Source organism: Muscardinus avellanarius (genome assembly GCF_963383645.1).
Source record: "Muscardinus avellanarius genome assembly, chromosome: 11".
NCBI lineage: Eukaryota > Metazoa > Chordata > Mammalia > Rodentia > Gliridae > Muscardinus > Muscardinus avellanarius.
Genome location: NC_137797.1, coordinates 73280401 through 73351845, shown reverse-complemented (window position 1 = coordinate 73351845; position 71445 = coordinate 73280401). Strand labels below are relative to the sequence as shown.

The 71445-nt window shown below is 48.8% G+C and overlaps 1 protein-coding gene across 1 annotated transcript; it reads right to left on the bottom strand.

Annotated features, from left to right (window-relative positions):
* Positions 1-16728: 16728 nt before the first annotated feature.
* Positions 16729-58308, bottom strand: VDR (vitamin D receptor; the record flags this gene model as incomplete). Its single annotated transcript, XM_080705257.1, has 9 exons — positions 58255-58308; positions 54175-54322; positions 40899-41029; positions 33211-33395; positions 32841-32949; positions 28524-28695; positions 18829-18980; positions 18588-18704; positions 16729-16988 (listed from the first exon to the last, which is right to left on the bottom strand). The coding sequence occupies exons 2-9, from the start codon at positions 54318-54320 to the stop codon at positions 16729-16731; spliced, it is 1272 nt and encodes a 423-aa protein (XP_080561383.1). The 5' UTR covers positions 54321-54322; positions 58255-58308.
* Positions 58309-71445: the final 13137 nt, after the last annotated feature.

Sequence of the window (71445 nt, the reverse complement as noted above, 5' to 3'; positions counted from 1 at the left end):
TTGTAATCCTAGTACTTGGGAGGCTGAGACAAGAAGATCACAGGTTCGCGGCCAGCCTCCATTACTTAGTGAGGCCCTCCACAACTTAGTGAGACCCTTTTACAAAATAAAGAATAAAAAATAGGAGCTGGGCCTGGTAGTGCACGTTTGTAATGCCAGTACTTTGGAGGCTGAGACAGGAGGATCACAGGTTTGCAGACAGCTTCGGCTACTGAGTCTCTCAGCAACTTAGTGAGAACTTGTTTCCAAGACATAAAAAATAGGACTGGGGGTGTCGTTCGGAGGTAGAATTTGCCCCTGGGTTCCACCCCCCACCCCTGGACCACAAAAAGAAAAAGAAAAAAAAATAGAGCTGGTGGTATAGCTTAGAGGTAGAATGTCCTGATTCAATCCCCAGTAACACAAAAAACAAACAAAAAAATGTTTTTAGCCTCTACTCAGTTACCCTGCCCAGTGTGCCCTAAACTAGATTTCTGTATTCAAAAGCGGGGGCCCAGGGCAGAGTGTGTGGTGATGTTTACCATCACTCTATTGTAGTATGGAAAATTAGAGACAATTTGAGCACCTACGATTGGAAAATTGTGAAATGAATTATGGTATTTCCACTTACTAGAAAATTATGAAGCTGTTAAAAGATGTTTAAAATATAACAGAATTACAGGAGAATGTAGAAATGTGCATGCCTTGCGATGGTAACCATATTCTAAAAACGTATGAGCCAGATGTGGTGATTCACACTTATAATTCCAGTACTTGGGGGGGGGGGGCTGAAACAGGAGAATCGCAGGTTTGAGGCCAGCTTCAGCAATTTAGTGAGGCCTTCCGCAACCTAGTAAGAGCCTGTTTACAAACAAAGAATAAAATAGGGCTGGGAGTGTAGCTCAGAGGTAGAATGCCCCTGGGTTCAATCCCCAGTACCACAAACAAACAAGCAAACAAAAACCACATGAATGAAAGGAAAAGATTAAGAGGAAGCGTGCATGCTGAGTCATGATTACGCAGAGTGGCGTGAGTGTGCATTTTTATAGTTAATAATTGTCAGCATTGTGAGGAGCTTTGGAAAGAGGGGGTGAAGGCTGACCTGAAGCTTTGGCCATGGAGACATTCCTCACAAGCTCACGGGGTCTTGAGATCCTTCATCTGTGAGTCTGTTTCCTGAGCTCAGCCTGCAGAAAGCTCTCAGCAGGGCTGATGGCCGGGCGCTCACCTGATTCCTGGGCTGGGTTCCAGGGTGCTCTGTCCACGGGAGGCCCTTTTGCTCCAGTGCTACTGCTGAAGACCAGGGCACATCCCGAGCGTGAAGGACCGGGCCCCGGAAGTCGACAGCAGTGTGTCCTGTGTCTGGTTGCGGCCACGGGAAGATTAGGAAGGCTGCGGGAGTCACCCAGGAGCTGGGGATGTGAGTCCTCTGCGCTGCTCTGGGGGCAGGGCTGGTGGGCTGGGTCAGCACCTGCGTTTCACATCAGCCAGTGACAGGTCTTGTGAGGGGCCATCGCCTCCACTGCCCCCAGAACTCCTCCTGCAGCACTGGCCGGCCTGGCCGGCCTCTGGCTGCAGCCCCTCACCTCTCTTCCTACAGCCACACACCGGGGCTTTGAAATGACACATCTTTATTTACACTGGCATTTCCACGCCATCTGCTTATGATTCATTTGTTGTCAAGAGGCACTGGAACCTCCAGCCCCAACTCCCAAGCATCCCCTAGTCTTTGCCCCTCTTCCCATGTCCCCTCGGCTCTCCTTCCCAGGGTGCCTTGCTCAGCTCGCCACATGCCCTGCCTTAGCCCCTCCTCCTCTGCTCCTTGGCCCCAGCCTCCCCCTGCATGGTCTCCTTGGGGACTGGGGTGAAGGGGCTTCGGCTGTTCTAGATCACATCCTCCCCATGTCGCCTGCCCAGTCCTGGCCTGAGGAAGGCCCGGCTGGCAAGATGACCTCCTGTAAGCAGGAAGCCCTGGAAAAGAGAAGAAACTTCTCTTGGCCTAGAAGCAGGATGTTACAGGTCCCCAGACCCGGAGGCTGAGCGTTTCTGAGGCCCCCCACCCCCTCACTTGGTCAGGCTGGATTTTCCTCCTACCTCAAGGCCTGGTCCCGGGTCTCCCCCATCACTGTTTCCGACTAGGCACAGGGTTATAGTTTCCATTGTGTGTGTGAGAGTATGTGTGTGTTTGTTCTGGGGTAGGAAGGGTTATCTCTCACACCTTCATTCCCCAGTAGGGCTTTGGGTCCCCCCTCCTCCAGTCCTCCCCAGAGCCTCCTAGGTGCATCAGGGAGCTAGAAGGTGGGGGAGGCAGGGGAGGAAGAGGGCGAGGGGCGAGGGGGCTGCTGTGGTTAGGTTATCTGATGTGAGAGCCAGGTGCGCAGCTCCGAGGCTCCGGGTGGGGGAAGGCAGTGTGAGAGGAGCCGCAGCCTGAGACCAGAGGCAGAGATGGGAGGACCGCAGTGGGGAGAAGACAACCCCCAGAGATTGCCATCATATGCCTGATCAGATGCCTGCTATCCACCTGGCCACACCTGTCCTCGGTCCCCCAGGCCCTGGGGTGCCCCTCCCGACCTCCAGCATCTGTGCTCCCAGAGAGGCAGGCAGCCTCCTCTCAACAGTGTGGCAGAGGGAGGGGTGGCCGTGGGTATGTGGCAGTGGGGTCGATCCAGCCTTATCCCTGAATCAGAGCAGTTGAAGACAGTTGCGGGTGTGTAATCTCGGTTGGGGGTTGCTGGGTGGAGAAGGCTTTGCAGGAGGAGATAATGGGACTGAGGTAATGGTGCTCTGGGGGCTAGACCCCCCTCAGCTGCTCTCTACTACCAGGTCCTTCTGCTGGCACAGCAGTTGCCCCTGCCTAGCCCTGGAGCTGGGGAGAAGAGCCCTGGGGCCTGGTTGGGGTGCCAGCCCGGCCCTTTACAGGGGATCCACCTGTGAGTTCCAAGTCCTACCTCCTTCAACCTAGCGTAGGGTGTGGGGGTTGGGAGGCTGGTAGTATGAGAGACCAAATCTAGGTAGAAGTGAGGAGCCCCCGAAGATAATGAAAATATAAAAATCAAGTTTAAAGAGCCGGGCATGGTGGCGCACGCTTGTAATTCCAGCGCTTGGAAGGCTGAGACAGGAGGAGCGCACAGTTTCGAAGCCAGCCTCAGCTACTGAGTGAGGCTCTCAGCAAATCAGTGAGACCCTGTTTCCAAATAAAGTATAAAATAGGTCTGAGAGTATAGCCCGGAGGTAGAAAAGCCCCTGGGTTCCACCCCCAGTACCACAAAAATAAATAAATAAATAAAGTTTAATATTTATCAAGTACTGAGCAATAAGACAGGCTCAATTCTTTTTTTTTTTTTTTTTTTTTTTCCGGTACTGAGGATGGAACCTAGGGTCATTCTACCTCCGAGCTATACCCCCAGCCTTAATTTTTATTCTTTATTTTGAAACAGGGTCTCACTGAGTTGCAAAGGGCCTCACTAAGTAGTAGCTAAGGCTATCCTTGAACCATGATCCTCCTGTCTCAGCCTCCCAAATGCTGGGATTACAAGCCTGCGCCACCACGCCCAGCTCTCAATTCTAAACACCACATATTAACTCATTTAGTCCTCAAACCTTTGAAGAAAGTACCATTATTATCTCTTTTTTTGGGGAGGGCGGATACTGGGGATTGAACCCAAGGGTTGAACCTATACCTCCAGCCCTATTTGATTTTTTTTCTTATTTATTTATTGAGTGATATTGGGGATTAAACCCAGGAGTATTCTATCTCTGAACTACACACCCAATTCTTTTATTTTGAAACACAGTCTCACTAAGTTGCTGAGGCTAGCCTCAAACCTGTGATTCTCTTGTCTCAGCCTCCCAAATACTGGGATTACAGACAGGCCTGCACCACTGGGCCTGGCTTATTTCTTATTTGGAAACAGGGTCTCATTAAGTTGCTGAAGGTCTTGCTAAATTGCTGAGGCTGGCCTTGAACCTTTGATCCTCCGGTCTCAGCCTCCCAAGTACTGGGGTTACATGCATGTGCCACTGCACCCAGCTTCATTATCTTTGACTTACAGAGAGTCAGAGAGAGGACCCTGATCACAGGCGAGAGGGTTCGCATCCTGCTCCTTTTGGATGCAATTTTTGCAGCTCTTAACTGCCACCCTGGACAAAGCCCTGCCAGGTAGCTTTCTCAGGCCTTCCTTGGTGTTATCTTTACAAAGACACTTCGTGACCATTCACAGATGAGTTAACAGGAGCCCAAGAGAACTCAAGCCACTTCCCCCATGATATCAAGCCAGTGGGAGACTGGATGTGGGATGCCCTCCTTTTGGGGAGGAGCTGGAGAGCAAACCCAAGGAATTCTATTTTTGAGCTATATATACCCTTAGCCCTATCTATTTTATTTATTATTTATTTATTTATTTATTTAATTTTGCGGGTCTGGGGATGGAACCCAGGGGCATTCGACCTCCGAGCGATAACCCCTGCTCTAGTTTTTATTCTTTAATTTGAAACAGGGTCTCAGTAAGTTGAGGATGGCCTCACTAAGTAGCTGAGGCTGTCCGCAAACCGCGATCCTCCAGTTTCAGCCTCCCGAATGCTGGGATTACAAGCGTGCGCCACCACGCCCTGCTTCCCTTCTTATTTTTTTTATACAAGGTCTTGCTAAGTTGCTGAGACTGGCCTTGAACCTGCGCTCCTCCTATCCCACCCTCCCAAGAGCTGGGATTACAGGTGTGTGCCACCACTCTGGGCTGGGATGAACTACTCTTGAAGCGTGCTGCCCTTGCTAATTGGCTGCTTTGCTCGAGGCTGGGGAGGGTGGTGAGGAGGTGGGAGGGCCACGGAGCTCAATCTGCCTTCGTGGCCTTCGCAGCCGGGCGCTGTGCTGGGCCTGTGGTAGTGGTTGTGGTTGGAATTTGCTGAGTGAATGAACGAATAACTAAACGAACAATGAACGGTCATGTTCCAGGGTGAAGGACTTCAGAAGCCACGCATCGCCTGCTATCCACTCCTCCACCACTCAGGTCTTTCCTGTCAGCACAGCAGAAGGCAGGGAGCCCCTTGGGGTGGGGTCCCTATCGGGGAGGAAGTGGAGCAGGCGCCTCCTCCATCTCCTTTATCATGTCTTCCCCATCCCTGCTTTATCACCAGGGCTGCTTCAAAATCCATCCCCCTACTCCCCTGGGGGCTCTTAGGTAGGAGAGGGTAAGAAATTTAAATCAGTGGGACTGGGCCTAGATGAAGGCCAGTTCTTTTCTGACAGCCTATGACAGAGACAGCTTGATTTACCTGGCTAGTCTGATAGGAGGTGGGAGACACGGGAGCCAGTTGCTGATCAGGTTGGGGCACCTGCTTTACAGATGTCTGCAGGGGTTTTAATTAGATAGGTTTGGGTTAGGGTGGCATGGGCCTTTGCAAGGGCCCAGTAGATTTTCTTTTCTCTTTCTTTCCTCTTTCTCCCTCTTCCTTCCTTCCTTCTTTCCTTCCTTCCTTCCTTCCTTTCTTTTTGATTCTAGGCTCTTTCACATGCTAAGCTAGGCAAGTATCTATCACTGAGCTACAGCCACAGCCCAAGGCACAGCAGATTTCTGAGCACAGTGAACAGGGTAAAGGGGATGCCCCATGGCGTGAATGAAGGACTGTCAAGTTGGCTACATATGCCTTCTCCATTCTCCACCAGGTTCTAGATGTCTAAAAGGAGTTCTGCCCACAGCCTCCGGGGCCAACTGGATCTTCTCCCTGTCTACCTTCTTTCAGCAACCAGGATGTAAGCGGCTGTATCTTTCTTTTCTGAGTCCAACTCAGATGGAATTTGCAAACAGTCCAGGTTGGAATTTGATACTTGAACCATTCCTTCCTGCATTCTCTAGATCAGATAACCCTGATCCCTGACCCTGGGCTCACCTCTGGTCTAATTCTACAGGAATTTGTTCAGACTTGGGTGAGACTGTTGGGTCCTGAGAAGCACTGACAAGTTCCCACATTCTTGCAGATGACCAAGTCTTTCCAATTGCTCCCTTCACCTGAGACCATCGCTCCTTACACACCCCCCTTTCTTTCCTTAGCTGGGGTCTTCAGCATCAAACCAAAGAGTTTCCAGTTAATGCGCTAAGGTCAACCAGCTGGAGGGCTCGTGTTTGGCTGTCTCCATCAACTCTGAACTTGCTTGGCAGACCTGAGTTTTGGAAGATACGAGGCCAGGAGAGATGGTGAGAATACTGAATGACAAAACGAGGAGTTAAAAGATTTGAGGCCAGGCAAGGTGTCACATGCCTATAATCCCAGTCCTTAGGAGACTGAGACAGGAATATTGCAGGAATAAGACTAGCCTCGGTGACTTAGCGAGACCTAGTTTCAAAATAAAGAATAGAGCCGGGCGTGGTGGCGCATGCTTGTAATCCCAGTACTTGGGAGACTGAGACAGGAGGATCACAGATTCACAGCCAGCCTCAGCTACTTAGTGAGATCCTGTTTCCAAATAAAATATAAAATAGGTCTGGGAGTATAGCCCAGAGGGAGAAGGCCCCTAGATTTCATCCCCAGTACACCCTCCCCCAAGTAGAAAGGGCTGGAGGTATAGCTCAGAGATAGCATGTCCTTTAGTTCAAGCCTCAGAATAAAAATATATATATTTTTGAGCAGGCTAAGGTGGGATAAATTAAATCAGAAAAATATTGGGATAAATGCTAAGTTCCACAAAAAATAAACGAATACAGTACAGAATGAGAGAGATGCAGCAGATGATTTGGGGAGAGGGAGTTGGTCTATGGGTTCTGAAGCTACATAGACTTACCTTTTCTAAAGTTCAAGTGAAGGTGTTTACATTTGCCTAAGTCTGTCTGCATTGGTTTGTTTTTTTGTTTTTGTTTTGTTTTGGGTTTTTGGCACTGGTGATTGCACCCAGAGGCATTCTATCTCTGAGCTACACCTCCAGATTCGTTTTATTTTTTTATTTTGAAACACTGTCTCAGTAAGTTTCAGAGGGCCTCACTAAGTTGCTGAGGCTGGCCTGGAACCTGCCATCCTCCTGTCTCAGCCTCCCAAGTATTGGGATTACAGGCATCCACTGTGCTTGGCTGTCTGCATCCATGCTCTAGCCAGGACCTCTAGGCAGAACTTCTCAACTTCATGTACATTGTAAAGACCAGGTCTTTCAGTGAGTAGTGTACTGGGTCATATTCATTCATCCATCCATGTATTCAGCTACGTCTATGGAATCCCTACTTTGTTCCAGTCTGGTAAACAGCACTTTAAAACACACAATGTGCTTCATTCTGTAATAGGGGCAGAGCACAGTTCTACTCGAATGGGCAAGCAGAGGGCACAGGATAATGAAGGTCAGGGGAGAATTAGTGACAGCCATGAAGACTGAGCTAGAAATTTAAGAAGGGATTTTAAGCAGGAGCTTGTCTTACTGAGAACACTGAAGGATAAAGAACAAGGCAAGAGCATTTGGGGCCAATGAAACGACTTGTAGAAAGGTGTACACTGTGAGTCTCAAAGTGTACTCAAGGTAAGTGCAATGGCACATGCCTATAATCCCAGTACTTGGGAGGCTGAGATAAAAGGATCACAGGTTCGAGGCCAGCCTCAGCAACTAAGTAAGACCTTCCTTGTTTCAAAATAAAGACTAAAGTAGGGCTGGGGGTATAGCTCAGAGGTAGAATGCCCCTGGGTTCAATCCCCAGCACCACAAAAGATAAAGATAAAAATAAAAAAAGGCCAGGCATGGTGGCGCACACTTGTAATCCCAGCATTTGGGAGGCTGAGACCAGAGGATTATGGTTCACGGACAGCCTCAGCTACTTAGTGAGGCTCTTTACAACTCAGTGAGACCCTGTTTCAAAATAAAGAATAAAAGCCAGGCGTGGTGGCGCACGCTTGTAATCCCAGCATTTGGGAGGCTGAGACCGGAGGCTTGCAATTCATGGACAGCCTCGGGTACTTAATGAGGCCCTTTGCAACTCAGTGAGATTGTTTCAAAACTCTGAATAAAAAATAGGACAGAGGGTGAGTGTAGCTCAGAGGTAGAATGTCCCTGGGTTCCATCCCCAGACCCGCAAAAAAAAAAAAAAAAAAAAAAAGAATAAAAAAAATAGGGCTTGGGGTATAGCTTGGAGGCCAAATGTTCCTGGGTAGTTCCATCCCCAGTACCAAAAAAAAAAAAAAAAAAAAAAAAAAAAAAAAAGGGAGGAAGAAAGAAAAAAAAGAAAGAGAAAGAAAGAAAAAGAAAAAAAGATAGGTATACTAAGAGCAAAAATGCATGAGAACTGCTGAGCTAGAGGCAGTTCTCAGATGCACATTCAGAAAGCTGGGAGTAGTTGGACAAGGGAGAGAACACGAGAGGCATCAGGTGGGTGTACACTGCGCCAAAGGAGCAGGGTTCTGCTAAATGCTGGGAAAAATGAACGAGGAACAGTGACACGACAGATACACAGATCAGACCCAGTTCTTGAAGTCTGTATTGGTTCTCCCTTCTCTGGACATGAGCCACCCCTTTCTTATCAGAGAATACTAACCTTAACTATGGGTCAATAACCCATACAAAGTAAAATCTGGGTGGTAGTGTTTTTTGGACAGGAGAGGTGAAGTTGGCAAAGAAAGGACATAACTGAGAGATGTTGGGGGCAGTGGTAACAACAGTTCCATGTATTTCAGATTTATCTTTCCACCTTCCCAGGTCTTCCCCACCCCCTTCTCCCCAGGCAAGGCTGGTTCAGTTGGGGCCAATTTGGTGTATTAAGTGGCACACCTGCCCCCTGGTGGCCAGATGACCCAATGACACTTTCACTTATCAAAGATAACTAATGGAACTGGAGTCTGTCACCCGAGAGGCTGAGATGGGGGGTGGGGGGAGGCAAGGGAAGGTGGCTCAAAGAGATCAATCTGGGGGCAGTCCAACAGGTCCAGCAGTGCTCACAGCATGAAGACAACGCCACCTCCTTGTTGTAAACCTCCTCCACTCTAAACCCAGTAACAGTGTTGGCATTTATGATGGCTGATGTGCAGGTACTGTGCTCAACACTTTACATAGATCATAGTGTAATAGCAAACCCATGAGGTATCTACTATTATTGTTGCTGTTATTTATTTATTTATTTGTTTGTTTATTTATTTTTTGGTGGTACTGAGGGTGGAACCCAGGGGCTTTCTACCTCCAGGCTATACTCCCAGACCTATTTTTATATTTTATTTAGAAACAGGGTCTCACTAAGTTGCTGAGAGCCTCACTAAGTAGCTGAGGCTGGCTTCGAACCTGTGCAATCCTCCTTTGGCCTCTCTCACTCCCAGCACCACACATGCTACTCAGAGGCCCCCCACACAAGATCTGAGCCCTGGGAGAGGGGCTGGGAAGCCAGAGAGCAGGCCCCTTATTTGTGTCACTGGTGAAGGAAAGGTGAGTGCCCCCAGGTGCCCTCAGGATCAGGGACTCACTCGGGGACCTGGCTGGTTCTGTCGGCGTGCTGCAATAGAGAAAGGCTAGGAGTCCCTTAAGCTCAAGCCTGCCACTCAAGATGGTTTCAAGAAACAAAACAAGCCGGGCATGGTGGCACACGCTTGTAATCCTAGCATTCAGGAGACTGAGACCTGAGGGTCGCGGTTCGCAGACAGCCTCAGCTACTTAGTTAGGCCCTCCGCAACTTAGTGAGACTCTGTTTCAAAATAAAGAATAAAAAATAGGGCAGGAGTATAGCTTGGAACTTGAATGCCCCTGGGTTCCATCCCCAGACCAGCAAAAAACCCAAACACACACACACACACCCAAACAAACAAAAAAACCACCAGCTGGTTCATAGCTGGGGGAGTCTGGGAATACCATTCTTAGGAGGAAGCTCTTGAAACTGTTGTCCCCTCCTCAGAGCCTGGAACTCTTCTGGACGGCCCCCAGCCCCTCAAGCCAGAGTAGCTCACTGCAAAAGGATCACCTGGTTACATAAAATGTGAAGGAAACACGTCTCGGTCCTACTGGCCCAAAAGAACAGCCCAGCTCAAAGTGATGTCAAGGTCACACTTTTCTTCTGGAGATAGTCTGCATCCAATGACCATCCGCTGTAGAGAAGGGCCAGTCGTCCTTACCTCAAGCTGGCCCTCCAGAGGGCCGTCCCTGTTTCAGAACTTGCTGAAGATTTCATCAGCACCTTCACTGAGGCTGTTTCAGCCCGGCTCCTCCCTCTCCTTGATCCTACCTCCTCCCCTTCCGCAGGCTGCAATAAACTCCCTGCACCTCCATCTATATTTCAGTCTACCTCTGGAACGTGACTCGTGACACTCCAGTACACACAGCTACCTGGAGCAGAGTCCCCAAAGTCCCCGCCTGCCGCCGCCAGCTCTCGCCCTGTTTTGCTTATATATATATATATATATATATATATATATATATATATATTATAGCCCTGGGGATTGAACCTGGAACATTGTACCTCTAACCTCTCTAACCTACACCTCTAGGTCCCCTTTTAATTTTTTTTTTTTTTTTTTTTTTTGCTGGTCTGGGGATGAAACCCAGGGGCATTTGACCTCTGAGCTACACCTCCTGCCCTAGTTTTCTTTTGTTTTTGTTTTTTGGGTTTTTTTTGGTGGTACTGGGGTTCCTGGAAGCCCTTCTACCTCTGGGCTATACTCCCAGACCTATTTTTATATTTTTGAAACAGGGGCTCTTACGCCAGCGCGGCTGGCTTCGAACCTGCGTGATCCTCCTGTCTCCGCCTCCCAAGTGCGGGGATTATAAGAGTGCGCCACCATGCCCGGCTAGTTTTTATTCTTAATTCGAAACAGGGTCTCACAAAGTTGTGGAGGGCATTACTAAGTATCTGAGTCTGTCTGTGAACCGCGATCCTCCGGTCTCAGCCTCCAGAATGCTGGGATTACAAGCGTGCGCCACCATGCCTGGCTCCCCTTTTAAATTTAAAACAGGGTCTTGTTAAGTGGCTGAGGCCAGTCTTGAACCTGTGATTCTCCTGTCTCAGCCTCCCAAGTACTAGGATTACGGGCATGCGCCACCGTGCCCAACTTCCCGGTGAGCTTCTTGGTGACTCAGAGCATAGAGCCCCTGGAAGCTTCACAGGCTCCTTGCCCACAATGAGCACGAGTTGTCAATAGGATGTCGGCATCATCGGCATGGTGAGGTATCTCCTTGGTCATGCTTACTGGCAGTGCCAAATGGCACTTATCTTCTCTGTCACCTGCAGGGGCCGTGGTAGGCAGACAGATCCCACATTGCAGGAGCAGCCTCCAGGGAATCTCCACAGAAGCCACATCTGACTTGAGGGCTCCAGCTACTCCAGACAGTCCCTGCTTGCTTGACCCCAGGACGGAGGAAGTCCGTGTCACACCGATGGCCTATTTATGCCACGCGATGCTCTGAGCCATGAATCTCATGGCTTATGAAGTATTTTTCCTTTACGTCTCCTGAGGAAAAGACCTGTTCACAGTAGTCCAGGTGCTGCATAGCTTGAGGAAAGGGAGATGTTCCCTATAAAACGTCCATATAGCTGGGTGCTGTGAAGCATACCTGTGAGCCTAGTACTTGGGAGGTTGAGGGAGGAGGATTGTAAATTCCAGCCAGCCTTGGCAACTTAGTGAAACTCTGTCTCAAAAAACAAAAGTAATTTAAATGCCATGTGATGTCATGATGATAAAAATGTTCTGTCTGCATTGTCGCTTATGGAAGCCCTGAGACCACTGAGCCTTCTTTCTCTTCTCTTCTCTTCTCTTCTCTTCTCTTCTCTTCTCTTCTCTTCTCTTCTCTTCTCTTCTCTTCTCTTTTCTCTCTCTCTCTCTCTCTTTCTCCCCCCCCCCCCTCTCTCTCTCTCTCTCTCTCTCTCCTCTCGCGATAGTGGGAATTGAACCCAGGAGCATTCTACCTCTAAATTACATGCCCAGCTTTCTTTTTTTTTTTTATTTTGAAACAGAGTCTCATGTCAAGCATGGTGGCACACGCTTGTAATTCTAGTACTTGGGAGACTGAGACAGGAGGATTGCAGATTCACAGCCAGCCTCAGCTACTTAGTGAGGCCCTCTGCAACTTAGTGAGACCCTATTTCAAGATAAAGAATAAGCCAGGCGTGGTGGTGCATGTTTGTAATCCCAGAGCTTGGGAGGCTGAGATAGGAGGATCGCACAGGTTCGAAGCCAGCCTCAGCTACTTAGTGAGGCCCTGTTTCCAAATAAAATATAAAATAGGTCTGGGAGTATGGCCCAGAGAAAGAATAGCCTCTGGGTTCCACTCCCAGTACCACATACACGAAAAAGATAAAGAATAAAAAATAAGCTGGGCGTGGTGGCGCATGCTTGTAATCCCAGCATTTGGGAGGCTGAGACAGGAGGATCATGGTTTGTGGACAGCCTGAGCCACTTAGTGAGGCCCTCTGCAACTCAGTGAGACCCTGTTTCAAAATAAAAAAATAAAACATAGGGCTGGGGGTATAGCTGGAAGGTAGAATGCCCCCTGGGTTCAATCCCCAGTTCTGAAAAACAAAACAATACAAACAAAAAAGCCAAAAACAAAACAAAACAAAACGCAAAACTAGGGTCTAAATTTCAGAGAGCCTAAGTTGCTGAGACTGGCTGTGAACCTGTTATCTTTTTGTCTCAGCCTCCCAAGTACTGGGATCACAGGCATGCACCCCGCGTCTAGCTTCATTGTTATTATTTTAAATTTAGTTACATATGGCTAGTGGCTAGGCAAAAGCAGAACCAAAGCTTGGAATATGAAAACTCAAAATGACTTTGTCTTCATCATAATATATTCCTGGGATACCTTCCTCTCAGTTTACCTGGAAAGTTGATTACAACACACAGCTTTGGACATTTCTCTAGGTCATCTATAAAAATATTAAGATCCCCATAAAAGTTTCTTAGGTTCACACTTCTCTAGTCAGAGACATGCCCATTTATGCAGCTGTTTGATTTCCTTTCTCGAAGTCCATTCATTTTTCATGATTAAATCACCTCCAATCCCTGTCCCCAATTTTTCTACTTCCATTGCATCCCCTTTTGACATGTTAGCCTGTGGTTTGAAATCTTTTCAGCTGTTTCTGAAAATTGAAGTAAATCACACTCATGATTTCCCAGGCCAGTTTATCCTAAATAAATATAAACTCCATTTACAATTCACAATGTTGTGTCCTTAGGTGGTGATTCTTGTTTGCTGTGTTCAGCGCTGCTAGCCCTCATCATGAACCCCACTTCCTTGCAGAGGGGGTGCATGGGCTCTCATTCTTCTGAGCCCCTGGGAGCCCTATTTACACAGAGGAGTCCTTTGCGATCCTCCAAGTCAGTGGCACAGCAGCTCTCTCTGATGCGAGACACATTTTTGCCAATGGTTGCCTGTTTTTGTTTTGTTTTTATTTTCTGTGGGTCTTTTTTTTTTTTTTTTTGGTACTGGAGGTTGAACCCAGTGGCATCATTCCTCCAAGTTACACCCCCACCCAGCCTCCCCTCTTTTTTTTTTATTCTAATTTTGAAACAGGTTTTCACTAGGTTGCTGAGGGTGGACTCAAACTTGCAATCCTTCTGTCTCAGCTTCCCAAGTACTGGGATTACAGGCATATGCCACTGTGCAGGGCTCTGCCTGCTTTCTTTTTTATTGTTGAGGTTGTCAGGTAAGTTCCACACTTGATTGGGCACGATGTGTTTCCTGGCAGTAGAGCACTCTCTGATCCAGTCCCTCCAGTTTCCCCATCTCAGGGCCCATTTTAGGTATAGGAACTTCTCTTGTATCCTGTCTAGGAGTGTGCTAGCAGGACTGTCATTTGTCAGACCCCTCAACTCAACAGGAAGCAGTAAAATGTAGCCGTTAATTAATGGCTTCTGGAGCTAGCTGCCAAGGGTCTGAATCTCATTTCTCTTACTTACCACCAGTGTAGTGTTGGGCAAGTTATTTCCCCTGTCAACTAGGAGTAATTATAGCCCATCTCCCACAGCGTCCTTATAAGGGGAAAGCAGGTTGGTTTTTATAAAGCATTTATTTACAGCAGTATTCGCCACAAAGTAAGTGCTATGTAAGTCTGAGCCGCTTTTTATTACGCTAAGCAGAGCTATTTTCCCCACTGGTTTATTTGACACAGTCCTTGCAAGGTATTTTTTTCCTTCCTCTTTGGAAATCACTCAGGAAGCACCCTTGAAAGCCTTCTTCTGCTGCTTCATGTATAGATTCTGCCAAACTTGACATACATTCCCGCCTCCTCTGCTGGCCTCACTTGGATCCCTGCTTGCTTCCAGCTAGCCAGCCGGAGGATTTCCCCACCTCTGGGGATCTTGTCTATTTCTCATTTTAGTGCTTTGTCTATTTCCCCATCCTTGGGAATCTTATCCAATGATATACTTTAAAAGTTGTAACTTTATAAATCTCTACCTTCTCACTCTCATTCTAAAAAAGACTAGGTAAAACCATTTTCTCCCAATTCAGGCCTCTGGAATTCTCACTTTTCCTCTTCTTTCCAGCTCCCAGACTTTTCTTTGGGAGTGCCTGGGTGGTTATAAGCTCTGGAATTAGGGGTTCAGTGAGTTCACCCAAGATGGCAGGACTTGAGGGAGAGCTGGGAAGACGGAGATACAAAGACCAATGCACTTTATTGATAAGGCAACAGCAGTATTCAGGGCAGAAAGTCCAAAGGTCGGCAGGGTTGGGGGCAGGGAGTTCTCCTGATTCACATTAAGACAGGTGATGAGTGTCCTTCCTCCTCCTCCTGATGGGTCTGTGGGGTTATGGCCCAGGGAAGGGAGGAAGGAAGGACCCCAAGATCTAGACTTGCCTTGCCTAAATCTGGGTCAGCTGCGAGGGGAATGAGAAAAGGGGTCTCAGCTCAAGCGTGGGGCAGTGAAAGGGACACTGGGTCACGAGTCCAAGTTTTCGCCCAGTCCCGAAGCCATTTTTAATTGGTTCTTTGAATTTGGGTAAGCCATGTCCCGTCAGTTCCCTTTAACAAGGGAGTTGAGCGAGCTTAGCGGTTTTCAAGCTTTTCCTCCCTCTGAATAGCAAGCAAGAGCAGTGTGTTCTCAGCTGAAGTCAAAGGTCTTGGACACTTGTACAATAATAACAACAAAAATCATTAATATACAGTATTTTTTACAATGTTTTCCCCCATAAATAGCTCTGAATCAATGGTGTCCACTACCCTTAATGTTAGAACATAGTACAAATGGAGTGTGATTCTGAAAGAAAAAAAAATACTTGTCTAACACACTTAAGACAGAGCCATTTGTACTCTTCTGCAGTACAGAACGGGGTGGGGGGCACTTCTGATTGCTTTTTCACCAGAAGGAGTCTGATCAACACGGGGCCAGGCGAGCCCTGACAGCTGTTGCCATGTGACGTCTGCTTCCTCCCAGGGTTTTCAGGGAATAGCAGATGGAGGTGGAGGGGCTTTCTTCTGGGGCTTGGTGGCCATGTCCCGCTGACCTTACCTCCCTGTCGATGCCTCAAATGTGGTAGCGTTCTCCCACTCAAGCAGCCATCTCAAGGACCCTCTGGAGTGCCCTGGAGAAAGCCCTCTGCACAGGCCCCACACCCCTGCAACCACTCAGCAAGGAACCCAGCCTGGGGAAAGCAGTTGAGGGCTGCCAAGAGGTGGAGCTGGAGTTTGAAGTTCTGCCCTCCACCCTGCAGGCTCCCTTTAATTTCTGGGCAGTGGAGTGAGAATAAGAAGGGAACCAGCCCCACATCACTACCCCACCCCATCCCTGCTCTCCCCTCTGCCCAAGACATGGAGACCTGGCACCTGCCCTTGTGCCCAGATGGCAGTCTTGGAACTGCACATGGGCAGCTGGAAGTCCTTCCTGTCCCTCCTGCCCTGCCAGGTGGAAAAGGTATGGCCCCCACAGGTGAGCCAGAGGCAGGCTCTGCTGCTCAGGACGGGCCTGACTCCTGGTTACCCTGGCCAATCAGAGGGCTACAGAGGGCCAAGGTGGAGGGCCTGTTCTCCAGCAGGAGGAAAAGTACGGCCCGGCAAGGAGTGAGGGCCAGGCTTCCTTGCAACTGGGGACAACTCAGTCCTGTCGTGTGGATGGCTAGAAGGAGGACTCCCCTCAACAGACCCCTTTCTCAGGCTGGCCATTACTGGCTGCACTTCCGGGAGCCTGGCTTTTCTGTTCTTCTGTGCCCTGTGTTCTGGCCTCTGGGGGGCTCAAGCTAGTGCCCCCAAGAGGGCTGGCGTGGCACACACATGGAGGTGGGCGCTGCAGGCCAGGTGAGTGGTCATGTCTTAGTCTTCTTGGATTTGGTCATTCTTGGCAGTGACTGTCCTAGGCAGGTCAGGGACGGGAAGGCAGAGGAAGGAGACCTCATTGTGGCCCACTGTTCTGGGGCAGAACAGGACAGACAGGCAGCAGGGACATGGTGTGGGATGGGGATTGTGGGCATCCCCACCGGGCTCTGGACCTGTGGGCCTGAGATGGGGGAGGTACAGGTATCACTGTCCCTGAGCGGTGGGCACGTTTCTCCCGCCTGCCTTCCCTGGGCACTAGCAGTGGCCACATGAGGGTTGGGGGCATCCCAGGGCAAGGCTCTGCCTCCAGCCTCTACCCTCTGCCCCTACTTGAGTTTTTTTCCCCCCCAAATAATTGCAAGCCCTCATGACTGAGATCTCAAAGGACTTGGGGCTGCCAGTGGTCTGCAGGAAAGGGGATGTGGTGTCAGGCAGGGCAGGAGAGAGGATGGGCTGGGTGGGAAGGGAAGATGGCAGAGGAGGGCTGGACTCAAAAGGGGTGGGAGGGGCTGCTGGGCCTGGGAGCATTCCCGCCCAGGCGCCACGGCAGGTCACCCGGTCAGGAGATCTCATTGCCAAACACCTCGAGCACCAGAGGCGTGAGCTTCATGCTGCTCTCGGGCTGGAAGGAGAGGGAGCGGTACTGCTTGGAGTGCTCCTCGTTGAGGCTGCGCAGATCGGCCAGCTTCTGGATCATCTTGGCGTAGAGCTGGTGGCTGCCCGGGGGCGGGTGGCGGCAGCGGATATATGTCTGCAGCGTGTTGGACAGGCGGTCCTGGATGGCCTCGATCAGCTTGGCGTCTTGCACCCCAGGTCGGTCTGTGGCACAGAAAGAGAAAGCACAGGGTCTCCAGCTGGCTCCTCGGAGCTCAAGGTCACCAACACCCATCCACACAAATGCCCAGGCTCCACACCCCCAGGGCACCCTGTCTGACTGCTGACCCTGACACCACCGTTCTGCTTAAAGCCTCGATGACTCCCTACTGCATTTAGGACCAAATCCTTTCCCCGGCCCCGTGGCCGCCAGCCTTCACTTAGCTGTTCCCTCTCTTGGAACTCAGCTCTCCTAGTGTTGCCTGAGTCTGACTGGCCTTGTGGTAACAGTGTAAAAGACCTTCCTCTAGAGAAAGGCTGTTGTTTATCAACAATATGCCACCTCCATGCCCCAGACTCCAGCGGGTTCCCTCCTGAGGTTATAACTGCTATTAGATCACGTAATCTTTATTTCTAAAACTCTCATCATATTTAGAATTAGCTGTTAAAAAGCATTTTAGCTAGGTGTAGTGGCACACCTGTAATCCCAGTACTTGGAGGCTGAGACTGGAGGATCACAGGTTCGAGGCTATCCTCAGCAACTGAGTAAGACTTTTGACCTAGTGAGTCATTGTTTCAAAATAAAAAAAATTTGCCAGGCATGGTGGCACAAGCTTGTGATCCCAGTACTTAGTGGGGGTGAGACAGGAGGATCGCAGGTTCAAGGACAGCCTCAGAAAATAGTGATACTCTCTCATCAACCTAGTGAGACCCTGCTTTAAAATAAAATAGGGCTGGGGTATAGCTTGGAGGCAGAATGCCCCTGGGTTCAATCCCTAGTACCGCAAAAAAAATAAATAAATAAATAAATAAAAATAAAAGAGCTGGGTGTGTAACTCGGAGGTAGACTGCTCCTGGGTTTACCCCCCCCCCCCCATGTGTAATGTCTCTGCTTAATGGGAGAGAAGTCTACGTTTTGTTTGCTGCGGAGTTGCCAGGTGCTAGTATCTGAATGAATGAGGGCCAGGTACCTGCTGAGCAAGGGGAAGGGAGCCCACACCCTCCAGGGGCTTCGGCTACAGAAGCCTCCCTAGGCAAAGGCCACTAGTTTGACTTTCTGAAGGCAATCCCGGCTGCCTTCTTTGGGCTTCATCACCAGTATGACATCCCAAGGCACCACAGTGTTCTCAACCTTTTCTCCCTCTTCCTATTCCAAATGGAAGAGGTCAAGAGTCAGAGCACACTGCCTCTAAAATCAGAAGGTAAACTGTTGAGGCAGAACCCACCAGTCCTCAGAGTTCTGTGCTCTATCTCCTAGGAATCTCAGGTGACAGAAAAGTTCATCTCAGTTCACCCAAGAAAAGAGCCCAAGTACCCCAGACCAGACTGGCAAGAGGAAGTCTGCTAATCTCTGCTCATCTGGTTCCTCAGAATCCTGTGAATCACCCACAGCCTCTAGAAAGTGAAGCCACAGGCAGAGGTCTCCTTCAAAGCACACACACACACACACACACACACACACACACACACAGTGGGCGTGGCCTCACTTGCCTCTCCTTTTGCTCACTTCTCCCTCCAGACTGCCCTGCGGCCCTCCCTCCGCAGGTCTTGTCCGCCATACCTCCCACTTCCCAGCCCCCAGCTCCTCACTGCTGGGCTCCATACCTGGGGAGACGATGCAGATAGCCATGAGCAGGACGTGTTCCTCCTCATGCAAGTTCAGCTTCTTCAGCCCCACCTGGAACTTGATGAGGGGCTCAATCAGCTCCAGAGTGTGCCCAGCTAAGGGAGAGAGTGGCCACATGCTCAGGTAGGACTGGGGGCCCACCGGCCAATCCCAAACCCCACCCTCGCCGCCCTTCTCTTCCCGACTGGGACCCACCACCCCAGGTGAGTGTAGACGCACCTTTGGACACATCGTCGATGTCATACTTATAGTCCAGGCTGCCGCAGTTCCAGGACATGTCATCCATGGTGAAGGACTGGTTGGAGCGCAGCATGATGACCTCGATGGCGCTTGATTTCAGCAGCACGATCTGATCATCGGAGGTGAGGTCTCTGTGGGGAGGGGGAGAAGGAGGAGGTCAGGCCACCAGTCAAGACTGTCAAGTCACACAGATCCGTTCAGTGTTTGGGCAGGTGAGCAGGGCCACGTGATCCAGTGTGTTTGGGTCCTCTGTAGAGGAGTCTGCAGTCTTACTGGAAAGGATGATGCGGTGCCTTGCCTAGGTGTGGGAACAGTGCATTCCTGATGCACTGCCCATCAAGTTGTAGAGGATAAAAGAAACAAGGAAGAAAGGAGGGACTGTAGCTTTAAATCTAAAAACTCCACGATCACTCTGAAGGCCTGTGTTCCTCCAAGCCTGAATCCTTAAAAGGTCCAGTGAATCTTAAAGCACTGTAAGCCCAGTGAGTTGGTGCATATATGTTTTGTTACCTTGCAGAATGTATTTTAGAGATTAAAAAAGGTTTAAAGAAAGATGTTATGGATTGGGAGACTATGGTTTGGGGAAACTGTTCCCTGGGAACCCCTGCTAGGGTCCTGGACACACTTACCCCCAACCCATAACAAAACCCAAAACGACCCCAAACAGAAGAAAATCCGTGGATTCTTGTCCTAAGCTAAGAATAAATATGCATAGCTTGGACAGTTGCTGAAGATTTAAAGAAGTTTATTAAAAAGATAGAAATATAGGAAATAATTACAGCTATGTGCCCAAATGCGGGCCCAGGGGGGCACTTCGAATGAAAATGCCACAGAACTCCAGTTTACTAAGTGTTTTATCCTGACCAAGTCCGTGGCAGGTACTTTGATCTGGAGATATTCTACCTTATCTCTAGCCCTGTTCTGCTGTCTCCAGGCAGATTTGCCCCAGAAGAGGGGGCAGCCCCATTTCTGACCACCTTTTGTTCCATCCCCCAAGATGTGTGAACTTGTTTCTCCAGAATCTGGGATTTCCTCCCATCTCTGGCTCCAGCCTTCTTCTTTCTCTTTTAGAAATGTAAATTACAAGTCCCTCCTTCCTGCTAGCTAGCCCTGGCTTTCTTTAGTATACAGGAGATACACTTTTAAAACTGGAAATCTTTTCCAATACTGATACATTAATACATTTTTAAAACCTCTTCCCAATTCTAGTACAAAAGATATTGTTCAAAGGCCAATGATATGGTACAGTCTCAGTGCCATCCATCAACCAGATAATGTCAGCCTGAAGATTCTGAGAAGAGCTAGACCACCGTCCCTGCTCTGCAGACGACGCTACCCATGTACCTCTCAGTTCACCATCTGCCCGCCCCGTGTGCTCACCATTTACAAAGTTTCCCGCAAAGAAGAGCCACACTCCCTCAGAGTGTGTCTCTCTACCTCGGCCTCTCTCTACCTCTTTTGCTTTCCAGCTGGTTTCTTTCTCTCTCTCTTCTCTCTCTCCTCTCTCCTCTCTCCTCTCTCCTCTCTCCTCTCTCCTCTCTCCTCTCTCCTCTCTCCTCTCTCCTCTCTCCTCTCTCCTCTCTCCTCTCTCTCTCTCTCTCTCTCTCTCTCTCTCTCTCTCTCCCTCCCTCCCTCCCTCCCTCCCTCCCTCCCTCTCTCCCTCTCTCCCTCCCTCCCTCCCTCTCAAGGAAATAGGCAGATTCCCAAGGGACAACGAATACTAATTAACTTCCAAGGCTCCTAAAAGAGAACAGCTCTTCCAAGGTTCAGAGATAAGAAAGACCAAAGCTTCACAAAACCATCTGTTTACTAATCAACAATCCCAGGAAACATCACTGGAGCAAGTCTGACACCTCTACTGAAAGGAGACCCCTCAAAGGACATGCAAATACCCTATGCAGATCTTAAGAACTGCCTTCCAGACTCCAACCAACAGAAGACATACAGAAATATATAAACCCCTAGGCCAGTCACCAGGACGGTTATCCACTCTGGGAACCCCTCCCCATTGGGGAGCTTCTCTCTGTCTTGCAGGTCGCGTTAGCTTTGAGAGAAGGCGGAGTGCAATTTAAGGCACTTGGCCTGGGATACACTTGGGTAGTGACCTGAAGGCCTCTGCTGGACATCAAGGCTGACCAGGGCCCCTAGGGGTGACCTGCACTTCCTTTCTGGCAGATTGTGTGGACTTTGGGAGAAAGCAGCTTGCAAATGAAGGCATTTGGCTTGGGCTACACTCGGGTAGTGACCTGAAGGCAGCTGCTGGGCACCAGAGTTCCAACAGCCCTTAGGGGTGTTCGGCCACTTTTCCTTATTTCCTGCTGCTTCCAATAAACCTTTTGCCCCCCTTCCTGTGGTCTGCAGGTGTCATTCTTTGCTCACCGCAGACGAGAATCAGGAAACGTCGAGTTTCTTCTCAAGAAACCCCATTTCATCTTAAGGAAACTCCATGTTTCTTCTCAAGACCTCTCTGTCAGGAAATGGCCCGCATTCTTTTGAATACACATTTCTGTTTCCCCCTAAATAAACATGTCCATAGCTCTACTTTTTGTCTTGGAAATTCTTTTCCAACCCCTATCCAGGCCATGACAGTTAAGTGTTTCTTGAGGAAGAACAACTCAAGACTGATCCCGTGCCGAGGCGAGAAGTGAAGTAGCTCAGTTACTAAGATGAGGAGAAGCCCCACTGAGCAGCCAGGGCTATGGGGGCAGGAGGCGAGCGCCCGGGAAGCTCCCGTGTGGTGACGTGAGTGGTTTGCAAATGCCGTGGCTGGAGTCGTCTTTGACTCCTCTAGGGCTTTCCCCTCTTCCTCTCCCTGTCCACTAGTCTTCTTAGTGGTAGCTCAGCCAACTCTGTCTTCAGGCCCCTCTGGGCCCTTCACCTATTCCTACTCCTTAGGCATGCTCTGGGTCACTTTTATTTTTAATACAAGAGCCAATCAGTGACGTCCTGGCCTGGATTCAAGTCTCTTGGGTTTCTCATTCACTTTCCTGCTGCTGCTACACATAAATGACACTCCTGATCCCAGAAATCCTCCCTGATTCAACTGCTGCAGGATCAAGCCCATGCTGATCACTCCATGCTTCCTGTCTTTCCAGCTCCCCCCCCTTCTCAAACTCCACCAGCCCTGTGCTCCATCACTGGACTGTTCTGCATTCAGATGCCGCCTTCTCACACCACCCTGCCTTTGAACTGCAGCAGGAACAGTCAGGAACACCCTTCTTATAGTGTTCTGTCTCACCTTTCTGGTCCTGAATCCAATGTGACCTTCCCTGGAGCCCCTCCCCCATTTCTTTGACAGAATTAGGGCCATTTCTTTCTTTCCTCCCTCCTTTCTTTCTTTCCATCCTTCTTTGCTTCCTTCCATCCATTCTTCCTTTCTTCCTCTTCTCCTTCTTCTTTTTCTTCCTTTTCTTCTTTTTGGTACCAGAGATTAACCCAGGGACATCATACTCCTAAGCTATACCCCAGCCTTATTTTATTTTCTATTTATTTTTTTAAAATATTTTTATGGTACTATGGATGGAACCTGGGGCATTGCACCTTCAAGCTACATCCCCAGTCCTATTTTTTTTTTGTCTTTTTATTTTTAAAAATTTATTTATTTATTTATTTATTTATTTATTTATTTATTTATTTATTTATTTTATGTGTGTGAGTCTGAGGATGAAACCCAGTAGCATTCAACCTCCAACCTACATTCCCTGCCCTAATTTTTAATTCTTTATTTTGAAACAGTATCTCACTGAGTTGTGGAGGAACTCACTAAGTAGCTGAGGCTGTCTGCGAACCATGATCCTCTGGTTTCAGCCTCCCAAATGCTGGGATTACAAGCATGTGCCACCATGCCCAGCCCTAGTCTTTTTACTTTTTTTTTTTTTTTGGTGGTACTGGGGGTGGAACCCAGGGGCTTTCTACCTCCGGGCTATACTCCCAGACCTATTTTATATTTCATTTGGAAACAGGGTCTCACTAAGTTGCTGAGAGCCTCACTAAGTAGCTGAGGCTGGCTTCGAACCTGCGAGATCCTCCTGTCTCAGCCTCCCAAGTGTGGGGATTACAAGCGTGCGCCACCACGCCTGTCTGTCTTTTTGCTTTTTGAAACAGGGTCTCACTGAGTTGCAAAGGGTCTCACTAAATAGCTGAGGCTGTCCGCGAACCGTGATCCTCCTCCCAAATGCTGGGATTACAAGTGTGCACCACCATGCCTGGCCTATTTTTAATATTTTTTTGTGGTACTGGGAATGGAACCCGGGGGAATTCTACCTCTGAGTTACCCCCCCCCCCCAGCCCTAATTTTTTATCCTTTATTTTGAATCAGGGTCTCACTGAGTTGCAAAGGGCCTCACTACATAGCTGAGGCTGTTCGAGAACCGCAATCCTCCTGTCTCAGCTTCCCAAATGCTGGGATTACAAGTGTGCGCCACCACGCCTGGCTTATTATTTTTTATTTTGAAACAGGGCCTGACTTGGTCTCCAAAGTCTGGGATACAGTGTGCGCCACCACTCCTGACTGAGCCATTTCTACCGCACACTGTTCTGGGCTTACTGTGCCCTTTCCTCTTCAGCTCTGTTCTTTATATGTTTGTAAGTTACTTGAGGACCAGTACCATCACACTGTTGTCCATACGTTGACCATTGAGCCCTGGGTCCAAAAGAATTGATAACTATCTATTGGTGTGATGAGAGCCCGGTGACTGTTCCCACTATTGTGAGTCATGAGCTGGGCTTGTCTAAACAATGGCAAGGAAAAAAGCAGTGCCCATAAATCTGCTTCCTTTTGGCTTTTCCTTGCTTTCGCTTCCTGACTGTCCATTTCCTTCTGGATATCATGTAAATAGGCTGTCATCTTCTCTGTGGCTATTCTTTGGTATGTAAATATAGGAATCAGATATTAACTGGTGGGAGTTCTGTATCCACAGGTGATAGATGATGGCTAAGGAAAAGGTTTGCATGATTAGTATGATCAGCAAAAGGTCTGTATTAGAAGAACACCAAGTGCAGGAGTGGGAGGCCCCTGTAGAGGCTATGTGTGGTAATTCCTCCCTCAGCAGGCCTGAAGGCTGGCTCTTACACAGCCTCTCCAGATGCTCCTGGTGCTAGGCGCTCGAGGCTTCTGGCTCCAGCCACGAGGTTGTCAGACAGTTCCTGCATTCATGGTCTCTTCTTCTATTAAACTACAACCCACACGATGGCACACTCCGTTGCTTATAGTTTTGTACTCTGCAGTCACATAAAATCAGACCTCTTCATTAGCCAGGAGATCGCTCTTTAACCATGGCTAGCGGGGAAAGTTTTTTTTTTTTTTTTTTTAAGGAATCTACCATACAGGCGTGGTGGTGAGGAGATAGAAAGGAAATAGGCAGATAGGGAAAAGGCCTTGGTAGAAAAAAGCTAATTTCCTGAGGGGCAACAAATGCCTGAAACTCCAAAGGCTCAGGAGATAAGAAGGCCAGAGCTTCACAAAGCCATCCTGAGTTTCCTAATCAACAAACCCACCAAGCAAGTCTGGCATTCCTGAAAGGAGACCCTTCAAAGAACTTGCAAATGTCCTATGCAAATTCTCCTTGAAATCTCAAAGTCGCCCTAACCACAAACGGACTTGCAAGCGGTCAGATGGCAAAAGGGGGGACTTCCCTCTCGGGACCCCCTCCCCTTTTGGGGAGCTGTTCTCTCTCTCGCAGGTCGTGTTGGCACTGAGAGAAGGCAGAGTGCATCTGAAGGCACGTGGCTCGGGCGACTCTCGAGTAGTGACCTGAAGGCCTCTGCTGGACATCATGGCTGACCAGGCCCCTAGGGGTGACCTGTACCTCTTTTCTGGCAGATCGCGTGGACTCTGGGAGAAAGTAGTTTGCAACTGATGGGCACTTGGCTCGGGCGACTGGACCCCGGAGTTCCGACAGCCCCTATGGGGTGTTCGGCCACTTTTCTCTATTCCCTTCTGGCAGATCCCGTGGACTCTGGAAGAAAGCAGCCTGCACCTGAAGGCAGTTCGGCTTGGGCTACTCTCAAGTATTGTCCTGAAGGCAGCTGCTGGACCCAGAGTTCCAGCCCCTTTGGGGGTGTTCAGCCACCCTTGCCCCATTCCCTGCTGCTTCCAATAAACCTTTTACTCCCCTTCCTGAGGTCTGCGGGTGTCATTCTTCGCTCTCCGTAGACAAGAACTCGCCGGGGTTTTCTCGCAAGAAACCCCCGTTTCAGTAACACATGGCTATTGTGGGATGTTTTGGTTGCTTCCAATTTTTGCTATCATAGGTCATTTTGTGAGGAATATTTTTTGTACAGAACCCTTTGTTCAAGGCCTCACTCAGAATGGATGGTCAAGAGAGAACAAACATCCCCTGGGTTCTGGGTCAGAGAGTGTTCAGTGGGATTATTGCTACATCCTTCTGCCCCAGTGCTGCCGCCCACAGCCAGGAAAGACAGGGACTTTCTACGTGCTGTTCTTAGTCAGGACTGAGGATAGTGGCGGGTGAGAGCCGAAGTGGCCTTAATGGAAACAAGAGGGCTGTGCTGCTAGGACAGGTGCCTGCTCAGGCTCCATGCCTTCCCCCTGACCTGTGTGGTACCTAGACTCTTGCTCATCTTCACACCTGTGGCACTTCTGGGCACCTCCTGAGACATGCCCTGGAATTGTGTTGCTGTCTGGTCTCCTCTCCCCAGTCCAGCCCTCCTCACTCGTCCGGGTTCCCACGGTAGCTCTAGCAGGTTCCCAGCACAGCTCTTATCTCTTTGCAGCAATTGTTCACATGCCTATCTCTTCCATCAGACACTGAATCCCTGGAGGGCCGGGACTGTGTCCTAGTCAACTTCTATCCCTCACAGTTTACATAAGAAAGCTGTTTGATGGAGGGATGAATACATACATGTGGGGGGAAGGACCTAAGATAAAGGAAGCACCTGACCCTCAGGCCTTTGACCCAGGAAAGAATTCTGGGAATGGAAGTGGCACGGAGCTCCAAGGCACTGAGCCCCCAGAACTGGGCTCCAGCTGGCGTGGCTGGTCCCTTGTGCAGCCACTTGGCAATGGACCTGCAGGAGCTTGGTCCTCACATCCAAGGATGTGCTTGGCTATTTCCAAAGATGCTCTAGACACTACCTTCTCTATGTATTTCTTTGGCGGCACCCACAAAGAGGGAGATTAGTGGGGTGAGTCTGAAAGGATGAAGGGAAGGAGGTGGGAGGAGGGAGCAGGGCCAAGGTCGCACTGCAGGGCCGCTCACGCCCAGAACAGCCCATCCCGTCCCACCCGCATTGGTCCCATGCCCGAGCTGGAGTCTCACCTATCTCTCACCCCTCACCCACACAGCAGTCCCATCCTGCCTTCCCCACACCAGCCACACCTGCCTACAGGCAGAAGATCAAAGCCAGCAGGGACGCAGTCCCTATTCTTCTACTTCTTGGGAAAAAGAGTGCTCCTCCATGTGGGAGTCAGCAGAACCAGAGAGTTGCTGGGCCGGCCCCGCCTGGCTTCTGGATGTAGCTCCCATCCAGGCTCAGCGTCCCCTCCCTCTGGTCATGGAGTGTCCACTTCAGTATCCCCAAGAGCTCCTGCCAAGGCCGGCTCCATTTTATCGGGAAAGCATTCTGCTCTAAGACTTCTAAAGTCATGTTTAAGAGAAAAGCCAACCCAGAATGTCAGGATCAATTTAACCCATTTCATGTCCAAAGCTGGGCAGCAATATGACCTGTTCAGATGTCCCTCGCTTGAGCCATGACTTCAGGACTAAGCTAGTGAACCCTGGGGAAATGAGGCTTGCAGGGAAAGGGAAGGGTGGACCAGCTCAGGCTTGGGGAGAAACTGAGGGGAGAGTAAAGATGGAGGCCAAGGGCATCAAGAAAAATGAAGGCTAGAGATATTTAGTTAGTGAAGGGGGCAGTGTTGGGTGACCTGGTTTAATGAGGAACTTTCTTTTCGGGACAGTTTTCTCATGTGTGTCATCCCAGCCACCACTTAGAATCAGCAAACTTTAGACCTGAAGAGAGCCTCGGCGCTGTCTGTCTAGCTCCTCCGTAGAGCAGGGGAAGATGAAGCCCAAGTAGGTGAGGACCGTTCCTTAGAAGTAGGATGGAAGCCAGGTGCTACTGTGCAGACTTTGGCACCTTGAAGTGTTTTTTACTCTTGACTATTTACACAAAACAAGACTTTGGAAGACACAGAGTTTGCAAACGGTAGCATAAAGCATGGAGGAGGGAGTTGGAACTTGCGCTCAACGGAATGTGTTCTCAGTTCCAAGGAAAGGCTCCGGAGGGTAAACCCAGGCCCAGCACAGCGCTGGGCTCAGCAGACTCAGTCACTTGTTCCTGTCTGACTGCCAGGGTGGCCCCTGCTCCTACTGCTGCAACCAAATGTGCAATGTGGTAAGAGTGTCTCAACACCGTCTAATGTCTCTCTCCTTAAAAACTTTACCATTAGTTACCATGATGGGAAATCGCAGGGAAAGAGCATCAGAGAATTTCTAGTATTTATTTGGGCTGGTGAGAGGCACAAGATAACACAGAGCCAGTGGCCTCGGGGCAGAAACATCCTGAGAAGTGCTGAAGCTCCTAATTCAGAGGAGCAGCCCTCTTTGACACATTGCCATCATCTGACTGGCAACTTGATAGTTTAGACAATAACTAACTGGTAGCTTCCCTACACAGCAGAGAGGTCCATGAAACAATAAATGGCACCTCATTCCAGTTTCCAGCCAGAGCTGACCAGCATTAAATCACGTTTCAGCTCCCAGCATCCCAGCAGTGAACCTGAGCATCCATATCTAGGGAACCTACTGCCCTTTCTGCGATGACTATGGCTATTGAGTTGATAACACTATTGTTTGATATTGATTTCTTTCTTTCTATTCCCCAAGCACATGGTGTACATATTTTATGGTGAATTACCCAATGAAGTTTTGGAAAGAGTGAGGATATAAATATACATAAATGTAGATGATACTATTTCCCAACATCTCTATTACATGACATTATTATTTTTGAAAATATTTAACACAGCATGAATATTGAAATATATTATATGCCATTATTAAAAAAACATTGGAATGGATAAGTGAAATTTATGTGACTCCTTATACCCAATTATTTTGGCAAGAAGGTCTCAGTAGGAATAGAAAATGGTCTCTTAATATAAATTTGGCTGAAGGATGACCAGGTCCTACATGCCACTAATCCTGCTCCAGATCTACATGCCAGTGAGCCTGCTCCCTCCGGGGTTCCACATTATTCCACAAACCCACATGCCCTGCCCTTTCTCTTCTCCAGCCTTCATTCTAGTCTCAGAAGTGGGTGTGGAGGAATATTTTGGGATGGGTCTTAAAAAGTGATATGAGGATTAGTCCGATTAGCTGGAGTGGATGCAGCAGGGAGCCAGGAGCTCTAGGCCTGGCTCCAACACCAGAAAGGAGCCCTGCAGTCACTGAACTTCTGGAGTTTTATTCTGTCATCCGGAAAGTGTGGGGATACTTCAGCTCTCTGGGTCTGGCTCACAGAATAATGCTGGATGGGCTATACTTTCTAAAATACAGATCCCTGGGCCTCCCCCAGAGATTCTGATTTCGGGGTTCTGGGGTAGATCCTGAGTGCCTGTTTGGGAGAAGCAGAGGATTTGTGATCTCCAAGCTTCGTTCTAAATCAGTCTAGGATTCTGGCTGACCCCAGACATTGCAGAAGCTCCTTACCTGAATCCTGGGATCATTTTGGCGAAGCCGATCACCTTTTGGATGCTGTAACTGACCAGGTCGGCCAGGTGGGGCAGCATGGAGAGCTGGGACAGGTCCAGAGTCACAGAAGGGTCGTCAGAATCGTCTTCATTTAGGTCCAACTCAGAGAAGTTGGATGGCTCCATCATGTCTGAGAAGATGAGGAAAGAGCAGGAACTCTCTAAGAACATCCAGGCCAGGTCCCTCTCGTCTGCCTGGTGAGGGTCTCGCACAGTGACAGCCTCCCTCCAGAGGTCTTCCCTCTGGGTCTCTTCCTGTCTTTTCTTCTAGCAGTGAGGGTCAGTAAAATAAAAAAGCCAAGGGTACTCAGAGAAGCACGCTTCCCTGAGCCATGATTTTACAGACCATCTGTTGTTCCTAATGATCTCAGACAAAAGTGAATTTGGAACCAATTTAACCTGTGGAAAAAATGTTTGACTTTCCTAATGATCAAAGAACTACAATGTAGAACATTTATACTTTTTACCTATAAATTTGAAAGATTATATATATATATTGCAGTACCAGGGATGGAACCCAGGGGCATTCTACCTCTAAGCTACACTCCCAACCCTATTTTTTATTTTTTATTTTGAAACAGGGTCTCACTGAGTTGCAAAGGGTCTCACTAAGTAGCTGAGGCTGTCTGCGAACCGCGATCCTCCTGTCTTAGCCTCTCAAATGCTGGAATTACAAGTGTGTGCCACCACACCCAGTGAAACAGATATATTTTATTTATTTATTTATTTATTTATTTATTTATTTATTATTTTTGGTGGTACTGCGGGTGGAACCCAGGTTGGTTTTTTTCTTTTCTTTTTTTTTTTTTTTACCTCTGGGCTATACTCCCAGACCTATTTTGTATTTTATTTGGAAACAGGGTCTCACTAAGTTGCTGAGAGCCTCACTAAGTAGCTGAGGCTGGCTTTGAACCTGTGCGCTCCTCCTGTCTCAGCCTCCCAAACACAGGGTATACAAGCGTGAGCCACCACGCCCGGCCTTGAAACATATATACTTAAAAAAAATTTTGGTACTAAGGATTGAAACCAGGGGAATTCTATCTTCAAGCTACACCCCCAGCCCTTTTTATTTTGAAATAAAGTCTCACTAAGTTGCTGAGGGTCTTACTAAATTGCTGAGGCTATCCTTGAACCTGTGGTGCTTCTGTCTCAGCCTCCCAAGTACTGAGATTACAGGCATATGTCACTATGCCCAGATACAAATATGTTCAAATGTTGATGCTAGTATTTGTAAAGATACAGGGAATTAGGCAATTATCAAGTAAGGCTGGGGCACTACAAAAGGTGTGTATCTGTATAGTTAATCTAAAAAGGTATTTGACATTAGTGGTCAAAATCCTGAAATTATGTGTACCCTTGACCAGTTCTCCTCCTTCCGTGAATTATCACAAGAATAATTGTAAATATTTACCCACAAGCAAAGTGCTATCTTACTGGAAAGCTGGGGAAAAATCTAGATAGCCAACTGTAGGGGATTTAGATATGTTGTTATATCTCAAAATACTATTCAGCCCTTAAAAACTATATTTTATCCAGGTGTGGTGGTGCATACCTTTAATGTCAGTACTTGGTAGGCTGAGACAGGAAGATCACAGGTCCAAGGACAGCCTCAGCAACCTATTGAGACTCTCAGCAACCTAGTAAAACCCTGTTTCAAAAACAAACAAATTGCCGGGCGTGGTGGCGCACGCTTGTAATCCCCGCGCTTGGGAGGCAGAAACAGGAGGATCGCGCAGGTTCGAAGCCAGCCCCGCGCGCTGGCTTAGGAGACCCTGTTTCCAAAAAAAAATGTAAAAATAGGTCTGGGAGTGTAGCCCGGAGGTACAAGGGCTTCCAGGAACCCCAGTACCACCAAAAAAAAAAAAAAAAAAAAAAAAAACAAACAAATAAACAAAATATCCGGGCATGGTGGCACATGCTTAAAATTCCAGCATTTGGGAGGCTGAGACAGGAGGATTGTGGTTCAAAGACAGCTTTAGCTACCTAGTAAGGCCCTTTGCAACTCAGTAGGACTTCCTTCCTTCCTTCCTTCCTTCCTTCCTTCCTTCCTTCCTTTTTGTGGTACTAGAGTTCCTGCAAACCCTTCTATCTCTGGGCTACACTCCCAGACCTATTTTATATTTTTATTTGGAAACAGGGTCTCTTAAGCCAGCTAGGCTGGCTTCGAACCTGCACGATCCTCCTGTCTCCGCCTCCCAAGCATGGGGATTACAAGTGTGCACCACCACACCCGGCTAGTAGGACTGTTTTTCAAAAAATAAAGAATCAAAAATAGGGCTGGGGGCATCGCTCAGAGGTAGAATGTCCCTGGGTTCCATCCCCGGTACCACAAAAAAAAGAAAAAACCTATATTCTAGATGCATATGAATCACACAGAAATATGAATAATATACTATTAAGAGAAAAAGCAAGTCATTTGACTGCATAACAATTCTATTCCTCAATATACATATGTGTTAAAAAATAAGAAAGATACATCACCATGTTAACAGTAATTTTCTTTGATCAGCAGCATTAAAAATTATATATAAGTAATATTTATAGGTATATACATTTAACACATTTTCTAAATATCTATTATAAACATGTTCTACTTTTGTATAATAATTTTATTAATTTTAACTTGCCTTATTTTTTTTTTTACAGTATTAAGGGATTGAACCCAGGTCCATACTAGGCAAGTGCTCTACCACTGAGTTACATCCCCAGCCCACTTGTCTGAACTTTTAAATAAATATATGCTATGCTGAACATACCATTGATAGAAGTAAGCACCTCAAATCAGTTAACCTATGAAAGAGTAGGGTATCAAAACTCTTAAGGGAGGTGGGTATAGTGGCACACACTTGTAAATCCAGTACTTGAGGCTGAGACAGTAGGATCACAGATTCACGGCCAGCCTCAGCTACGTAGTAAGGTCCTCTACAACTTAGTGAGGCCCTGTTTTAAAATAATAGGGCTGGGGGTATAGCTCAGAGATAGAATGTCCTGGGGTAATTTCCATACAGTATCAGTATCACACACACACACACACACACACACACACACACACACACACACACACGCACATACACACTAAGTAAATAAATAAAAGCTCTTAAAGTGCTGGGCAGGGGGTGCATGCCTATATTCCTAGTATTCAGGAAGCCTAGACACAAAGATTGTAGGTTCAAGGCTAGCCTGGCCAATTTAGCAAGACCCAGTCTCAAAATAAAAAGTAAAACAAGAGCTGGGCGTGGTGGCACATGCTTGTAATCCCTGAGTTTGGGAGGCTGAGACAGGATTGCACAGGTTCAAAGCCAGCCTCAGCTACTTAGTGAGGCTCTCAGCAACTTAGTGAGACCCTGTTTCCAAATAAAGTATAAAATAGGGCTGGGAATATATCCCAGAGGTAGAAAAGCCCCTGGGTTCAACCTCCAGTACCACACACACAAAAAGGACTTTTGATGTAGCTCAGCGATTGAACCTCTGGGTTCATTCTGTAGTACCACCAAAAAATAAAAATAAATAAATAAATAAATAAATAAAAGAGCAACAAAACAAAACCCCGATGTATAGCTTATAAAGCTTAATCCTTGATGGTACAAACAAATATGTCACCAAGTGAAAAGAGCAGAATTAATGCTTGGGGAGCCCCACAAGGTGAGGGTTGGGGAGGGTCAGTCAATCCACGCAGGGGTCAGTTCTTCTCCTTAGCCTCCCATCACCCCTCCCTCTTGTTACTCCCGGGTGGGTAGATAATGTCTTCTCTAAATGATATCTCTGTCCAGTTGGCACTGGGCCCCCTTCCACCTGCTCTGGGCTTATGGGTGGATTCATTACTAAGTCCAGAAGTTCCATATTTGGGGGCAGGACTGGCCCAGAGAGGAGGAAGGGTTTCCATCCCTGCCTTTGTACAGGCCCTAAATGGAAGACACCAGGGCTAGGTGACAGGTAGAGGGAGAAAGGAGAAGGTGGGAAAGGATGAGGCAGGATAAAGAGGAAGAAGGTATAAGAGGGCCATACATCTCAGACTCTCCAGTGAGCTGGAGGCTGCAGACGCTCCAAGACCATCATGTCCCCAGGGTTTGGGCAAACACATTCTCTTCCCCACTCCAAGTTCACCTCCCAGAGAGCCCGGGATCAAAATATCATTTAAAGGAATCAGGTTACCCTAAGAGAGGGGGTAGCACTATTCACACTAGGCAGCTTCTGCCCCCTTCCACAGGGCAGCCCAAGGACAGGTGTGGGCTCCTCTACCCTGCTTACTTGGCAGCGGCCAGAAAGTCCTGCTTACCTAGAGAGGAGGTGTAGAGATCTGAGCCAGAGGAGGAGGAACTCCCGGAAAAGCTGGGCATGGGTCCTGGAAGATGGTGCCCTCTGCTCTCTTTTTCTCGTATTGGAGGCTGGAAGGGAAAGACAGGGTCTCAGAGGCCCCCATTTAGAAAGACACCTTCCTGCCTGGGCCCTGATTTCTGACAGCAATAACTTGAAGGAAGGTCTACAGGAGCAGAGGGCCTCCCCCTGCCAGTGGGGCAAAGCAGCTCCTGCTCATTCCCTGGTTCATGCCAGCAGCATCCTGGTGCTCCATTCCCGCTCCCTGTACCCAGGCTCATTTGTGGTTCTCCACGAGCATGGCTCATTCCCCAGCCATCAGGCAGACGTACCCGGAACTGGTCAAAGTCGGCATAGGTGGGGTCATAGGTCTTGTGGTGGGCGTCCAGCAGGATGGCGATGATGTGCTGCTGCTCCTCGGACAGCTTGGGCCGCAGACTGTCCTTCAAGGCCTCTTCCTCCTTCCGTTTAAGGATCATCTCCCGCTTGCGCTGCACCTCCTCATCTGTCAGGATGACTGTGGGGGCAGGAAGGGGAGTTGGGAGGACTGGCCTGCAGCTCCTCCTGGAAGCCTCCGTCCAGCCTGAGAGGACCAGCATGCGAGGGGCTGGCTGGCCCCTCACGCTGGGCATCCCTGGGGGCCCTGCTGCCACGAACACTGGGTTTTCTGTGATGAAAAGGCAGACTGGTGCGAGAAGGGACCTGAGAGGCGGGATGGTTTGGCATTAGGGAGTATGGAATCTCAAGAACAAGTTGTGGGCCCCTGGGCAAACTGTTGGAACTCTCTGGGCTTTTTTTCTCTCATTTATAAAATGAGAAGTTTGGATCATATAATTTCCTCTACGGTCCCTTACTTGTTTCTTCCTCCTTAAAGTGTGTGTGTGTGTGTGTGTGTGTGTGTGTGTGTGTGTGTGTGCGTGCGCACGCGTGTGTGTGGGTAGGTAGGGAGAGTAGGAACACCTACCTCCAGGACAGTTTTTTTGTGTGTGTGGTGCTGTGGATTGAACTGAGGGGTATTCTCCTGCCAAGCTACACCCCCAGTCCAATTTTTTATTTCTTATTTGGAAACAGAGTCTCACTAGTTGCTGAGAGCCTCACTAAGTTGCTGAGGCCATCCTCAAACCTGTGATACTCCTGTCTCAGCCTCCGAAATACTGGGATTACAAGTATTTGCCACCACACTCAGCCAAAGGATAGTTTTGAGAACTGGATGTGTGTCTGGCACAGTGCACGAACCCTTAGGGCCCCTCTCCACCATGGTCCACGATCCTGAAGGTGACATCAGGGTGAAGCACAGGCCAAAGGGCAACGGTGTGGACACTCACAGTTGGAGCTCTGGAAGGTGGCAGAGCTTAGAGCCCTCCTCTTTGTGGCTATTCTCGTACCCAAGTTTCTTATTATGGAATTCAGCTCTACTCTAGCTAATGGAGAAGGACTTTGCCTCTTTGGTTGTGTGCAAAACGACCTGTCCTCCAGCCTGTCCAATCTTGAAATTTCTGTTCAAGAAATTTTCTGAATCCTCTTGGAGTGTCCGAAGCCTGATACGTCACAGCTCTAATTGGGATGCGCTCTCCAAGTCGCTAGCAGGTGACAGACCATGGGAGACCTTCTGTCACCTGCAGGCTTGTGCAGGGGCTTCTGAGTTGGTGGCTGCTGCACTGTTCTGGGGCACATTCCTGGAGGGCTGAGCTGGAGCAAGGATGCCTGGCACGGAGGCCGGGAAAACAGACCTCCTGGCCAGGGCTTGCTGACAGCGGGAGTGGGCACCGGGGCCTCATCCTGTAGCTACTTGCTCTGTGCTGGAGCTGCCAAGGCCTCTGCCCACAGGACTGGGGAGTTTCACAAGAGCAGGCAAAGCAACCAGAACTCCAGAGTGGGTGGGTTCCAGGCTTTGGAAAGGCCCATTGGCCCAGGCCCTGTAGGTCAGAGGAGGATGAGAGAACTTGGTGTGTAGTGGGGGAGAACCTATGGTAGGTGGGACCAGCCAACCAGAGCCACAGGCATAGCAGGAAAGGTAAGTCTACGGTGGAAGGTAGAGCGCTCCCTCCATAACCATGGCAGGCCACACCGAGCAGGGCTGGGAGCAGGCCATGCCCAAGTGACTGACTCACCTCCCCAAAGAGCTGCCAGCCTCCTCCTACAGAGGGTGTCTGCTCAGCCCCTACCAGGTCAAGCAGGGTGGGGAGACAGGAGCAGAGAATATCCCCAGGAAAGGCAGGGCGTAAGGCCCTGGCCAGGGGAATCCAGGATTGGCTGTCTGGCTCTTCCTGCTCATTCGAGGGCGGAGAAGAGGAGGCAATGTGGCCCGAGCCTGGGAGGCCAGGCTCTGCCAGTCACTGTGGGCGTCCACGCTGTTTCTCAGCCCTACTGGACTTTGGCATTCCTCCTGTGATTCTGTGATGTTCTTCTCCTGCTTAGAAACCTCTCCTGGCTCCTTATTGCTTACCATGATGGAAGTCAAGGCATCCATGACTTGCCTTCTTCCTAGAGTTCCAACGCATCTCTCAGCACCTCTGGACATGGCTCGTGCTCTGTGCACATTGGCACCACTGACCTGCGGGCCTGGCCTGCTCGTGCCTGCCACTGCCTTCCTCCCGGGCTGGATGCCTGGCCCGTGGGACTTCTCTCCCAGGTAGCTGTGTGGGCTCTGTCCCTTCTTCAGGACCCAGCTTTTCACCCAGCCCTTCCTGGGTGCCCCGATCTGCACTGTGACATCATTTCTTCCACCTGATGCATTTTATAGTTCTCCCTGTACACACTGGCATTTAGTTGTCTTCCATTCTAAGACTCATGGATAGTACAGTTTGTTTTATTACAATTTTTTGTTTTGCGGGTCTGGGGATGAAACCCAGGGGCGTTTGACCTCTGAGCTACAACCCCTGCCCTATTTTTTATTCTTTATATTGAAACCAGGTCTCACTGAGTTGCAGAGGGCCTCACTAAGTAGCTGAGGCTGTCCGCAAACCGCGATTCTTTGGTCTCAGCCTCCCGAATGCTGGGATTACAAGCGTGTGCCACCATGCCCAGCTTACAAGTTTTAATAAAATACCTACGCAGAGAATCTAAGAAGTTCAAGGTCTTAAGGGTTACTTAAGGGCAGGGGCCGTGCTTTATTACAGCTCTCGTGCTTCCCCACAGCGGGGATTCCTGGCCATGGTAAGCACCAGAGAGTCAGACACTAACCATCGAGCACAGCACGGATTGTACCTATTTGTGCAAGTCATTTTCTGGTTCAGGGAAGGCTGGTGAGGAGTCCGTCAGCTGCCTGTACCCTGCAATGTCAAGAATGGCACAAGTGTGTGCCAGGCCACTGGGTAGCTGAGCTCAGCTCACTGCTTTAATTTCCATAATTGTGACTAAACTACTTTCAAGACAGACTCTTTTGTAACAGAACTCTAATAACATCCCATAACCTTTGCTCGGTGATTCAGAGGTGTCATTCTGAATAATCGCTGAACGTTCAAGGTTACAACCCCAGAGTCCTGTGTTTTGCAGTCCTGTGCTCCTCTCCATCGCTCTCCGCCTCGCCCGATAAGCTGTGTGCTGACTGTTATCAGCGCCTGCTGCAGGAAGTGCCCTTTCTCTTCTTAAGAGTTATTCCTGATCAGCTGGGATCTTGAGATCTGGTGATTAGGTTTGGTATAATGGAAAGATAGAATTAAACCTGGCACGGTGGCACTTGCTTAAAATCCCAGTATTTGGTAGGCTGAGACAGCGGGATTGCAGGTTTGAGGCCAGACTCGGCAGCTTTAGTGAGGCCTTCTGCAACTCAGTGAGGCCCTGTTTAAAAAGAAATAAGGCTGGGTGTAACTCAGAGGTAGAAAACACCTGAATTCAATCTCCAGTACCACCCTCCCCCCAAATATAATATCGGGCTTGGGATGTAGCTCAGTGGTAGAGCGCTTGCTTAGCATGTGCAATGCCCTGGGGTCAGTCTCCAGTACTGAAAAAAAAGTACTAATAATAACGGACAACATATGCCATTTTTTGGGTAATGTACCAGGGACTAGTCTAAGTACTTTCTGTACACTGACTCCTATATTTAGTCCTCATAAAAACCCTTTAAGGCAGGTGCTACTATTATGTCCATTTTGCAAATAAAGGAAATAAAGCCCAGAGAAGCTATCAATCTTGCGCAAGGTCACACAGTTAAAATATGGTAGATCTAGTAGTCTGGTTCTGGAGTCAATGACTGTAACCGCAACCCCATACTATAACTGGTTGTGACCGCTCAGGAGGATTCTGCCTCTCAGCCATATAGCCCTGATACACCAGGTCTACGTAGTGTAAGGAATTGAATAAAGTAGCAAAGGTGGTTAATGATTTACTTTAAAAAGACAAAGACGATTCAAGGTTCATCCTGTAACCCTGCTCTTCCCAATCACTTGCTTCAAATGGCAACCCCATCTTCTGCCAGGACCAGAGGAGGAAACCTGAGAACTGCTGTTTCACACAGGGCATCCCTCTCACAATGCAACGCTACGTAGAGACTGAGTAAGCCATAAGTCACTCACCTATGCAAATGCTATTATGATTTATGCACTAATTTTTAAAAGAGTTATTAATTTCATAGGAACATTTTTTATCATTGTATCAATGAGGCAATATAAAAATGTTTACAATCATATAGGAACACACATGTTTTGAAGTGAAAAGTCGATGACCTAGAACTAGGGTAAATAGGTCAGAAAGAGCTGAGTTTGATGGGCTGTCCAGTGAATAGTGTGAAAGCTTTGGTGCCTGGACCCTGTGAAGTCTACACTGCCGCTCAGTAGCTCTCTCTGCTTCCTCCAGAGTTCCTTGCTGGGTGTGGGATGGCTTTGCACAAGTTATTCCCATGTAAGACATGTTTCTGTTTAAGTCTAAAGTTGTAAAGTCAGGATCTGCCAACACAAATAATTTTTTTTTTTTGTGTGTGTGTGTGGTTCTGGGAATTGAACCCAGGGAAGATACCTCCAAGCTACACTCCGGACCCTATTTTCCTATTTTTTTATCCTTTATTTTGAAACAGGGTCTCACTAATTTGCGGAGGGCCTCACTAAGTAGCTGAGGCCGGTCGAGAACCTGGATCCTCCTGTCTCAGCCTCTCAAGTACTGGGATTACAAGCACGTACCACCACGCCTGGCTTCAACACAAATAATTTTAAAACATTTCAAGATGACAGTGATGGCCTAAGGAGAAGGACAGGAAGAAGACATAAAATCTTTCCAAATGAATGGCACAGGCAATATCACGGTTGGGATCATCTTACTGATCTCTGTAGATCAGTGGAGACTTAGGAACTAAGGAAACATAGTGGGAAAGGTCATTTTCATTCCTCCAACACTTATTTATCAAGTGCCTACCATGTGCTGGGCTAACACTAGAGAGGAAAGATACACATTTACAAAAATATTAACATTTACATAATCGGTGGTTCTATGAAGGATGGGTGTGCTATTAGCAAGAGGTAAGAGCTCAACTAGAAAGTGTCTTGGGTTTCATGGACATAAAATCAACTAGGACTGGAAGAGGGAGGACAGGAGTCCAGTGCCTGGACATGCTCAGTGGAGGGAGCCCCACCCCGCTGGGAGCGCCTGAGGGGCTGCCCTGGGGTGAGGCTCACGAGCTTGGCCTCTGGAAGCAGACAGACCTAAGTTATAATGAATGCTGACATCATCATCTTATTAGCCCAGAGCCAGGCTATGTTAATTCCTTCTAGCTTTCATAGCCACTTAAAAAAATGTATTTACATGTTTAGGGATTGTTGTGCAAATTTAAGAAGAAAATGTATGTGCCTGATAGAGTATCTAGTATCCATAAACACTCATTTCCATCCTCAGCCCCTTCCTTCCTATCCTTAATTTGTGGAAAGCCCACCTCAGGAGGCCTGAGCTTAAGACACTCAATTATCCCTAAGAGACAAGGCTCTGGGAACAACAGCCCGTGTAGGGGATCAGTAAGCAGCTCTCCCAGTGTTTTGAGCCAGGGTCTCTAGGCCCCCACACACAGAACTGGGCTAACTTGAAGCAGGAGCTACATCCAATCTGGACAGCCTGCCCTTGGGGCAGTGGGAAGGCTGGCTTCTGCTGGCCAGATGCTTCTATTCTAACCGCACCTCTGGCTCTCTCAGCACCTGAAGGCCTTCCATGGCTCAGTATGGCCCCTTGCTCCAGCGGCATGAGAATGGATGGGCAGGATGGTGCCATGGGGCTCCATGGGAGAGGACCCAGCTGAAGTACAAGCTGATTTGGGGGTGGACATCTACTTCTGGATAGCGCCCTACCATGTGGTCTGGTGTTTGTGGGGCAGGGACCCCAACTCAGCTGCTGGGGCCTGGTGCTTCTCCTCACCGTGGGTACTATGCTTCCTGTGGGGCCACTTGCGTCTGTGAGGGAGCATGAGTTGGATTCTAGTCCCAGCTCAGCCATATGCTTGCTTCCTGACCCCATTCCTGCTGGTTTTCCCTTTCTGGATCTCAGATGATCTCTAAGTCTTCATCTTATTCTAGATTAATAAGACATCTTCCTCCTCCTGGGCACAGGCAGAGGCCGCTGGGGCATCAACAAGGTTGGCCCTAACCCCTGCAACAACATCTTACTGAACCTAACAGTGAAACGTCATGCCATTTGAATGGCTGAAGCCTTAGAATCACAGGCCCCCTGCCCAGAAGAGGCCATGGGCTCCGCAGGAGGAGGGCAGGTGCTGGCCCATCCTTGTTTGTGCCCACTCCAGTGCTCAGACAGAGCAGCCCTCCCTCCAGAGAATGTGTACAAGGCCCACAGGGCACCATGGCCTCTGTGTTCTCACTTTCCAGCGTAAACACAGGAGTCAGGCAGGGCGGGGACTGGGTAGAGCCATCCGATTCGCATGTCCAGGCCTGCATGCTCTTGTGGGGGTGAGGAGGAGCCAGCATTGGCGGAGGAGCCAGGATTGAGACTGAGGAGTCTCCGTCCAGGCCGGGGAGGAGGCCCCAGGTGAGGGCCCCAGCTCTGCCTCCCAGAAACAGTGAATTTTATTCCCATTAAGGAAGAAACTTGATTACCTCAGCCCTGTCCTGTGATTTGTTCCCTGTCCCTGACATATCTTCCTGATATCTGTCCTCTCCTATTCTGCCCCATATAGTCCCATAGCTAACAGGGCTTCTAGGGTTGACTGTACCTGAGCCCCTCCTGAGACTTCCCAGGTCCTCAGCTTAGCAGGGCATAAACTTGGCCCTAGGGTAGAAATGGAGAGATCCAGGTGTGAACTGCTGACAGGGTTGTGCAAGGGAAGTAGAGCCGAGATGACCCAGCAGAGGACTCTGGCCAGGCTGGCCCTGTGCCCCTGCTCCAGCCCAGGGAGGGCCATGAATCCAGTGGCATTCTGGTTACCAAACAACCATGCTAGAGCTTAGATGCAAAGTCCAGGGTTTGTTTTTAATAGTAAGTTATAACATCCCTGCAAATCTGCCATGCCTGTCCTCTTCTCCAACCCTAGAGGTGGACAGGAAGTGCCACAGGATCCAAGGGTCATCCTAGAGCCCTGGTTTCCCCTGGGCTCCAGCCCTCAGATCCACTCACAGGGTCAGAGGCGCCAAAACCTGGTGTGGGGAGAATCCTCTCTCGCTATGCTCTGAATATTTCTTCTCCCTACCTCTCCTGCTCCTCCCCATCACAGCAGTCCTCCTTCCAAAAGTCCAGAGAACTCTGGGACCCTGGGCCTCACTTTTCCCTCCAGGTCCAAGAGAACAGGCAGGGAGCTGTGAGAATCTGATGGTGTCTTGGAGGAAGACTGTGTCTTGAGGTTGTGAAGATCCCAGGGTCTCTGAGGCACACGCACAGGTTCTAGAGACGCACAAGGGCTCCCTGGTACATCAGGCCCCGCGGTGCCAACAGCCCCGCCCCCACCTGCTGGTCCTGCCCTAGCTCCTGGCCCTGATGCTCACAGCTACAGATGAGGGGTGGGCACAACTCTCTGGCAAAATCTGCATGATGGTGGTCAAAGACTCGCTGTGACCCCTGTCCCGCCCAGCCTCCGCCTGGTCCCCTGGACACTCACACTCCTTCATCATGCCGATGTCCACACAGCGCTTGAGCCGGCAGGCCTGGCAGTGGCGCCGGTTGTCCTTGGTGATGCGACAGTCCCCATTGAAGGGACAGGTGAACAACGCCTTTCGCTTCATGCTCCGCCTGTCGAGAGAGCACATGTCCTGCACTGGGTCACTGACCTCCTGGCTTCACCGCTCTGGCCATGAATAGCCTGCCAGGCACCAACCACAGAGGCCTGTCCATGAGGCCCCCGGGTCTCCATTCCACCCCCAGGAGATGCAGGGCCCATCCCCACACCCACACTGCAGTGCCCCTGCCCCAGGCCCAGTGCCCACCAGCTCCTCTTCCTCCCTTTATTACCTACTCGGCCCCTACTATTGCTTTTACTTATATTTACAGTCCTCTGTTCTCCTTTCTATAAAAAAAATTACATGGGAAATACAAAACTATATGTTCGGTTTTTCTAAAATATCGAGATCTGCAGAGTTGCCCTAATAATTGGGCTTTTGTGTGTGTGTGTGTGTGTGTGTGTGTGTGTGTGTGTGTGTGTGTGTTAGTGTTAGTGTTACTGGGGATTGAGCCCAGAGAAAGTCTACCTCCAAGTTATACCCCCAACCTGATTCTATTTGGAAATAGGATCTCCCTAAGTTGCCAAGACTGGCTTAAAACTTGTGATCCTCTGGTCTCAGCCTCCCAAGTACTGGGATTACAAGTGTGCACCACCATGCCCGGCTTCAGAATTAGCCTTTTAAGGAGAGGCGAGGGTGCTAGTCTTGGCTTTCAGTCCTCTAGAGTTTTCTAGAGTTTAGAGATTTTTGTTTGGTTTTGTTTTGTTTTTGCAGTACTAGAGATGGAACCCAGGGGCATTCTACCTCTGAACTACACCCCCAGCCCTATTTTTTATTCTTTATTTTGAAACAGGGTCTCACTGAGTTGCAAAGGGCCTCATGAAGTAGTAGCTGAGGCTGTCTGTGAACCGTGATCCTCCTGTCTCAGCCTTCTGAATGCTGGGATTACAAGTGTGCACCACTATGCCCGGCTTGAGTCTAGAGATTTGTGCCTAGCACATCCTGTGATCTGGGAAGGATGTGCGTAACAGGGACATGGAGAAGGGAGAAAAGGCTCAAGGCCCAACTGCAGTCCTGAAGAAAATGCCTGGGAAGAAAAGAGGCCAGATCAGCAGGCGGGAGCCCTGGCTTTCTGGAAGGCAGAAAAGCCAGGGCTCCGTAAAAACAGAAAACTACTGAAGAGAGTTCTTAGGAAGCTGCCCTTCTCCTCCCCGGGACTTTCTCTCTCAAGCTGTGTGTGCACTCGTGAGTGTGTGTAGAACGTACATGCCCTTGCTTGCACCTGCAAGTTCAAGGGTTCGTTTCCCTAACATGTCGTTCTCTTCCACTGCCAGCCACACTAAGTAGACTTTGGGAGGCTGCATAAGGACCATCGCCCTCATGGTAGCAGAATCCCTCGCCCCCTTTTGTGTGGTACTAGGAATTGAACCTAGGGGTGTTCTATCTCCAAGCTAAACTCCTAGCCCTTTTTATCTTTTTTATTATGAAACAAGAACTCACTAAGTTACCATGTCCTGCCCATAAATCTACAACCTTCCTGTCTCGGTCTTTCAGGTGCTGGGATTACAGGGTGCTCCACTGTGTCTGGATGGCAGAGCCTCCTTCTGTATTAGCAGCAGCATCTTCCAAGGAGCCGCTGAGTAAGGAGATGCCTGAGCCCTGGGAGCAAAGGCCCAGGCCCAGCCCTAGCCCTCCCAGGGATGAGCGAGGAGCATCATGCTCACCCGCTGCCAGATGCTATGACTCTTGGTAAAAAGTGATTCACTGCTCTTATTCACTGGGACATGCATGGGGTGTAGGGTAATCATGCACATCAGTGGACAGACTGGCTTCAACAAATGGACGGATGGTACCAGACCCACTTGGCCCATGGGATGTGAGGAGAGACCAGAGTGAGGCTCTACAGCAGACACAGGCAGTCACAGACTCTGAGCTAAACAGGGAACATGAGACTAGTGTGACCCCCTCTTTTAACATATAAGACAGCTGAGGTTACCAAATTTACTAATAAGGCCATTTAGCAAGAACTGAAGACTCTCAGGTCTGCAAGTCTTAGGGATCTAAGCCTCAGCTTCCAGCTTCTTGGATTGTTTTCCATCCCAGAAACTCAAAGTGCTCAATGAAATCCAGCCTGCGTATAAACCGCCCCAAGGAAGCTGCCCTTGGGCCCCGTGGTGGAGGAGGCAGCTTGTATTGGTTTTGGACCTTGACTCTGGTACTGCCTGTGACCACAGGGGTTCTGAGGTTAGGTAGACTAGTCCTGGCTCTGAGAGGCAGTTTAATCCCAAGACTAGCCCACCTAAGGCCTGTCCTGCACCTGCGGTTACTGCACAGAGAGGCTGAATGCCAGGCCGCTGTCCACCTTCATAGAAAGCGTTTCAGCTCTACTGCAGGGGCCGTCCTTTTCTGAGGGACAGCAGAATATGGGAATGGTTAGAGCTGCCCAGAAATAAGATCTTCCTGGCCAGGCGCAGGCGGCTGAGTGTTGCAGGGCCTGTGCCCCTCCCTGCTCCTTTTCCTCCTTCCATTCTGTGGTTTCCAAGGCTTCACCTGTTACCACAAATGCACACAATTCACCAGAAGTTTCTAATTCAGAGCAAAATTTTCATTTCCTCTTTCTTTCTTTCTTCCTTCCTTCCTTCCTTCCTTCCTTCCTTCCTTCCTTCCTTCCTTTTTTTTTTTTTTTTAAATATAAAACCAGGCATTTTGCCTGGGGTCTGAGGGACCACTCTGTCGTCTCACCCGCTGTCTCGTCTGGCTCAGAGCTCTTCCTGTGACATCTCCAGGTGCCACAGATGGCAAGAAGAGTTCACGTGGTGTGCTGAGCCCAGTGGTCTGGCCAGCAGCTGAAGCCAAAGCCTCAGCCTGTCCCGGCTGGGGCCGAGAGCTCTCTGAGATCCCAGGAGGGGCACTCAGGCCCTTCAGAGGCCCACCCATCTTTCTCTGACTCCAGGACCCCTATCTCTGGCCTTTACCAGGGGGTACCCCCCCCCAATAACAAGGTTGCCTGGGAATAGATTTGGGTGCTTTACCATTTTTTAAAATCTTTCTCATGTTGTTTTGAATTTAAAGCCCAATTTCAGGCTTCCACAGCAGCAGGAACGGACTCTGATGAGGCTAGGTATAGGAACACAAACATCGCAGAGATGGGTTAAAAGAAAGTACCGGGGGGAGCGGGGCGTGGTGGCGCACGCTTGTAATCCCAGCATTCGGGAGGCTGGGACCGGAGGATCACGGTTTGCAGACAGCCTCAGCTAAGTACTTAGTGAGGCCCTCCGCAACTCAGTGAGACCCTGGCTCAAAATAAAGAATAAAAAATAGGGCAGGGGGTGTAGCTCGGAAGTTGAATGCCCCTGGGTTCCATCCCCAGACCCGAAAAAAAAAAAAAAATCCCTAAGCTCTGTCTGGGGCCAAGCACACGGAGCAGAACTGGAGCTGAGGAAGAAGAGAGCCTGTGCTCTGGGCCCTCTTTTGAGTGACACAAAAAGCAGCCTCTTTTTGTTTTAGTTGGACTGCTGGAGATGGAACCCAGGGCCTTGTACAAAACCAGGTAGGTAAGTGTTCTGTTGCTTTACCGCTGAGCCCCAAACCCCGCCCTAGAGGATTTTTTTTGTTTGTTTGGTTTTTTTGGTGGTACTAGGGATAGAACCCAGGGGCCTTCTACTTCTGGGCTACACTCCCAGACCTATTTTATATTTTATTTGGAAACAGGGTCTCTTAAGCCAGCTAAGGCTGACTTCGAACCTGCACAATCCTCCTGTCTCAGCCTCCCAAGAGCGGGGATTACAAGCATGCGTCACCACGCCCAACTTGCCCTAGAGTTTTTAAAGAAATTTTTTTTTTGTGGGACTTGGGGAGGAACTGAACCCAGGGGCATTCTACTTTCGATCTACACCCCCCCACCCTATTTTTTATTCTTTATTTTGAAACAGGGTCTTACTAAGTTGCAGAGGGCCTCACTAAGTAGCTGAGGCTGGCCTTGAACTGTGATCCTCCTGTCTCAGCCTCCCAAATACTGGGGTTACTAGCCCGTGCCCAGCCCTAGAGCTTTTAAATTATTATTATTACTAGCTGGGTGTGGTGACACACACTTGTAATCCCAGTATGTGAAACGCTGAGATGGGGGGACAGCAGGTTCAAGGCCAGCCTCAGCAATTTAGCAAGATCCTCAATAACTTAGAGACCTTGTTTCAAAATAAAAATAAAACAGGGCTGTGGGGGTATAGCTGGAGTAGAATTCCCCTGGGTTTAATCCCTGGTACTAGAAGAAAATAATTAAAATTATTATTATTTACTAAATACTATGGTGACCAGCTCTTCTTTGGCTCCTCTAAACATAGAACCAGAAGAAAGTGAATGTATCTGGGAAGATGCAGGCTGGACTTCATTCTCTGGAGTGTGGGGTCAGTGTTTAGGGCATAGAAAGCTCCCTCCCTGGCTCTGACATACAGCCCCAGGTCCTTGGTGGAACCCAGGTCCAGGTCCCATGGCTGACTTTTCAGGTGTGTCAGGTCCAGCATGACTGTCTGCTGGGCCACAGGGCCTCTTGCTGAGAGGCAGCCTGCTCTTGTCCTCCTACCTTCTAGTGGTGCTTCCACACACGCGGCTGTCATCTAGTCTCTGCCCACAAGGAGTCAGGGCAGCCAGACTGGCCAGCTCTGGCTCTGTGCTTTGCTCTGAAGGTCCACACCCTACCCGCCTTCCTCCCAAAGCTAATTGCCTATGAGCTGGTTTGGTTTTGAGAAACAAGAGCCCTGGGATTCCAGGGAACCCAATGGTAAGCTGTCCTCTGAGACTGAACCCTGTCATCCCCTGGATGGTTGGCAATTATACCCTAGCTCAGGAAAGGGGCCAGGGGTGGTGCAATGAAGCTAAATATAGGCACAGTTTCTAGAAAGCCAGGGGTGAAAGAGGACATTGACCGATTCTCATGCCAGAAACTAATTCATCAAAACATGAAGGAGACGGGAAGCTCAGGAAAGCAGCGAGTGCCGGGGCCAGGACCTCGGCCTGGGACAGTAGGTTCTGCCCAAGTGGGTGGCCTCTGCAGCAGTGTGGGGTCCAGGGCCCCTGTGAATTCTGTCTGCAGCTGAGTGTCACAGAGATCCCGATGCCTGGCCAGGGCACAGGAGCTGAATGGAGCCCCTGGTGTGAAACACTCACGGGCTGATGGAAATGATACCTAGGTTGGTTGTGGTGGTCATTTCACCCTGTACGTGTACAGCAAAACATTGACTTGTATACTTTATTTTTACTTATTTCTTTGTGTGGTTCTGGGGATGGAACCCAGGGGCAACTGACCTCCAAGCTACATACCCTGCCCTATTTTTTATTCTTTATTTTGAAATAGGTTCTCATTAAATTGCTGAGGGCCTCACTAAATAGCTGAGGCTGTCCACAAACTGTGGTCCTCCGGTCTCCGCCTCCTGAATACTGGGATTACAAGTGTGCACCACCATGTCCGGCAACTTGTATACTTTAAATACAGACCATTTTGATTTGTCAAGTATAGTCTGATAAAGCTTTTAAAAAAAGACCAATGTCATTTAATAGGGGCCTACATGACAGGTTTGTACATGGTGGCATCAAAAGGTTTAGAAAAAACTTAAAGTGGGACATGGTGGCACATGCCTGCAATCCCAGTACTTAGGAGGATCACAGGTTCGAGGTCAGCCTCAGCTACTTAGCATGATTCTGTTTGCAAATAAAAAATAAAATAGGGTTGAGGGTGTAGCTCAGAGGTAGAATATCCTTGGGTTCAACTCTCAGCACCACAAATAAACGCTTTAAAGGAAGGTGGACACTGTGGGAAAGAGCTCAGGCCTCTTCTCTGGAGGGCAGTTTGGCACATGGGCCAAACATGTTAAACGCAAAAACCCTAGAACACGGTAAATCCACTTCCAGGGATCTACCCTGTGTGTAGCTGAGCCCCGGGCCCAAAGGTGGCAATGGCAGCAATGTGTGGGCTGATAGAACCTACATGCCCACCACAGAGGATCTGCTTATTTTGTCACAGAACCTCCATACAACACGAAGCAACAGAAATAGACAGAGGAGAATGCTGAATGGGAGCAGGCTTAAAGAAATGGACTTGCCGGGCGTGGTGGCGCACGCTTGTAATCCCCGCATTTGGGAGGCGGAGACAGAAGAATCGCACAAGTTCGAAGCCAGCCTCGCTGGCTTAAGAGACCTTGTGTCCAAATTAAAAAAAAATATATATATATTATATATATATAATATACATATATATAATATACATATATAATATATATATATAATATATATATATATATATATATATATATATATATATATATATATATATATATATATATATATAAGGTCTGGGAGTGTAGCCCGGAGGTAGAAGGGTTTCCAGGAACACCAGTACCACCACCAAAAAAAAAAAAAAAAAAAAAAAAAGAAATGAACTTGAGATAAAAGCAAAATGTAGAATGGTAGCTAGTAATCCCCTTTGCATGTACAATGCGCGTGCACATGCACACACACAGCGCATACATACACACACCACACATACACACTTCCATGCAAAGAATCCAGAGGTGAACACAATGAGCCAGTAATGGTGGTAGCTTCTGGGAGGATGTAGGACACTGAGAATGGGATGGAGTAGGAGACTTAAGTTTTGCACTTTAGAACTACTTGCTGTTTTAACCATACGCAGACATTGTTTTAAAAATACTCTATCTGATATGACTATTTAAAAATTAACAATGAAATACAGGCTCTGGTTAGATTAGTCTGTTTGGGTTTAAATCCTAATGCACAAACTGGGAGTGATGGAGCATGCCTGTAATCCCAGCATTTGGGCAGCTGAGACAGGAGGATCGCTGTTCGTGAACAGCCTCAGCTACCTTAGTGAGGCCCTCTGAAACTCAGTGAGACCCTGTTTCAAAATAAAGAATAAAAAAATAGGGCTGAAGTTGTGTAGCTTGGAGATAGAATGTCTTTGGGTTCTGTCCCCAGTACTGCAAAAAAAAAAAAAAAAAAATCCTAATCCACAACCATGCCTTGGTTTTCACATCTGTAAAATGGAAACAACTCTACAGAAGGGGTGGTTGTAAAGGTTAAATAAGTAAAAAGAGGGGACAAGATTTGGACAAAGTAAGCACCAACTAAAAGAAAAGGAGAGAGACTATCGGGGAGAGGCAGATGTCAGGCCCCGATGCCTGCGCTCTGGACACCTAGTGTAGGACTCAGCAGGCAGCAGAGGGTCAGTATATACTGATGCTTCATATATTATTGCTCCTGATGTCTAGAGCCACTGTAACTGGCACAGTTCAGTGTTAGTCACAGTGACAATTTTCCAGTTCCACTGAGTGCCAGCAGGTTACCAGAGAGCCTTGGGCTGACAGGACAGTCTTTCAGAGCCCAGATCTTCCTAATATATAAATGTTTTTGGTGGTACTGGGGGTAGAACCCAGGGGCTTTTCTACCTCTGGGCTATACTCCCAGACCTATTTTATATTTTATTTGGAAATGGGGTCTCACTAAGTTACTGAGAGCCTCATTAAGAAGTTGAGGCTGGCTTCGAACCTGTGCGATCCTCCTGTTTCAGCCTCCCAAGTGCTCGGATTACAAGCCTGCGCCACCACGCCTGGCTTCTTCCTAATATTTAACTCATTATTTTCAGGGAATTCTTTTGAGAGACCTCTGCCAACACCTCACAGTTACCCATTTTCAAGTTACCATAGTAGAAAAGGGGAAGAAAGGATTGTCTGTCCTCAGAAACAAAGATAGTACAAAGGGACAATGATGCTAGCTCTCACTGCTGACACCTTCTGCAGCAGCACTTCACATATTCTCCCCAGTGATCTTTGGGGTAAGGTATTAATCCTATTTACAAGTAATACTAAAAGTCAGAGGAAAGTTAATTAGCCAACATCGCACAACTAATAAGTCTGACAGCTGGGACTGGAATCAAGATCTTTTTGACTCCAACACTTCTGGTCTTCCTACATACTAAGGTCCTTACCATGAATTTACCAACTCTCAATCCAAGCTAGAGCAGCTGTCAAAAGCATCCCTCCCCAAAGCCCAGAGGCAGGAAGCAGGGGCTGTTAAAAGAGTCCTCTAGGACAAAGAAGCCATTGGGATGGAGGCAGTCCCTAGATAAGTGGTGTGGAAGAGTGGGGTAACATCTGACCCTAGATCATCTAAGAGAGGATCCCCCAGGAATGCTGAGAGAAAAGTTCATACAAATGCACCCAGATTAGAAGGCGAAATTCCTAAGGAAATAAAATGATGATGAAAAGGAAATGCAAGATATTCTTCATTTCTTTGCAGCTGTCTTTCTTGATAACTCCTGTGACTTTCCCTTTTCAGATAAATGTCCCAGTCTCCTCTCTCTGAGCTTCTGCACATCACCCTTGGCCATCTGCAGCTAACCACACTCACCCCTTTCTTCCACGTCTTAGAGCATCTGTGGAGGGAGACCAGCTGACCTGGACCAGGTTCTTTCCGGTAACAATGACTTCCTGGTAAGTCATGTACTAGTGCCCAGGGAATGCTCTGTGTGACTTCTCCTTCCATTTTTGCTTATCCTACTGACTTCAAGCAATCTGAATTTTAATTCCTCGAACATTTGCCCCATTTCTCCATTTCCCTGCACATCAAAATTCTTAGAAGAGTTACACGTAACAGCTGGGTAATCTTTTTGAAATCCAGAACATTCCTCATGTTCCTGTACCCTCACCATCCTGCCTTTCACCCCCTGCACTCCACAAGACCCATAATTAACAAGTCCCCGAGGGCCTTGGGCTAGGAGGCAAGAGCACATTTCTCCACCCTGTCTTTATTATCTCAATGCTTGCAGCACATAGCTTTGCAATGTCTTAATGAGAGAGAGAGAGAGAGAGAGAGAGAGAGAGAGAGAGAGAGAAATAATCATGGATTGTTTCTCAAGGCATCTTCCAGGACCACCTCCTAGGCTTCACCATCAACCTTGATCCATCCATATTCACATATGTAGACCATCCACTGTGCTCGCGCGCGCGTGCACACACACACACACACACACACACACACACACACACTTTGTTGTAGATCTGCATGTTTCCCCTCCTCTGGCCTTCTACTTGGGTTGTTAACACATAGACAAGGAGTTTTGACCATCTATAAATCTATCTGGGCAGACATTGTGTGTGTGTAACACCGTCAGCCTTTTTTATTTGGAAAAAATGTCTTGCTAAGTTGCTGAGGTTAGCCTCAAACCTGAAATCCTACTGTCTCAGCCTCCCAAGTATTAGGATTACAGGTGTGTGCCACTATGCCAGGCTCTGGGCAGATTATTCATACTGAAAATGCACGTTTGTCTAATGAGGTCCATGAACTCCAGAAGAGCAGGAAGCAGATGCAACATGAAATAGTTTGCAGGAGGAACTTACCAGCATTGAACTCTAATTCCTGACCATCAATAAACAGAACTGTGGTTCAATCTTCCAAACTTCATAATTGCTCTTTGGTTTGATTATGATTTTTGGACTTACTGGGATGACCATAACTAGCTTCTAGAATGGTTTAGTTTGACTATCTTAGGAGCCAGACGAAACACTGCATGGTTCAACAGGATGACCAGTTCCCAGGGCTTAGAAAATGGCCAGTTACCCAACATTAAATGTGTGCTATTTTCTGAGAACTGTCATTGAAGGATTGAGTGACCTCCCAAAGAGCAAGGACTTATTGCACTCATCTCTGGGTTCCCAAGGAGTTGGTGCCTGGAAGAGAAGAGGTACAACCACTTCCTGGCATCAGAATTGGACAAATAGATTTAAGTGACAACGGGATTCTCAAGCAACAATGTGAACTGGACTAATATGGAAAAATTCCCAATAAAATTTGGATGACACAAAGGAGAAGCAGAGGGCACGGGGAAAAGAGGGTGAATGATATAAAGTCAGTTCTATTAATTCACTCATTCATTTTTGGTGCTAGGGATTGAAGCTAGGGGCATTCTACCTCTAACCTATAGCCCCAGGCTGCCCTCCCTCCCTCCCTTCCTTCCTTCCTTCCTTCCTTCCTTCCTTCCTTCCTTCCTTCCCATTGAACTCAGGGACATTCTACTTTCCAGCTATACTCTCAGCGCTGTTTTATTTTTTATTTTTTGAAACAGAGTCTCACTAAGTTTCTGAGGCTGGCTACAAACCTTTGCTCCTCCCATCTCAGTGTTGCAAGTACTGGGATTACCAGTGCGTGCCACCATGCGTGGCTCACCCCCAGCCCTTTCAATTTTGAAACAGGGTCTTGCTAAGTTGCTTAGGCTGGCTGCAAACATGTGATCTTACTATCTCAGTCTTCCAAGTACTTAAATTATAAGGCTATGCCACTCTGCCCAGCTAATTCACATTATTCATAGTTATCATGATCAATAAAGTCACTGTGAATACTGGATTAGTGAATACTGAACCATAACTCTTAGAGAAAACATGGGGGTAGGTTCCTGCAAGGCTCCAGTCAGAACATTTTCATAAACTGATGAACACCTTGATTTATATGTGTTTTCTACCTAAAGACATTTTACTTAATGTACATATTTAATATAGTTGCTTTATTAATATCAACCAGCAGCCATCAGTCCATGCCTGACACTTATCTAACACACACAGCTTCTTCACACGGCACATCATGGCGCTCTTGTGCCTCAGAACACTAAGCAACACTTCAGCACTATGCTTGGGAACCATTTCAAGAAGTAAAGTCACCAATGAAAAAATTCACAAAAACACATGCTCCATAGCACTCAATCGATTGTGACAGCGTGGCAGCTGAAATGGAAGGTAGAACTATCCTTTGTTCAACCTCTCCTTGGGACGTGCACGTCAGACACCTCAGTTCTCAGAAGTGCTGCAAGTACTGATTTGGGTAAATTTAACCAAGTGATCAAAACTTCAAATCCAGTACCCACACACAATGAGGATTGGCTGTGTGTGTGTGTGTGTGTGTGTGTTTGCTTTTATTTATAGATCAAACAAAACTCAATCCAAGCCACAGATGGGTGGGCTCTTTAGAAAGTGCAGCCTGTCTCAGTCACCACAGTGACAGGCCATGCAAGTAGTGGTGGTAGCCATCGGCTAGCGACAGAGCCCGAGGGGTCCTGTGGAGAGGGGGCAGGAGGGCCTGAGGGGCTCCTGCAGCTTCGTGTGCTCATGAGCGGCACAGCTGCACTGTTGGTCTGTGGTGGCATGCATGTGCAGATGTGCTGCCTCTGTCCATTCTGCCATCTCCCACACTCAACCTTGGGCATGACAAGACCTGTCCTCCCACCCATTGCCTTGCACAGTTCCATCCCCAGGATTCTGCGCCTAGTGTTCTGTCCAAGGGCAGAAAGCACAGGTGCATAGGAGTTAGCACTACTATAGTAGGGAACTGACCTCTGATATGTCAGAATTCAACAAGCAGCCACCTGTGGACCCCATTTTGCAGAACTGAATCCCAGGGGAGGATATAGGTGAGAAAAGTGAGGTTATTTAGCACACAGGGGCTTCATGAATGAACCAAACAGCCTCACAGCCCCAAGAGCTGTTGGGATGCTCTAGTTAGAGACTGGTGGCAATTTGGTGAGAATCTCTCTACTGGCAGCTCCTACACCAATGTTCATTCAAACCTGGTGAAGGAGACAGTGAAGGAAAATACAAAAGGAGGGTGGCTGGCTGGCAGCTGCAGAGACTTTGTTTATTAGAACATGGTTACACTGAGGGCATCAGTGTTGGCTCATCAGGCTCAAAAATAATATCCTTATATTGAAGCACTTTGATGTATGTCACCTTATTAATTCTCAGATTAACTCTGTATGTTAGAGTGTCTGGTATTAACACACACATGCAATTAGTTAACAGAAACCTAGGGAAGTAAAGGTATTTGAGCAATGAAATACAGTTAATTGCTTGGTTGCTTTTCTGCTTTTGTGATGAGAGGCAGGTCTTGCTGTGTGCCCCAGACGCCTCCATTATCTTTCTAAAGGCAGCTCCCCCATTCTCAGGCCCTGGCAGGCAACGGTCCAGGTGGCACCTGGCACAAAAGGCCCAAGCCCTGGAAGGCCCACCCCATGGGAAACGTGGGCTTCACCCCAAGGACTGAGACGTGGTGACAGGACCCAGAGCCAGTGATGCTGCTGGTCTGGTTCCCCAAGTTGGGGAGCAGCATGCCGGGAAGCCAAGCGGGCAGCCTGCGCCAGGCCAAACAGGCAATTAGCACCCACAGAAACCGTGCTGCCCAGCGATTGCTCAAGGCCATGAAACCCCGGGCCTGGGCAGAGGGCAGGTGGGTGGGGAGCCCCCACAAGGGCTCTGCACTAGGATTCACTCTGCCCCTAAGGCCAGGTGAGCTGGTCAGTTGAGGCAGGGGCCAGCACACCCCCCTCATTTTGGACTTGATTTGCTCTCGCCTCTCTTGATGGTTAGAACCCTGTTCTCCTCTTTATACATCTCCAGCCTAGACTGTTACCAGCTCTTTTCCAGATGCTCTCTTTTGGACAACTTCCTTTCTCTAATATGTGACCAATGCTAATTTCTAATGCCTTACACTCACCCCCCCCCCAGCCTTCCCCCTCCCCCGCCTGGCTTTGGATAGGAACAGCCTTTCTAGTGCTTTCCCCACGCCATTTGCACTTGTAATTCCCGGCACCCATGAATACAGGCTGCTGGAAGAGACACCAGCCCTGACTGACCAAACAGGAATTCTGCTACATTCCTGGCACGGCCTGGGATTGTGGTTGGTGTTTAGGCCTGGAACAAGTGAGCCACAGGGGAGAAGCTGGGCACAAGTCAGGAACAGTGGCCCAGCCTAGGGTTCAGTCTCCCTTGTTCCAAGGAAGAGTTGGCTTGGATGGGAAGGCAAGCTCTGAGGCCAAGCTTTAGGGCTTCCCCAAAGACCGCCGGCTCTTGGATTCGGCAGGGCAGGAGGTTCACTCTGAAGGGTGAACATGTGGATCAGTGCAGGGGGCTGTGGGGCAAGGGCTGATGGAAAGAAACACAACCACCTTAGGAAAGCCACTTCTGAGTGAGCCAGAGGACACAGCTGTAGCTGAGAGGAGGTGGGGTGCAGAGACCCCACCAAGACCCGTTGTCTCCAGAGCTGGGGACGGCTGGCATGTCCCACAGACATGGTAAGGAATTAGATGTGGGAAGGGCAGGAGTCCTCTCCAAGGGAAGAGCTGGCTCCTCCCCTCCCTTTGCCTTTGGGAGCCTGGAGGGCACTCACCTGAAGAAGCCTTTGCAGCCTTCGCAGGTCATAGCATTGAAGTGGAAGCCTGTGGCTCGGTCCCCACACACCCCACAGATGCGGGGCACATTCCGGTCAAAGTCGCCAGGGTCAGGCAGGGAAGTGCTGGCTGCCATCGCCTCCATCCCTGCAGGAACGACAGAAAGGCCACAGCCCGGCCAGTCAGTGCCGGGCCAGCTGGCACCCTTCGTGTTGCCCACCCCTCCCCCCACCAGAAAGCTCCCTGAGCCCAGAGGCAGAGCCTGGGATTTCGGTTCCCTCGCTGTGCAGCTCTCCCTCCCCAGCTAGGTCAGAGCAAGGACTGGAATCAAACTGCCTGGGTTCGAGTACCGTACCCACAGAGATCTTTTATCTGGGGAGCTCAGCCACCTTGGGCCCACACTGTGCTCATCTGAAGAGGCTTTTTACTGTACCGGCTACATAGAAGGGTGATCTGAATGAACACACACATGCCGCTGCCACCAGCCCGCCTCAAGAGCAGATGCCTCTATCTTGCTCGCTGTAGCCTCCAAGACAAGTGTGGAGAGGAGCTCTTAACCCAAACCTGAGCCCTTTTCCTTCCAGGTCTTGCTCCTCATGGCACAGACACTAACTGGCCTCACGTCCCTGGCATCTTGGTATCAAGGTAACAAAAATCCCCCTACTCCCCACACCACGTGCATGTTTTACTGGTGATAGAACCCAAGGGCATTTTTATAAAAAGGGCTCCCTAAGTTGCTGAGGCTGGCTTCGATCCTGCGATACTCCTATCTCAGCCTCCCAACTACTGGGATTACAGCGGTGGGCCACCATGCCTGTCTTCCCCTCCTTGTTTTGCAATAACATTGAACACTGTTTTGAATATCCTTCTGAGGTAATGTGAGTCATATACAATTGACTAATTTTGTTTTCAGAGATGATTTTTATAAGTAGGCATTATCATCTAGAGCTGGATTTCACATTTAAGGAAAGGGGAAAGGGGGAACTCTTCTTGGGAAGCTGCTGACTCCACCCTTCCATTAGGCAAATTGGGCCCTTGGCTTTGCCCGCTGCCTTCCATCCAGCTGCTGTCAGGCTCAGAGCTAATTCTGGGACACCTCCCTTCCCCAATCCCAAGATGGGGGGCTGAACTACTTTTAAGTAGGCAGGTCCGTCATCTCTGAGCCAGATTTGGACGAAAAAAGCTCATTAGAGTCTGATTTCATTGCATCCTATACCGCCCTTCTGATGACAGTATTATTGCTACCATCCCTTTACAAGTGAGACCCAGAGAAACCCAGACCCCGAGGCATCTCTAGCCACTACTGTTGCCAAATTCACAGAACAAACACTTATTTTCTTTTAATTTCACAAAGAGCTTTGTGCCAATGGAAGGAAATGGGACAAGGATATGTCAATGTCAGTCCTGAAGGAGAGCAGAAGGAATCCTGATCAGACACAGATCCCCAAGCTTTTCTTTTTCTGAGAATTTTAATGGTGATACTATTGTTTATCCCTTTCATGTAAGACTTATACTTGCTAAACCATTATATATGTGATGGTTTTTGTTGTTGTTGTTTTTGTTTTTGCACTGGGGATTAAACCCAGAGTGTCTCTCCTCTCGCTCTTCTCCCCCCACCCCTCTCTCTCTTCCTTTCACATTACTGAAAATTGAACCCAGGGACAGTCTACCTCTGAGCTACACCCCCAGTTTTTTATTCTTTATTTTGAAACAGGGTTTCACTAAATTGCAGAGGGCCTCACTAAATAGCTAAGGCTGGCCATGAACCTGCGATTTCCCTGTCTCAGCCTCCCAAATGCTGGGATTACAAGCTTGTGCCACCATGTCCAGTGAGAATTTTTTTTAAAAAGAAGAACAAAAGCCGGGCGTGGTGGTGCACGCTTGTAATCCCCACGCTTGGGAGGCAGAGACAGGAGGATCGCGCAGGTTCGAAGCCAGCCGCGCACGCTGGCTTATGAGACCCTGTTTCCAAATAAAAATGTAAAAATAGGTCTGGGAGTGTAGCCTGGAGGTAGAAGGGCTTCCTGGAACCCCAGTACCACCAAAAAAAAAAAAAAAAAAAAAAAAAGAAGAAGAAGAAGAAGAACAAAAGAATGATTCACAGAAACTTTGAGGAGATGAGGTTGGGAAGGGGTATGCCGAGACACTACACAGCAGCAGTATTTTATTTCTTTCAGTGGTGATTATATGATATATATATATATATATATATATATATATATATATATTTTTTTTTTTTTTTTTTTTTGCAGTACTGGGGATTGAACCCAAGGGCACTTTACCTCTGAGCTATACTCCCAGCCCTATTCTTTATTCTCTATTTTGAAACAGGGATTCACTAAATAGTGGATGGCCTCACTAAGTAACTGAGGCTGGCTGCGAAACTACGATCTCCTGTCTCAGCCTCCCAAATACTGGGATTACAAAACTACCATCCCCGGCTCATATAATATTCTTATTAAGACACAACATCTAAGCTGGGCGTTGTGGCGCACGCTTGTAATCCCTGCGCTTGGGAGGCAGAGACAGGAGGATCGCGCAGGTTTGAAGCCAGCCGCGCGCGCTGGCTTATGAGACCCTGTTTCCAAAAATAAAATAGGTCTGGGAGTGTAGCCTGGAGGTAGAAGGGCTTCCAGGAACCCCAGTACCAAACACACACACACAAAAGACACAACATCTATTTATTTCTTTCTTTCTTTCTTTCTTTCTTTCTTTCTTTCTTTCTTTCTTTCTTTCTTTTTGGTGGTACTGGGGTTTCTGGAAGTCCTTCTACCTCCGGGCTACACTCCCAGACCTATTTTTTATATTTTTATTTGGAAACAGGGTCTCTTAAGCCAATGTGGCTGGCTTCGAACCTGCGCAATACTCCTGTCTCTGCCTCCCAAGCCCGGGGATTACAAGCATGCGCCACCACGCCCGGACGTCTATGTTTTCTATGCCTTTCCATATATGTATGAATGGTAGTACCGAGATTGAACCCAGAGGGCATCTACCACTGAGCTACCTATTTCCTACTATTTTGAGATAAAGTCTCACCAAATTGCCAGACTGACCTAGAATTTGTGATCCTTCTGCCTCGGGCTCCTGAGTTGGTGGCTTATAGGCATGTGCCACTGGGCCTGGCTTAATTTTAAAACAATTGATTTTTTAAAAATGTGCTTCTGGCTTTGTCAACATCATCCCTATAGACTATTCCAAGTCCAAGCTGACTCTTAAAAGTTCCCAGGACATAGCAGGCATCCAAGATGTGGGAAGGGATCCCAGAGCCCAGTACCATTGTGTTGTAATAGAAGAAACTGTCTGGAATGCTGTGGCTTAACCTCGGGTCAGCTGAGTTGGTGCAGCTCAGAGGCATCATGTTGCTCAAAGACTGGGTCATCCAGACTCCCCAGCATTCAGTAACTTGTGGAAAAAAGATAATTCCAATGGGAGGAGGAGAGGAGTATCGGTCAAGTCAGCCTAACACGGGTTCAACGTCACAGGGCCTCATTTGGACACCCTATGAGGCAACCAAGTTGGGACAACCCAATGCCACTGCATGGCAAAACTCAGTCCTGTGGTGGGCTGAGGTACAGCCTTAAGGTCAGAAAGCCTCTTGGCTTGGGGGCCAGGGTCCCAGTACTGGGTTAGGCTGGACAGAAAGACTAGATCCAGCAGCAATAGGTGAATAGGACCATTTCCAGGGAGCTGAGAGCAGACCTAGCCCTGGCTGGGGTTACTAGCTGCCATCTGGAAGCCAGTGCCCAAGGCCTGTGTTCAGGTGTGGAAGGGCCCAGAACTTTGAGCCTGAGGGCTGAAAATCCAGAAGAAGCAGGCAGAGAATAGAGCAACCAGGAGACAAAGGAGATGGGAGCTGGATAAAAATATACAGGCCGCCCCCTGGAGCCAGCTGGCCTTCCTTGCTCAGCTCTGCGGAGCTCCACCATACCTGTAGGCCTGTGAGTCTCAGCTACACATTCTGATGCCCCCACTCATTTGCCAAGGCCTGGAAAGTTCTCTTTTCCTTCCCCTGCCCACCACTTTCCCATGATGCCTCCTGCCCCAGGGAGCTTTGCAGCTGATGGTGAGGATGAACCAACCTGAAGGAGAAGGGTCAGGTCCGTGGAGCCCAAGGGTGCTCTTATGTGACTTCTCACAGATGCGTCCACAGGGCTCTGGAATGAAGAAGGAGAGATATTGTATCTAAAGCATTGCATGGCTGGGTGAGGTGACACATTCCCAGTACTTGGGAGGCTAAGACAGGAGGATGGCAGGTTCATGGACAGCCTCAGCAGGTAGTGAGACTCTCATCAGACTAACAAATTCCTGTTTCAAAATAAAAACATAAAATAGGGCTGGGGGTGTAGCTCAGAGGTAGAAGGTCCCCGGGTTCAATCCCCAGCACCATACACACACACACACACACACACACACACACGTACACGTACACAAAAAGCATGGCACTGACCTCGGAGGAACCCAACAAGCCGGCACAAGACCATTTCTAGGGACATTGGGCCCCAGATCAGGGACTCCTAACCTGGCAGGAGTGACCTGGGGCAGGCATGCTATGACAATGCTGGCAGAGGTGAGGGGACAGGGTCAGGGCAGCGGTCAAAATGGCCAGCCCTCGAGGCAGGGGGCAGCACGAAGCCTCAGGAAGATGTGAAGATGGCAACCAGGACAGGGCACACGTGGGCTGGGGATGTGGCTCAGGGCCAGGGTGCTTGCCTGGCTTGTATAACTCCTCATTTCAATCCCCAGCATCCTTATGCACACATGAGAACTGGGCAAAATCTAATAGTCCCCTGTGTAGGCCCACCTCATTCCTCCTCCTCTCACAGCTGAGGGAGGAAGGGACTTTTTCTAAGGGAAACCTGCTCCTACCCCAGATTTGGGGGGGCTGCTCTGGGAAGTAGAACCACAGGGAAGCCTTGCCTGCTGCTAAGAGTGGGAAGGAGACACCTGCCCCAGGCAGGACTGCAGAGGAGGCTCCCAGGAACTGGGAACCATCAGGGGGATGGCTGCCAGGGCCTGGCCTTCCTGGAGTGGCTTCAAAGGCAGGTGTCTGGGGTCTTCTGTCTGCAGAGACTGGGTGTAGGTGGAGCAGGTGCTGCAGGGGTTAAATACAGCAACACGTTGCTTTCAAACAGGATGTTTCCTGCCACTTTTAGCTCTTTCCCAGACATGCTTAACACCCCCCGGCCTCAGCTAAGGCTGGAGCAGGGCTGATTCTGGTGCCCAGAGCCTGGGTCTTAGCAGCAGTGTGTCATCAAGGTGAGACTGGCAGAAATTCACCCTTTCTTCTTCTACCCAACACACACACGCGCGCGCGCGCACACACACACACACACACACACACATACACACACACACTTTCCTCCCTTCCTTGATGCCAAGAGAAGGTGACTGGGTAAATATATAGATCTGCAGGTACCTGACCCTGGACCTTGGCAAAAACCTTTAAGCCAGAGCCCAGGTGGAGAAGGCCTAGTTCTCCAGTGTTTCTCTCTTTCCTAGAGGCCTTATTAGGAAGGGAAAGGGGCTCCAAAGTCCTAGAACTGCCAAACGCTCAGCCTGTTTACCACCCACCAGGTACCTCCTGCAAACCTCCAAGGAAAATGTGGGTGGATGAGGAGCCGAGAGTGAGGCTGCCCACTGCCAGGGCCGCTGGGGCACGTGCCACTCGCCCCGGTCAGGCAGACGCTCCTGCGCTCCCTCTGCTCACATCACCCACGGCCCCCAGCTGAGCAGGCGCTCCTGCATTCTACTTAATGGCCTTATTGATGACTGGGCCCCACTAGTGAGAACAAAGTGGGTACAGAAAGGACCACTGCCTTCTGTCTCAAGGCCTCAGAGGCCAGAGGTGAGGTGCAGGTAGACCACCACCCTTAGGCTGGAAAGAAGGCTACATAGTATCTATGCTGTGGGAGTCCTGCTAAGCAGGGCACACTCTAATCCTCACCACAGCCCTGTGAGGGGAAGCCGTCCCATTTGAAAGATGGAGAAACCAGAGTTCAGAGCGCTTTGACTTGAGAAGGTCCCAGAGCCAGGCAAGTGGAGGCAGCAGGCAAGGCCGGATGAGGCAGGCTGCTGCAACACACAGGTGCTTCTTCTGCCTCTTGCCAGCTCCTCCCGTTCCCAGTGGTAATGATCAGAGCAGACCTCCTGCTCTGTACTAGGCCCCGCTCCAAGTTCTCTGTGCATACTTACTCATTTAACCCTCACCATAACCTCATCAAGTGGGTGCTGTCATTATTCTTAGGAATAGGGAAACTGAGGCCAGGGGAAGCTGAGTGTCTTTAGAGGTAGCTGCCCCATCTCTAAGCCCTGGACACCCTTTACTTCCACTAAGTCTGGCACCAACGCAGAGAACAATCTCCAGGTCATGGGAGAAGAACGTTGTGGCCCTTTTCCTTCCAAGGATCCCCAGGCCAGGGGATGGAAGGCCTCAGCCAGCCTCGTGTCTGGGGAAATCCATTCAACAGATGGTCCTTTCTTCTTCACTCAACTTTTCACTACTGGACAGTTCTTTGAGGAGAGATTACCCTAGCCTGGACCTCTGGGTTCAGATGCAAGTCCATAAGGGAGTAGGACAGAAACACAGGGTATAAAACAGGACAGGTGGAAAAACACAGTTCATCTTCCCTCACCACGTCACACCAGCCCCACACCCACCAGCAGCCACATTCTGAGTACAAAGGACATTCCACAGCCTTTGCAACTCCTTCCTGACCTTGCTTTAGAAATACCCAAACCCCCAGCGCCAGCCTTGGGGAAATAGGAGGGAGGGGCCCCGGGGCAGAAAGCCCCTGGCTTCCATTCCCCAAAGGCCTGCATCCCACGTCCAAGCCCCTGCCTGGCTCTGACCAGCCCCAACCTTGCCTTATCAGGAATGAGGAGATCACATAGTCCCCTCCAGTCAGGGAAGCCACACCACTGCCTCTCCTCCATGTCTGCTCGCCAGCTCACACAGCAGGCTCCCATCTCCTGGCAGCTTCTGCTAAATGGGCACCCTTGGGCAGGGCTCTGCCCAGGACAGTCTTATTGGGTAGTTTCTGTGGAGTTTCCTGGCAGAGCCCTGAGCAGACAAGGATCAACATCCTTGTTTTCCCCTGGGCTCATTTAGTTCTGCCACACTCACTGGACTCTCCTCAGAGTCCTGAGGACAGCTGAAGAGAGCCGGAGGTAGACCAGAGACTTCCACTAAAGTCTTTTTCAGCTCTGAAAGTAACTCCAAGACCAGAAATCCCCCATGACATGACTGCAATGAAATTCATTCACTGAGTTTCCTTCCTGACCCCTCCGATGAGCCCCAACATACATGAGTCGGGGAGATCCATTCACCCTCCAGGGCTAATGAGCAGGAAGGGCATGAAGGACGTGGTCTCAATGGACCCTAATGCAAAATGGGCTTTCCAGGATAAGGGACCTCAGCCCAGTTAGGACTGGAGGGGTCAAAATTGGGTGTTCTAACTGTGGACATTGGCTCAAAGCTCCTATGTCTTCTAGAAAGAAATGGAGAGCTAAGCAATTTCCTTCCAGAGATGGAGAAAATTCTTCCTAAAATTGGAACATACCGCATAAACCACACGCTGGGCCGTCTCTGGAGTAGACAGGTCCATGTGTCTCCCAGCCACAACTGCACATGTACTTTTGTGCACACGCCCTTTTCTTGCTGCTTTTCATTTCATCATCCTTTTGACTCTGCCCATAGAGTGCCAAGCACTGTATGGCTTCCCTAACTCTTCATTTGTCATCTCTTTATTCGAGTATATAACTTAGGCACAGTGATATTGTGGTTAGCTAAGGCAATGGCCTTTCTTCCTCCTCTATCATCTCCAACATATACCCACTTTCTTTATCCAGAACAATTTCTGCAGCATCTCCCAGAAGCAGCTTGGGGCATGGGGCAGAGTAAAATTGAGGGAAAGAGAAGAAGGTACACTGTATGAATAGTAGACCTTCTCCAAGTTGCTTTTTGCTCCACTATCTCCCCAGCTCTTCCACACATACGAATTTTAAACATGGGTGAAAATGGTTGGAAATTATTTTCTCCAAATTACATTGTCCAAAGTCAAGCCCAACAGATACCAGTCATCTTAGAAAACCTTAAGACTGGAAGGTGAATAAGCACCACCTAGTCCAGCTATCCTAAGTCCCTTCTAGAATATTCTGGCCAAAGTGTTTTCTAGCCTGGGCTTGAGTATTTTTCCTGATGAAGAGTTATTTTCTCAAGACAATCTATTCTCTTTATATGACTCTGTTTGGGAAGCTCATCCTCATAAACAGATGAAGTAGCTCCAGTACCATCCAGTTGCTGATCTTAGTCCAGTTATTTGTAGCCATATTAGATGAACATACTAGGCTATTCACACAAGGCCTCTAGAGGAGGCTTTGGAGGCTCCACCACATGGTGACATTGTGGAAATTAGAAGAAGGGGCCCATTCCTGAAAATACTTTACTTCCATCAGTCAGAAAATTGTCATTAAAAAAAAAAAAATGCCGGGCGTGGTGGCGCACGCTTGTAATCCCCACACTTGGGAGGCTGAGACAGGAGGATCACACAGGTTCAAAGCCAGCCTCAGCTACTTAGTGAGGCTCTTGGCAACTTAGTAAGGCCCTGTTTCCAAATAAAGTATAAAATAGGTCTGGAAGTATAGCTTGGAGGTAGAAAGCCTCTGGGTGTCACCCCCAGTACCACCAAAAAAAACTAACGTCTTACGGTGGGGCATGACTGTAACCTCAGTTCTTGGGAAGCTGAGAGGATTGAAGGCCAGTCTCAGCAACTTAGCAAGACCCTGTTTCAAATAAAAAAAATTAAAAGGGTTAGGGGGTGTAGCTGAAAGGTAGAATGTCCCTGAGTGCACTCCCAATGCCACAATTCACACACACACACACACACACACACACACACACACACACACACACCGTGTTATGCTATAGCAGGGGAGGAGATGAAGGAAAGCTTGAGCTACATTTACTTTTGGTTGAGACCCCATTCACTTCCAGGAATAAACGTGATTCCCACAAGAACAGAAAACAAAGCAGTAAGTGCAGACCATCTACCTCCATGGCCGTCACCCAGGAATTATAGTTCCCAGCACAGGGGCCGGGCCTGTGAAAGTGTGTGCACGGCCACAGGTGCTCCTACCAGCGCTGCCTGATTCCTTTGTCTTTCGCTCAGTGGTTTCCAGGGAAGCTGGCCCGAGCAGCACAGCTGGAAACACATTTAGAGGGCTTATCAAACATACTTAGTCGCCAGATGAACAACAGGAAATTAAGTGGCTGGTGGCCTGGTGCTGCCAGTGGTTCTTAATCAAAGCTTTTGGGGAATATACAGCATCTGTGATAACCTGAAAATGTCATGGATTGACACCTGGACAGTGTCAGGGGCTAGGAGGTCTCGCCATAGAAACTGGCTACAAACTCCCATTCATCAAGACTCTCTTGGCCAACTGTCCTGTCCCCCTAGGGTTGAGCAGAACTCAGTGGTGGAAGGCCCCAGGCAGTGAGGCAGGAGACATGGCTTCCTTAGATGGGTTTCTATTTCTTATCAGTAACAATTATTCTTGCAAGCTGCTTTTTTCCAGTGGAAACTCTGCCCTCAGCTTTGTCAACAAGATCTCTGCGCTGATTACCGCTCTCCAGGTAACAGGCGAGCTATGCCGTCACTGCTGGAAGGTGTGGGCAGCCACACTGGCCAGTGAGGCATAGGGAACCAGCCCCATCATAAGCTCTGAAATCAATCTCTCTCGTTTTACAGCTGAGGAAACTGCCGCCAGCAGAGGGAAAGTGACTTGTCCAAGGCCATGTAATGAGGGGCATTACTTTCCCACCCACAGTTTGGCCACATTTGGAGAACCCTGTTAGCTGGAGACAGGGAGCATGTGGCATGGGGGAGAAACAGGCCGTGGGGTGGGGCATGTATTTTATTCTTCAGAGGAGAGTGGTGGGAAGACCCTGTAAGAGACCCTGATGCCCACTACTATGGGACCACCCAACACGGACTCCATCTTTACAACACAGACAATCAGAAAAATAGGTAACAATCTCTTGCTTCCTCCTGTCAGACCAAGTCCAGCTGCTGGCTCCAGGTTTCATGGCCAAAGACATGGGCAGAGACTTATGACAGCCCATCATTCTTCCTGTCTCGCTCACTCCTAAGAGGGCAGTGGGGTATGCCTGGCCTCATCTTTCCCTACTCTGGATGGGTTTTCTGGGAATACTAGGATAGGGGCATTTCCCAAGAATATCTGTCATAGGTAAAAGTTGATGGGGCAAGGAGGTTATCTGTCCAATGACTTGAAGATTGAGAAATAAAGAGACTGGGGCAGTCCCTAAGTGAAAGCACCAAAAATACATGGAAAGGAGATCCAGCTTCCTCTGGGAATTTGACCACTGCTATTGCTGGTGCAGCTAATGGCTAAATGAAACATTCTCAAAAACAAACAAACAAAAAGCTTTTAGACTACAGGAGAGAACTGTTGCTTTCTTTAAAGATATTCCTACCCAGCCTTGGTGCTGCTGTGTGCCCCTCTCCAGTGTCTTAATGCTGGGACTCTTGGCCCAAGTCCTCGAAGGCCTAAGTCTGTTCTCACTCAGGTAGACAGCTTTGAGAGCCATCCCTTACTGCCTCAATCTACCCTGGCCAGGCTTCTTGTTCTCATTTTCCTTCTGGGACTGATGTGAGCTCTAAATCACCCAGATTCTCCCTGCATTATGTGACAGGTCAGTATCTCAGCCCCAGGTACTGCCAGCTCCAAGATCCTTGGCATCAGATTCCCTGCTTAAATCCAGCTACCTTGGCTAGCAGGTGCCCGTGGCTATCCAGCCACTGCCCAGCTTCCCTCAGAGTCCATTTATTTTTCCTCTCCTAGAAGTAGAGGCATGGCAGTACTCAAGTCTTGGGACTGCAAGGGCTGATCTCTGAGGAACACTCAGAAGCAGCCCTGGCACCTGTGAGCTAATCGAAACAAGCTGTCATTGCTAAAGCTGTACTTGTTGTTAGAAGGATCGCTGGAGAATCCAGGAGAACGAGAAGAGCTGCAGGCCTCAGAGAGGGGTTGTGGGGGACAGAAAGTATGCCCTTGGTCCTTAAAGGTGTACCCCAGACAAACAATACCCAGAAAGCCACACTTTTGCTGAGTTGGGAAAAAACGGATCATGTCATCCACTGTCTGTGGCTTCCAAAACTGGCTGCTCAGAATGGAGGGAAATATCGCTTTAATCTCTCCCCCAGTAAGCAGACAAACTGAACCACAAATCTCATCTTTCCTTCCACAGGAGGATAAGGCCTACAGCCCCAGGTTGTCAGTGCTTACTAAGCCCTTCTGCCCGTCACTCTTCCGGTCTCGCTCACTCAGTGCCACCTCCTCCCAATGTCCCCATCACCAATGCTTGTTCTCTATCACTTACCTGTCCTCACCCTGGCAGGACCCCAAGCATGACGACCTTTGAGATGCCCCTGTCTGTAATCAGAGCAGTGGCAGACCCCCCCCCCCACTACATGCAGCAGAAGGCAGGGCTCAAAGAAAGGCCAAGGCAGGTGCCAAGGGGCAGGAGTTGGGAGGGGCCGTGAGGCAGCAGGACACCCTGCTCTGGCCCTTCACCTAAGACACTGGCTGGGTCTGGCTCAGTAGGTCTGGAGTCCTGGCTATATATGAATGTATCCTGGGGTACATTCCAAAAACTATGTTGGAACCAGTGAAGGTTCCTGGGGTCCTCTGAGATGGGCAGGGCTGGAAGCTCCTCCAGTTCCTTAAGGAGCTGATTTATCCAAAGGCATCCTCTCCATCTTCCAGATTAGTGAGGATGTGGTTGCTTCCCATGAATTCATGAAGCTTCTCAGAGCCTAGGCAAAGCAGGAGGTTCCCTTTTATTTCAGAGGCCAGCAGTAGCCACCCCAATTCAGGACCAGCTACTCCCTTGCTTCTGATTAGAATGATTTCCACTAATGACCTTTTCTAGATCTTCTCTTTGGTTGGACTCCTGGCCATCCTTCTGAGAAGATTTCCTCTTGGGGACCCGCTTACAGGGCCAGAAAGGCTGCAGGATTTCCTTTTGCATCACCCTGCGGTGGGCACTGGTTTCGGCTTCTGTGCCTGATCTTTGATGGTGATCCCTGCACCACCTACATGACAAGGCCTGAACTAAAGCTGGAGACACAACAGCAAGCAAGACACAGATCCTGGATGAGAGCACACACCTGTAATCCCAGTACACGGGAGACTAAGACAAGAAGATCACAGGTTCAAGGCTTGTCTCAGGAACTTAGTGTGATCCAGTTTCAAAAATAAAAAAGGAGCCAGGTGTGGTGGTACATGCTTGTAAACCCATACGTGGGAGACTGAGACAGGAGGATGCAGGTTCAAGGCCAGCCTCAGCTACTTAGTGAGGACCTCTGCAACTTAGTGAGTCTCTGTTTCAAAATAAAGAATAAATAATCAGTCTAGAAGTGTAGCTCAGAAGTAGAACAGCCCTGGGTTCAATTCCTACCATCACAAAAAATAAAAAAAATAAAAATACAAAGGGAGCCAGATGTGGTGGCACATGCTTGTAGTCCTAGAACCTGAGAGACTGAGAATTGCAGGTTTGCAGCTACACTCAGCTACTCAGGGAAAGCCCTGTGTCAAAAAAAAAAAAAAAAAAGAACTGGGATATAGCTTGGAGATAGAATGCCCTTAAGTTCCAAATTAAGCCCCAATATCAAAATAAAAAATTAATAGCTGGGCTTGGTGGCACACGCTTGTTATCCCCATGCTTGGGAGGCTGAGACAGGAGGATCGCACAGGTTTGAAGCCAGCCTCAGCTACTTAGTGAGGCTCTCAGCAACTTAGTGAAACCCTGTTTCCAAATAAAATAGAAAATAGGTCTAGGAGTATAGCCCAGAGGTAGAAAGCCCCTGGGTTCCACTCCCAGTACCACAAATAATAAAAATAAATAAATAATAAAAAAATAAAATAAATAAATTAATTAAAGGGCTGGGGCTATAGTTCAGAGGTAGAATGGCCTTGGGTTCAATCACTGCTAAAACAACAACAACAAAAACCCCCACAGACCCTGACCTTGAAGCTCACACTTTATACAAGATACAGTGAGCCCCAATTCAGTCTGACATATGCTTCAATGTAGGTAAGCACAAGAAAGAAAGGGAACATGTAGGAGAGCCCCTGGCCTTGTCCTGATGGGAGGAGACCAGAGCCAGCTCTTAATTTTTAAGACCCGTAGAAGGGATATATTGAATACTTCCAGTAAACCAACTGTGTCTTGAATACTGGGAGTTTAAGATTATTATATTTTGGAACTGAAGAATTTTAGACCCCATTCAGATTCCAATTGCAACCTGAGTATTGTAAAAGAAAATAAAAACGGGGTCTCTTTTACATTGGTTCATTGAGGTCATCCAGGAAGCAGCTCTCTCCTGCAGCAAGGCTGGAGGCCCTGTGGGTGCACAACCAGAGACTAGGAGATCCCTTGACCCGGAAATAGAATTTCAGTAACTGAGCTGGAATGGAGAGGTAGGGGAAAGAGTTCTGGAAAATTCAGCACAGTTCAATAGAAAAAAAAAAAAAAAAAGCTTCATGAGAGAAAATCGAAAGAATACATAGATTAACAAGGGCAACAGAAGTTGGAGAACTCATCTGCCCTCTTGCCAGTCAATCCATTCTTCATTCATCTATCTGCCCAGAATGGCCAGATATGGTTGCTGAGCACAGTGAGAGCCGATATCACACAACCTCTGGTGCCCAAAGCTGCCTACTCCAGGCCACTGCACCCACTCTGCTTTCCTGCCCAATAAGGTCACTTCCTTATTGGTCGAGAATTGCTCTAAGGAAGGGAACTAGACGCGGATACATAATGCTCACAATAACTTGTGTTGTGGACACCGGTGGAAAGTACCATATGCGTATGGGCACACACCAGCCCAGGACTAGATGTCCAATCTCACTGCTGGCCAACATTATACAAGCCTAACCTAACCCTCAAAGCTGTAACTGAAGATCATCTTCTTATTTTAATATGTCAAACCAAATACCACAGCTTGTCTGGAGGATTGTTCCCCAGGGCCACAAAGGGGTTAAAGAGCTGCCTCTGTTCTAGCTCATGAACCCTCCCAAACTGTAATCCCTCCTTCCTGACCCTATCCATTGGCCATCTTCCTCTTCCTCATTTTTCTTTGGTACCCAGAGATAAAGATAAAGATGGAACAGCTTTTAATGAATATTGCTTTTGGACACAGAAGGAGCTGAACTCTGGGTCTCTAGAGGAATAACCTCTGCCCTTCCTGGCATTTGGCTGTCTGCAGGCCCCTAGCTGCTACCTGAGCCTCTGTACCAAACCACAGAATCTCCACTCTCATCCCTACACTCATCACAGCAGAAGCAGGCATCCCTAGGAAAGGACTTTGATGGGGCAGCTCCAAGCCTGCTCAGGTGAAGGCCCAAGGGTGAAAGGCAGCTGTAGGGCTGGCTCCACCATGTCCGCTGAAGATACTGCCGGTGGGCAGCAGATGGGTAGCACTGGCTGTGACCCTTCCCTGCCCCGAGGGAGAAGTGACAACCCTTCCACTCACTGCTTCCCCTTCTTTTCCCAGAACTGTCCTTGATCTAAAAAACAACTCTGCAGCCAGGATCTTCAGGAGTCCTGGATTGAAGTTTAACAGAGACAAAAATAATTCCCTTGAGTGAGCTATTTTCTGCCCAGCTTTTGGAATAATAGGGTGACAGGCATGGGGTAGGCTTGGGACGAGGCTGGCCATGGGCCACCATGAGCTTGGGGCACTTCCTGTGGGATTTTCTGAGAAGTTGGGTCTGGAGACTGAAGGTGGGCAGTGAGGGCAGCAGCATAGGGAAGGCCTGTGTGGGCCAGGGGGTTTAAGCCTGCATGGCACCTGCTCTCTTACAGAATGGAAGGAAGAAGAAGTCAGGGCTATTTCTGCAAGCCTCAAACAAAGGGTACTATACCCACTGGCTTATCTCACAAGATTGTTGTTATCAGTTGAAATAAAATATTTAAAATTTGTTATAAAATCTTTTGCACTCTATAAAAATGTTAGCTGTCGTGTGACAATCATCATCCCAGGTATTTAGAGTGGTGGAAGGAGCAGATTCAAGTGGAAGCTACAAAAAGATACCTTGAGGCCCTCACAGCCTGGGAAAGCTGAAAGCGCAGCCTGGGGATGGAGTGCGGCTGGGGGAGCGGAGCCGCCTGTGGGAGCCCCCGGCTCCAGGTGTAAGTGCTGCACGGGCACACTTACACACACACTCACGCACACTCGCACACACGCACACATGTGCATGCACAGAACTGAGGGCTTTCATACTGCTGAGCATCAAGACCATTCCCAATCCTTTCTCTAAATGTTTATTTTTTACTTTGTTTTGTTTTGCCTAGAGACCCTTTCCTCAACTGTTAGTTTCCTTTTGATTTCTCTCACATGACTTCCCTTCTAATATCAATGGGAAAATCCCTGGCTAGAAAGATAGAGTATGGGAGAAAGAAGGAGAGGGAGGGAAGGAAGACAGGCTGGGGGGGGGGGGGGCTCATCCATGGGATAGCATTATTTTGAAAAGTTGCTTATTAACTCGCCAGAGAGAAACATACTCTGTATTATCACACGCATGGAGTGTGATCATTATACCTCTACTAAGAAATTCTTCCTAAAAGGGGGTTCCTTCCTGACCTACTCTATATCATGGTCATCTGTTAAACTAGCAAAGGATTATAATGGAAGCCTGCAGGCTAATCCTGGCTACGATGTGTACTCTTTGCCCAAACCCGTCACTAACAGTGACTGTAAATTTTAAATATTTATTATCAACGTTTTAGAAACCAAGAGATTTTACTTTTGAAAAGAAAAATCTTGGTGTGGTGTTCAGATTTCTATTAAAAAAAAAATTGGATCCGGTGGCCACACTGGGCTGCAGTTTGGGTGGCAGTCCCCTGGCTGGGTGGGCCACGCTCTAGACCAGGAGCCTGCCCTCCGGCCCAACTCCTCAGGCTCAGTACCCCTCCAGCCTCACTCACTACCCCTGATACCCCTGACCCTGGCCCCTGGGACGGCAGAGCTGGGCAGTCAGGGAGGTGCAGTGAGAGGAACGGGCCCTGGGGCAGCCTGCCGGGTCGAGTCCAATCCTTGCTTTCTCTCAGATACCAGCTGTGTGACCAGATCTAATTACCCGGGCGCTCTAAGCTTCTGTTTTGTCACCTATGAAATGATGATGACGATGATAATAACATTGCCACCTACCTCCTTGGTCTGTGAAAACTCGGTGAGGTAACACATGTCAGGTGCTTAGTGTGGCGTTTGGCACATAGAACCTGCTCAGTAAATGCTAGTGCTCGATATTGGGTATAGACACGTGGAAGGATCCATCTGAGCTGCAGCCCAGCTTCCAGAGTGAGTGAGTGATTGATTCTGGGGATGGAACCCAGGGGCATTCTACCTCCGAGCTATACCCTCAACCCTTTAAAAAAAAATTTTTTTTTTTTTAAACAGGGTCCTGCTAAGTTGCTGAGAGTCTTGCTAAAATGTCGGGGCTGGCCTCAAACGTGTAATTCTCCTGTCTCAGTCTCCCAAGCACTGGAAGTACAGGCATGGGTCACCATGCTTGAGCAGTAGCAATCTTTGGAAAGAACCTATGTGTTGGCTGCTGAGTGCTTCGGTGCTGGGATTCAGATCTGCTTACGGGGCTCACAGTATGGTGGGCCACTGGACCAGCAAACATGGCCATGGCACTGTAGAGTGGAGCCGTCCAAGCTCTTGGCGTTCAAGGAGGACCCAGGCCGAGTCAGACTCTTTTCTCCTTCTCTTTCCAGCCTCCAAACCTTTCAGCAGCTTCACTAAGAGACACCCACTGGTAAATTCACTCCACTTCCCAGGCTGCACACTGGATTTCAACAAAGCCAGTCAGATCCCAAATGGAGTTTATTATAATGGAATTTTACCTGAGGTAGCCCATCCTCCACTTCATAAGATCATGGCACCCAAGATGTGAGTGTGCTTGCCAAATAGGCTGGGCAGAGGTAAGTTCCCACCCCTGGCAGAAGTCCGGAAATTCAGAGCTGTTTGGAACAAAGAACTCTGCCCCGAAGGTGTTTTCCAGCATCTCCTGGGCCAGCTTGGAACTGCCCCGCTCACCCTGCACAGGCACCACCTGCTGCCTCTTCCCCAGCCCTCCTCACACAGGGAAGGAGGGCAGAGGCTGAGCCAAATGATAGGGCACTGCAGGAACAGGGGGCTGCAATGAAGAGAGGGGCATCCACTGTGTAAAGAAACACTTGTGTT